The 70,110-nt window shown below is 51.3% G+C and overlaps 3 protein-coding genes across 4 annotated transcripts in view; all 3 read left to right on the forward strand.

The window, feature by feature from the left end:
* Positions 1-18,144: 18,144 nt before the first annotated feature.
* Positions 18,145-30,304, forward strand: LOC123345352 (CMRF35-like molecule 5). Of its 2 annotated transcripts, XM_044982141.1 has the most exons (8): positions 18,145-18,275; positions 19,203-19,538; positions 21,720-21,761; positions 21,807-21,921; positions 24,012-24,127; positions 26,842-26,894; positions 28,280-28,435; positions 29,638-30,304. In XM_044982141.1, exons 1-8 carry the CDS (start codon positions 18,236-18,238, stop codon positions 29,791-29,793), a joined length of 1,014 nt encoding a protein of 337 aa, XP_044838076.1. In that variant the 5' UTR covers positions 18,145-18,235; the 3' UTR covers positions 29,794-30,304. The 2 variants fall into 2 exon arrangements, with proteins under 2 accessions (XP_044838076.1, XP_044838075.1); XM_044982140.1 differs by having other exon boundaries at positions 21,720-21,921.
* A 12,276-nt stretch (positions 30,305-42,580) lies between these two features.
* On the forward strand, positions 42,581-46,396 carry LOC123347011 (CMRF35-like molecule 1). Its single transcript, XM_044984435.1, has 3 exons — positions 42,581-42,716; positions 44,835-44,976; positions 45,888-46,396. The coding sequence occupies exons 2-3, from the start codon at positions 44,937-44,939 to the stop codon at positions 46,394-46,396; spliced, it is 549 nt and encodes a 182-aa protein (XP_044840370.1). The 5' UTR covers positions 42,581-42,716; positions 44,835-44,936.
* Positions 46,397-56,778: 10,382 nt separating this feature from the next.
* The window catches only part of LOC123345357 (CMRF35-like molecule 5), a 14,413-nt gene continuing 1,081 nt past the window's right edge, over positions 56,779-70,110 (forward strand). Inside the window, exons 1-3 of the mRNA XM_044982148.1 lie at positions 56,779-56,856; positions 58,274-58,609; positions 60,244-60,391. Of these exons, the coding sequence (XP_044838083.1) occupies positions 56,817-56,856; positions 58,274-58,609; positions 60,244-60,391 (524 nt within the window). The 5' untranslated portion in view covers positions 56,779-56,816. The remainder of the gene's footprint in view (positions 56,857-58,273; positions 58,610-60,243; positions 60,392-70,110) is intronic.

Raw genomic sequence — 70,110 nt, forward strand, 5'->3', positions numbered from 1 at the left:
CATTTCATTCCCCCCCGCCAAAAAAAGAACTAAAGGAAGCAATCCACATCCAAACAAAACTAACATTTTCATTTCATTTTGAAATGTTGATTCAAAATAAAAAAAATTCGCACATTTCACTGGAGTTTTCCCACAAAGCTTTCAGTTTCAATTACACATTGTTCAGCAGCAGGAAAGCTTTCCACACGAAACCTTTCAACCAGAACGTTAAGAGGCATGTGGTGCCACTGGATGAGTTCATTTTCTGTGGCTGTTACTGCGGATGGAGTCCATTTTCTGTAAAGCTGGGCTGGGTCACCGGGCAGCAGGGAGGTGGTTTACACACTGCCCAGGTGTCACGGAGTCCCTGGGAGATGCTCTGGAACTGCTCCCCACAAAGCCAGTCAGGATTTTGGCGACCCTCCTCTCCCTTGGAGCAGACTGTCTTCAGGGCAAGAAGCTCACACGTCTTCACCTCCTGGGTCTCTCCTTGGAGCATTCAGCATCCTCTGCCCCTCTGTGTGCTTCCCACAGCGAGTCCGCCCAGGTGGGGTCCTGGGGAAGCCACCGGGTCCTGCACCCTCACTTCGCAGTCAGACGTGACTCTCAGCCAGCCAGTAAAACAGAGGTTTATTCAATGACAGGAACACGGTCTAAAACAGAGCTTGTAGGTACAGCGAACGGGACCCCTCGGCCCATCAGTTGCTAGGAGACAGAGTATGTACACTGGCCATTTGCTCTGCAGCAATCACACCCCCTTATTCCACCACCTAGATACTTAAGAACTTCATAGGGGACACTGAGGCACCAACACAGTATTCAGAGAAAACATTAAGAACATTTCCAGTTCATCACATCAGGGCAGATCGGCCAAATAAGAGAAGACCGAGAATATCTGCTTGTTTAAAAGGAAGGGTTTGATGGTGGAAATCCACAGAAATTTCAGGAACTCCTTCCTATTGCAGGTTCAATTTTCCACCAGACCCTGTAATAGGCCATGGTGCTTGCAAACAAAATCACCCAACAAAAACAGAACACCCAGACCACTGCTATCAAACCACCATGCCTTGAGTAAGACACCAGCCACTTCCCCCTTAGTGTTTGCGAGTGTAGGGTAGATAAAAGGAACCCTTCCGTGAAAGAACTAGTTAGAAAGTCTGATTCATTGCAAATGCCTACAGGAGAAACCCGGACCCGGTACTTCCTAGTATCACAAAGGAAGGATTCTCGATATCCCCAGGAATCGACGTCCCACCGGGCAGTGGGCAGAGGCAAAACAATGAGGATTTTCCCCATTCTGGGTTGGATGTTTTTCCCAGGTAAGGCAGCAATGAGCTGCGTTTGCACCAGCAGAAACAGGCCGCGTTGTTCCTCCTCGGGCGCGTCCCACACCCACGTGTGTGTTATGGGGAGCGGCTGCTGAGGAGGGATTCCAGGAACTGTCCTTGAGTCTGCAGGAGCCCCCAAGCACCGCTCCCGGAGACTGGGATTTTGTGCCAGGTATCATTTGAACGGCTCCTCGCGGTTCGTGTAGCTGCTCATTCAGTAGGAGCTTTTTTCACAGCGATCCGCTGTTGGTAAAGCTACTGCAGGTTGGGGCTTTACATTTGTAAGTTACCAAAAACTTCCCAGCCCAGAAGCAGACAAGGGGACTGTCCCGGAGTCTCTCTCTGAGGCTATGAAGGGTTTGTGTGAGGTTACATTGACCCCACATTGGCCCCGTGATCATGGGCGGCAGGTTATATATTTGTGTGGGGCCCGGGCCCCAGCAATATTCAGGGCTGGGCGCCCTGCTCCAGCAATAGTTGGAGCTGGGTCTCTTCCCGCCCCCCCGGTCCTGGCTGGATTGGCCCCGGCCACCGCAGGTCTCCCCCCGCCGCCGCGACCCTGCCTGGAGCAGGTCCCAGCCCCCGCCTGCCACCCCCCCTCCGCGTGTTCCCCCCCCTCCGCCGCGTTGTGTTGCGTCCCTGCCTGACAGAACGCAGCGCGCCTCTCCCCTGCCTGCTGCCCGCAGGGCTCCCAGCAGATTTGCTGTCTGCTGCCGCAGGGTCCTAGTGCCTGCCCTCCGCCAGTACTGGCAAGGCAGGCTGCCCTTACCCTGAGCCTCTCCAACCCCAAACCCTCAGCCCCAGCCACAGCCCTCATTCCCCCCGCACCCTAATCCTCAGCCCCAGCCCTGAGCACCCCCACATCATGAACCCCTCATCCCCCTGCACCCTAATCCTCAGCCCCAGCCAGAGCCCTCATCCCCCTGCACCCTAATCCTCAGCCCCAGCCAGAGCCCTCATCCCCCCGCACCCTAATCCTCTGCCCCAGCCCTGAGCGCCCCCACATCATGAACCCCTCATCCCCCTGCACCCTAATCCTCAGCCCCAGCCAGAGCCCTCATCCCCCGCACCCTAATCCTCTGCCCCAGCCCTGAGCGCCCCCACATCATGAACCCCTCATCCCCCCGCACCCTAATCCTCTGCCCCAGCCCTGAGCGCCCCCACATCATGAACCCCTCATCCACAGCCCTCACCCCAAACTCCAAACCTCTGCCCTAGCCCTGAGCCCCCTCCTGCATCATGAACCCCTCATCCACAGCCCTCACCCACAGCCCAACCCTCTTCCCTAGCCCTGAGCCCCCTCCTGCATCATGTACCCCTCATCCTCAGCCCCACAGTCCTCACCCTGCACTCCCTCCCCCTTCCCACACACCCCTTCCCAACCCCAAACTCCCTCCCAAAGCCTGCACCCTTCACCTCCTCCTGCACACCCACCCCCTGCCCCAGCCCAGAGCCTGCACCCAGCACCCTTCCTGCACCCTAATCCCCAGCCCAGGATCTGCACCCCAGACCTCCCCCGCCGAGCCCCCTCCCAGAGCCTTAGGCAGGTGGGGGCGGAGTTGGGGGGGGCGGAGTTGGGGGCGGGTTCTGGGCCCCACCAAAATTTTTACAAACTTGCCACCCATGCCCGTGATGCTCTGTCAGGGGATTACGGGGGGTCCAGACTTGCAGCAGCCCCTATGACCCTGCAAACACATTTTCTGCTGTGGGTTATTCTGAGCACCAGCGACCTGCTGCGCTTCCTGCCGAGCGGATACTTCTCCCTGCTCCGGCTCAGGCACTGGGGGAGGGGAAACTCCCCTGGGGGTGTCTCTCCCCGGGGGTTAGTGATGACGGACCCAGCCCGAAGGAAGGGGACCGGGGATCCCGCTGACCCAGTCTCACATCACAGACTCTGAGAGGAGGGGGGTGTGAGCGGAAACCTGTGCTGGGTGGGGGGGTGATTGTTTGGGGTTAGTGCCCGGCCGGCCATGAGGTGGGTCCCTCCATCCCCCAGCAGTGCCAGGCCCTTCCCCTCGGGTCACGTGTCAGGGGCTCAGGTGGCACCACAACGTTCCCCGGGGCGCGGGGGCGTTTTGTGTCTGTTCAGAGGGAAGCGGCGCCCCGGGTCTCACTGTCTCTGTCCCTCGCAGGCTGCTGGGCGGTGACGGGCCCCGGGGCAGTGCGTGGCCCCCTGGGCGGGTCGGTGTCTATGCGGTGCCGGTACCGGGTGGGCTATGAAGATTATCAGAAGTTCTGGTGCCGGGCAGGAGGTCGGCGCTGTTCCAACGGGATTCACATCGTCGAGACCGACGGGTCGGAGGCGGAGGTGACGCGGGGCAGAGTCTCCATCCGAGACAATCACACCCAACGCGCGTTCACCGTGACCGTGGAGAACCTGACACCGGCAGACGCTGGCACGTACCACTGCGGGGTAGTGAGAACTGGGCCTGATCTCAGGACCGCTGTGACACTCACCGTCTCCCCAGGTAAATCCCAGCGCGGCTCTTAAAGGTACCGCAGGGGGCGGGGCCCGCAGCCAGGCAGGCCGGTGTCCGGTGCTCTGGACACACAAAGCCTCTGGGCTCCGCGGGGCTGCAGTGCTGGGCACGTGTGGGGGGCACCGGGGTGTCAATCAAGGCGCTGCCCTGGAGAGTCCGGTTTAGATCCCGGCCAGTTTCCCAGCGCCCCGCCCCGCGCTCGCCCCAGGGAACACTGTGAGCGCCCCTCACCCAGGCCAGCTGGGAACATCTGTGAATAACACTGCAGGGCAGTTTCTTCCTGCACTGGGTTGTGTCCTGGGTGTGGAGGGGGGTTTCCAGCGGGGGAGGGGCTCTGCTTTCACCCTGGGCAGTTCTCATCAGAGATTATGTGTCCATCCCTTCTTCTGGAGCCTGCTGACTCGTGTTACTCACTGAGCTTCCAGTCACTCACTCGGGTTTAAGAGGGAACATTGATGGTGGATGCGGCTTTGGTTCCCGAGGGCGGGGCTGTTAGTACCCTGTGGGACTTCTCCTGAACCAGGAGAGGACAGGAGCTGGTAGCGGTGGGGTCTGGGTATCACTGTTGCTGACAGGAATGGGGAAGTTCCAAGTGACTAAAAGACTCGCAGTGTCAACCTGTGGAACTCCTCGCTAGGGGAAGTTGTGAAGGTCAACACTATAACTGGGTTAAAAAAAGAATTAGATAAGTTCATGGAGGACAGGTTCATCAATGGCTATTAGCCAGCATGGGCAGGGATGCAGCCCCATGCTCTGGATGCCCCTAACCTCTGTCTGCCAGAAGCTGGGAATGTGCGACAGGGGATGGATCACTTGAGGATTACCTGTTCTGTTCATTCCCTCTGGGGCACCAGGTATTGGTCACTGTTGGAAGACAGGCTACTGGGCTAGATGGACCTTTGGTCTGACCCATATGACCGTTCTTATGTTCTTAGGAGAAGGTTGATCTTTTGTGGGGACCAGCCCCCCCATGCCCTACCCCACTGGTTAAGCGGAAATATAAATATTGGCCCTGCCCTTTAACCTGTCTCAATACACAAATCTCACATTCAATAAGAATTCCCATTAGTAAAGTCCAATTCCAGCCCTGAAATCTACAGGGATTGACTTGTGATCCTTGATCCTGCCAGGCTGCACGCCCCCCCCCCCCCCCCAGTGCAGACAGGGTCCCCAGGAAGGAGCGTAGCAAGGTGCATTGTTTACTTACTGTGGCAGGGAAATCAGTAACCAGTGTCTCTGCCAGGCAGGGGGGCTCTGCCCTGATTCATCATCTGGACGCAGAGACTCCTCACTGCACTTAAACCAGATAAAGGGGCATTAGCGAAAAGCAGAGACCGTTTACACATTTTCTAAAAAGCTGTCGATTCCGGCAGCTTTCACCAGCTGACGCCCTGTTCCCTGGTTTCTTTCATCTTGCAGCCGCTGCCGTGGGTACCGGCCAGAGAGAGAGGGGCAAAGAGAACAGCGAGGGTGGATGTACTAACTCTGTTGCTGGAGTGTTAGTTCAGCAAAGCATGAGCTGGCCCGAGGGGAAGAATCTGTGACTAAAATTCTCTGCTCTGCCTCTGGGTGGCGAACCCTGGGGGAGGGGGGCAAAGTAACTTTAAGTCACCCTGGCGTCTTCCCAGATCTGAGCTGTCACGTGCACTAGGTAGAGGAGCGGCTGCTCTAATTTCCCACAGGCTGCCCATGTACCAGTCTGCATACCCCAAAGCAGAGAGTTTCTCTAGCCCTGAGTGATAGAGACAAGCCTTCCCCCCCGCCCCCTCCAGCCTGGCACACCTCATGCCAGTGTTCTCAGTGGTGGGAGGCAGCACAGGGCCACTTGTTGCAGCCTGATGCAGTTCTTCTGCTGGGGCAATTCTGCCCTGGTGACTGCAGGGCTTTCAGGGCCCCTCTACCCCATGGGAGCAGCCTGCAGGGGCCTCGGCAGAGAGGAGAATCCCTCCCCTGCGTCTCTTGAAGCCTAAACCTTGTTTTTAGGAACAAGAATGTTTAGTGCCATTCAGAAAATGGCATTTCGTCCCGGGGAATCTGATTTACTGAGTCTGTTTTTGTCCACAGCTACTTCTTCCCCACCCCCAACAGAAAGGTCATCGTCAGCAACAGTGCAACCAGCTTCTTCCATGTCAATATCTACTTCCCCCTGGACAACTGCCGAGGAAGGGAAATCCAGCTTCTCCAGTAACCAAGACACCACTTCCCCTATGTGAGTACCAGTGCTCCAGCCAGGGTTGCTTATGGGTGTGTCTACACAGCAGCTGGGTGCGAGCGTCCAGCCTGGGTACACACATTTGTGATCGTGGGGCTTGCGATAATGTGCTAAAAATAGCTGTGCAGACATTGGAGCCTGGGCTCTCAAGCTCACACCTGACCCCTAGGTGAGATGACAGCCCAGACCAGGGCCGCCCGGGGGGGGGCAAGAGGGGCAATTTGCCCCAGGCCCCGAGCCCCACAGGGGCCCCCACGAGAGTTTTTTGGGGCCCCTGGATGGGGTCCCTCACTCGCTCCGGGGGGCCGGAAAACTCTTGTGCGGCCGGGCGCAGGAGCTTCTTCTGCTCCTGGTCTTCGCCGGCGGGGGGTCCTTCCGCTCCGGGGCGGAAGGACCCCCCCCCACTGGCGAATTACAGCCGAAGACGGAGTGGGACCCGCCGCCGAAGTTCAACTCGGTCTTCGGACCCGCCGCTGAAGTGCCCCGAAGACCCGCGGCGGGGGCCCCCCTCCGCCAAATTACCGCCGAAGACCCGACTGCCCCGAAGACCGGGCGGCGGGTCCGGCTTTGGCGGTAATTCGGCGGTGGTGGGTCCCGCCGCGGGTCTTCAGGGCACTTCGGTGGCGGGTCCCGGAACGGAAGGCCCCCCCGCTGCCGAAGACCCCGGGCCCCTGGAATCTTCTGGGTGGCCCTGGCCCAGACCACAAAGTCTAAGCAACAGCTATGCAGCTATTTTTAGGACACTAGGGTGAGCTCCCACTACACAAGAAGATCTGCCTGGGCTGCAAGGATCACTCCCTATGGGCTGCCAGCTCACTGGAATCAGTGCAACATCAGGGTGTATATACCCCCTTGTTCTTCCCTCACAGCTCAGTATTGCATTTCACCAGACATCATGTCTGAGACCAGGAAAATCACAACTTGTCTCTGCCTCTGCACATGAGCTCTCTGATCTGTGAGGCCAGGACACTAAACCCTGCTCCTCTGTCTTCTCTCATCCCCCCCTACAGCCTAACTATGAGCTGTCTCCTGGGATGTGGAGCTGCCTGGGCTAAACCCTACAGAACAGTCATTCTGCCTGGGCTGCAGGAACAAGTGAAGCTGTTCTGGGCTATAACCGTGACCCCTCTTCCTTCTCTGCAGTTCAGTGGGGCTGCTCATGTGCTTAAAATGATGAACGCGCTTAGCTCTGTCAGGTCACATCTGATTATAACCCTCCCCCATTAAACCACTAAGACGTGCCCTGCCTGCTGGGAAGCCATGTGGTCACACTCCTGTAACCTCCCCCTTCCTCATTCATTTCCCTCCTCACAGCTTGTTCCTCCCACTTCCTGCATCACCCCTGAGAGTCTGCCCCTGCCAGCACGTAGGCACATGGGCCATTTGAGTCACATGACTAGTCCCAGGGACATCTACATCCTGGTCTATACGATCTATTCCTGACATGGGGAGTTAGCAAAGGGTGCGGCCGAATCAGCGCTGAACAGGCTCCAGCTGTAGACAAGCTGCAAGATCTAAAGCCAAAGTATTTCAAACTAAGAATTTTTAAAATTGAATGATCTTTTCCCTGTATATTTTGTTCACTTTTTGAGCTCTGAGCATCTTCCAGAATGAAACCGACTGGTCAGTTTCACTTTTGCTACTAATTAGTTCCATTCCAGCCCATGCACTGACTAGCTTCATCCTGCCAGGTTTGGGCTGCCAGATGCCAGCGCTGCAAGGGGCATCCTTACTTATTTACACTGGAATTTAAAACAATGCATGGAAACATCTGTTGGTCTTTGGTATGATCTGACGCTGTCCCTTTAAACAAAATAAAGTTTCTATCGGCTAAAATAAAAAGTGGATTAAAACTCCAGAATCCCTGGTGCCAGGAAAAAACCTAAAGGAAACCAAAATGTCTAAGGCCTTTATCCTGCAAACCCTTCCACATGCTTACTTAACTTTACTCATGTTTATAACATTAAGTACTTGCTTAAAATGTTTGTAAGATTGGAGCTGAAAATACCAAAGAATGAACAAAAGTCACCACAAGTGAGTTAAAGCTCATATTTATCAGCTGTGCCAGAGAGGCTGCTGCTCATTTCTGTTCCTCTCAAAGACAAGATTAAAAAAAGGGACAGATGAAGTTAGTTAAGTAGCTGGCTAAGCACACTCCCATGTCCAGGTAAAACACTGTGCATGAGAAATGAACCATACGGTGAGGAAAATAACCTGACTAACGCAGCCTTGGACATCCTTAAACTTGCCCCACCCAGCATGAGCTACACATTAGTGTCAGCTGGGCAGGACGGGGTGGCTGGGTGTGACCAACCCACCCGAGGGGAACAGACAAAGCTTCTATGACCTGGGCAGACAACACATGCACAGGGCACAGACCATGCCTGCTGCATCAGACTCTTCCTACAGACTGCACGATCTTGCTGGCTACTCACATTTGTACATACTTGATACAGGTGCCAAACTCATTTAGTAGGTGACCTGAGTTAGATTTAGCCCGGACGAGGATATTAATCTGCTGGACCCGTGGGCCTGGTGCAAACAAACAGTTGCTCCTGGCTGAATTAGCAGTAGAAGGAGAAAGTGGCAAACAGACCTTCTCTCTTTTTCCAACAGGGCCCCACAGTCAAACATCCTCCTCCGCATCCTGCTACCATGTGTCCTGCTCGTTCTCATTTTGTTTCTGCTCGCTGCTGTGATGTTGGTGAGAGTGTCCAAGAAGAGGAAAAAAGGTAAGTGAAATCCTGCACGTGTCCTCCAATGAGCCGTGTTTCTGATCCTTGCTTCTTCTCTCCCTCCCTCCCTCTTCCCAAACGGGAAAGTCCACAACTCCACTGAGCACAGGGGCTGGAAATAGGGAAGCTGCCGCACCCCCTGACTGGAAGTGGTTTCCATCATATACAGGGTTTACAGTTTGGTTCAATGGCTCTCAGCACCCCCACTATACACATTGTTCCAGTGCCTCTGCCACTTAGTGACTTCTCTGCTTAATGCACCCTGCTGAGCTCGACAGAGCATGTCTGAAATGCATGAGAGACCCGTGTGCAACACTGTCCAAGTCTGCAAAGAACTCTGGTTATGGTGTTTGTTCTACATCTCGGTTGGAGCTGCAGGGCCGGCTTTAGCAAATGCGGGGCCCGATTCGAACAGTTTCAAGGGGGCCCCAGCAGGGATGACTGGGAAAAAAAACACACATAAAAAAACATATGGAGCTTGTACTCACCGGGCGGCACTCCTAGTCTTCGGAGGTGGGTCCTTCACTCGCTCCGGGTCTTCGATGGCACTGAAGGACCTGCCGCTGAAGTGCTGCCGAATACCTGGAGTGAGTGAAGGACCCGCCGCCGAAGTGCTGCCGAAGACCCGGAGCGCCGCCGGGTGAGTAAAAATTAAAAAGGAGCCTCCAGCCAGGGAAGGGATTCTCAGCCACTTGCCCCCCCTGGCGGCCCTGCCACTGGGTGTGGGGCCCTCTTAGGCGCGGAGTCCCGATTCGGGGGAATTGGCCTAAAGCCGGCCCTGGGAGCTGGGAAGAGTTTTACCACCAAAACTGTTTTTCAGAGAAAAATGCAGACTCAGCAACACCAATATTTGGGTTTTTCAATTTGAAACAAATTCTTGTTTCAAAAATTGTGTAAAAACCCATCAGATGTTGAAAACTGTCAAAACCGAAGGGAAACGTTTCAATTTTATCTAAACAAAACGTTTCATTTAAGCTGAAAAAAAAAGTGATTTCAATGTTTTGAAGTTGCCAGTTCCCCTCTATCCGTTAATTGCCCAACTCTAAACTCCATATGCACATACCCCCCTCATGCTGAGTAGCTGCTTACTCCATCCCTGAAATCAGTGGAGTAAAGGTGCTACCCTAAGTAAAGGTATCAGAGTCCGATCCTAGACTCCTTCCTTTTCACGCCCTGTGTCACTACGTGGGAGCCTGGCTTGAGAGCTCAGGTGAGCTCTGATCAGTCCAGGATCTGGCGGTGTGTGGATAGCGATGGATCATTTCAGGGTCAGTCAGTTCCACAGGATCAGCTGTTACTAAAAACATTACAGCACTCTCCGGTGATTGCCTCAGACAATGGAGCGTAGCTGTTGTCAGCTGGGGCGTTTTAGACCATTCCTGTAGAAAAGACCATTTTCACGGGGGAGCTTGTGCTAGCACCGAAGGATCTTTTCAAGTTTGGTTGTACTGATTGGATGGAATTATGCTGCCCTGCCCCTGTTTGGTTCGGTTCGGTAGCCTTGGTCCGCACTGACTCTAAAGAGAAGCTGGAGTTTGGTTCAGAGGCCTGTATGGTGCAGGTGATGGAAAGCTGTCACTGACTGGTGCAGTCGGACGGATCTCATTTAGCACCTAGAGAACAAGTATCAGAGGGGTAGCCGTGTTAGTCTGGATCTGTAAAAGCAGCAAAGAGTCCTGTGGCACCTTATAGACTAACAGAGGTATTGGAGCATGAGCTTTCGTGGGTGAATACCTACTTCATCGGATAACAAGGTTATCTCTAGCCTGCTTCTTGCTTGCATATATGTACCTGGCCCTGGAAATTTCCACTACATCCGACGAAGTGATGAAAGCTCATGCTCCAATACGTCTGTTAATCTATAAGGTGCCACAGGGCTCTGCTGCTTTCACCTAGAGAACAGACCCATTTTCTTTTGGATCAGTGGCTGGGCAGCATGGAGTTAACCTAAACTCAGTGTGTGTCTCCCCTGAAAAACAGTTACAGGTCAGCCCTGCAACTTAGACCTGCAAAGCTGTGAGAGCCGCAGTTACCCCCTTACCTGTTGCTGTATCTCTTTTCTGTCTCATCCAGAGCTTTCAGGAGCATCTGTGCAGAGGGACAAGAACATCAACCTGTCAAATTTGGTAAGGCAAATCATAATATGTCCTGGTAACATCACCTCTGAAATGCTGTCCTCGGGAGGTGTAATAGCACAGGTGCAGGGGAGGAGAGTGTGATGGGATGGGTCACAGAGACCCCCTTGGGGCTGCCACCTGATGTGCTGAGACTATCTGAGCCCATTTTCCTGCCAGCTTGGGACTTCATCACCCTGTCTTGTTGAGCCAGACACTCTAGCCTGCTGCAAACACAGACCTAGGTCTGAACCACATCCCCAAAAAGCTGCAGGCTTAACAGCTTAAGAAGTGCTCCTGTCTCCAGCACCCAGTTGCCAATGAGGTCCAAACCCCAAATAAATCTGTTTTACTTTGTATAAAGCTTATACAGATTAAACTCATAAATTGTTCATAATCTATAACACTTATAGAGAGATATGCACAGCTGTTTGCTTCCCCAGGTATTAATTACTTGCTCTGGGTTAATTAATAAGCAAAAAGTGATTTTATTAAATATAAAAAGTAGGATTTAAGTGGTTCCAAGTAATAACAGACAGAACAAAGTAAATTACCAAGCAAAATTTAAAAAAAATTAAATCTAAGGCAAAAACAGTAAGAAACCAATTACAGATGAAACCTCACCCTCAGAGATGTTCCAATAAGCTTCTTTTACAGTCTTGACTCCTTTCTAGTCTGGGCCCAATCCTTTCCCTGGTACAGTCCTTGTTCCCGCTCAGGTGGTAGCTAGGGGATTTCTCATGACTGCCACCCCCTTTGTTCTGTTCCACTCCCTTATATATCTTTTGCACAAGGCGAGAATCCTTTGTCCCTCTCAGGGTTCCCACCCCTCCTTCTAAATGGAAGAGCACCAGGTTAAAGACGGATTCCAGTTCAGGCGACATGATCACATGTCACAGTAAAACTTCATTACCCACTTGCCAGCACACACATATACAGGAAGATTTACAAGTAAACAGAGCCATTTATAACCAATTGTCCTGGTTTATGGGATCCATCAAGATTCCAAGCCACCATTAATGGCCCACACTTTGCTAAAATTACAATGAGTTATATTTTATATTCCTAGTTTCAGATACAAGAATTATATATTTATACAAATTGGATGACCACTCTCAGTAGATTATAAGCTTTGTAATGATACCTTACAAGAGCCCTTTTGCATGAAGCATATGCCAGTTACATTATATTCACACTCATTAGCATATTTTCATAAAATCATATCGTGTGCAACGTCACAGGAAGAAATAAAGCAATTAATGGCCTGCAAATACCCAAACTTTTAAATTAATTTACTTCAACCCTGTTCGTGTCCCTTTAGCATTTGCTTTCTGCAAATACCCTAGGGATCAAGTTTTCTACAAGCAGGAATGTTTGACTAAACAATTAATTTTAAGCAAATAAGCTTTTGGGAGGGATAGCTCAATGGTTTGAGCATTGGCCTGCTAAACCCAGGCTTGTGAGTTCAGTCCTTGAGGGGAGCCATTTAGGGATTTGGGGATTGGTCCTGCTTTGAGCAGGGGGTTGGACTAGATCTCCTGAGGTCCCTTCCAACCCTAATAATCTATAATTCTAAATATTGCAGAATATTCACAGAAAAGCACATTTTGAATTTGGAAGCATGAGTATTCACCAGGGGAATCAGCGCTATGGATCATGCTCGCCAACTGAGAATTGTACCATATGACCCATTTATCCAATCATAACAGCTCAAACTTTTCAACTTGCAACAAATTGCTCATGAATAAATTACAGACCAGTAATTTTTCACAGAAGTTATTCATCAAATAATTTCTAATAATGAACTTGAAAAAAAAGCAAACCAACCACCCCAATCTCTTCATGGAAGACAGGCCAAGCTAACAACGTAAATGCCTCAATAGAAACTTTTCACCAAGCCTCTCATGGTCCTTCCACACACTAAAGCAGTGGTGGGCAACCTGCAGCCCGCAGGCCACATGCTGCCCACCAGGGTAAGCTGATTGCTGGCCACAAGACATTTTGCGGATGTTGACTGGGGCCCGTCACTTCCCGTAGCTCCCATTGGCCGGGAACGGCGAACTGTGGCCACTGGAAGCTGCGGGGGGCTCATGCCTGCCAACGGTCAACGTCCGCAAAATGTCTCCCGGCCCACAATCAGCTGACCCTGATAGGCCGCATGTGGCCCACAGGTTGCCCACCAGTGCCCTAAATGGTAGACATACAGAGGTGAAAGTAAGCTGGTCCGGTCCGGTCTGGCCTACCGGCAAGAGCCAGTACACCGTGCTGGACCGCACCGGCTTCCACGGTCGGGATTGAAAGGGCTCTGGGCTGCCCGCCTTTGAATCCCGGACGGGGCTCCGGCAGCCAGGCTGGGGCCAGGATTTAAAGGACTCAGAGCTCCCCACGGCTGCAAGCAGCCCAGAGCCCTTTGAATCCTGGCTGCGGCTGGGATCTAAAGAGCTTGGGGCTCTGCACAGCGGCAGGAGCTCTGGGCCCCTTAAATCCCTGCCCCAGCCCGGCAAAGCTCGGCGTTCCCCGCAGCGGCCGGAGCCCCAGGCCCTTTCATTTGCCCCTGAGCCCCGGGGGCTCCCAGACACCTCTTCTGCTGGGAGCCCCTGGTTGATTTTCCAAACCCCAGGACCCTGTGCAACGTTGTACATCTAGATTTGGACATTCCCCTGGGGTTTTGCCCATCAATCAGCCCCAGCAGGTGGAGGGATTTTTATTTTTTCTGAGCAGGATGAGATTTTAGGACCATCCTGCTGGAAACTGTGCATGGCTGTGACATCATTAAGGTGCTGCCTCCCCTCCCCCCCAATCCAGTCAGATTGCAGTGACAAGGGACTGGATAGAAATACCCAGTTCCTATGGGCAGAGCCGTATTTGTTTAGGTTAGGTGTGTACAAATCTATGCACATGCCTCATTGAAAGTCAACATCTTTACACCCAGAACCTGCTGACCCCTTAGTTCCCATGTCCATGTTCCCAGGCTGGGACTCCAAATGAAAGTGTTTTTATTACACTAGGATATGAGCAAATTCGTTGCCTTTAAAATCTCTTGCTCTGGGCCACTTGCAGCTTTAAATCATCCTCAGCAGGTAAGGAGATCCCATGACAAGAGGTGCTTATTTCCACCCCAGCTGCAATCCCAGTAGCTACATTGTCAATTTGACTAAGATATGGAGCTCTCCTTGTGCTGAACTCAGCTCACCTTCGTTTCAGGTGGTTGAGAACAATGCAGCAGGTGGAAGCTCAGAGTTTGCAGTTATAGATTCTCCTGCAGCCACTGACCAAACAGGATTTTACAGCAATGCTGAGATCCTTCCTAACTCAGTGAACCCTGACTGCAATTATGTGGAAATCCAGCCCCACTGTCAGGTAGAAAGAAAATGCAAGAGCTGTCCTGAGGAGCTCAGAGCTGCAGCTAAGTCGTGATCACCCACTCAGGGCTCAGCGGGAAACACTTAACAAGACAGGGAACTCACCTCCCTGCCAGCTCTGCAGCCTTAAGATAAACGGGACTTATTTAAAACTGGACTCGAGACTGCAGCCCTTACTCAGACAAATAGTCCCAAGCACTACAATGGGGGCTACCTGCATGAGTGAGAGTTGCAGGGTAGGCCAACAGCATAGGAAGCTGTCTGGTGTTGGCATCTGGGTAGGCTAGGTGACCTACTCAGTTGTTCTAGAACAGGGGTTCTCAAACTGGGGGGTTGGGACCCCTCAGGGGGTTGTGAGGTTATTACATGGGGGGTCGGGAGCTATCAGCCTCCACCCCAAACCCCGCTTTCCCGCCAGCATTTATAATGGTGTTAAATATATAAACAAGTGTTTTTAATGTATAAGGGGGGTCGCACTCAGAGGTGGTATGTGAAAGGGGTCACCAGGACAAAAGTTTGAGAACCCCTGTTCTAGAAGAACGATTCTTTCCTCTGTTCTCCTCTACAGTCACCCCATACACCACAGAGCCTCCTGCACCTCCCTTCACTCTCTCAGGACAGGGGCCAATCGCAGAAACAGGAACAGTTCTTTAGAGTGCTGGGCAGGCCAACACCAAGCTACCAGACAAACACGTCCCCTTTGAGATCCCCCCCAACTAACCCCAGCCAGCGGAGTTTCTAGTTTCTTCAGCATTCCAGGAGGAAGTTGGTCTTTTCCCTAGACACCAGCTCAGGAGAGGAGCCACATAGCTCAGTTCACAAGACCCAGGGGCGGCTCTAGGAATTTGGCCGCCCCAAGCAGTCATGACTGTGGGAGGTGCACCAGAGACGCGGGACCAGCGGACCTCCCACAGGCATGACTGCTGAGGGTCCGCTGGTCCAGCAGCTCCGGTGGCCCTCCCGCAGCTGCGGAGGGTTCGCTGGTCCCGCGGCTCCGGTGGAGCATCTGCAGTCATGCCTGCGGGAGGTCCACCCGAGCCGCGGGACCAGCCAACCGTCCGCATTCATGCCCGGGGGAGGTCGGCTGGATCCGTGGGACCAGCGGACCCTCCGCAGTCATGCCTGCGGGAGGTCCGCTGGACCCGCAGCTCCAGTGGACCTCCCGCAGGCATAACTGCAGAAGGTCCGCCGGACCTGCCTGCCGCCCTGCCGGCAAAATGCCGCCCCAAGCGTGCGCTTGGCACGCTGGGGTCTGGAGCCGGCCCTGACAAGACCTTTACCTCAGATCCCTGACTGAGAACAGAGCATGTAGGGCCCAGCTCAGACTAGCGACCTAGGGCCTGGGATAGCCAACAAGCAGTTGGGTTTCAGTTCCCTGGTCTCCCCCTTGCTTCCTTTTCCTCTTTATATAGCTCAGCCACAGGGCAGGGCTTCCTGATTGCACCCAGACTGCTCTGGCTGAAAGGGGTAATACACCCGTCCACAGGTACTTTAGGGATCTCAGAGACAAGTCCTCAATACACAGCCCAGACAAGTCACTTGGTTAAAGGGACCCGATGAAGTTCATTGAGCCAGAATCTGCTCAGCTGTAGATACTAGGGCTCCTATTCTAGCTTCTTCCCTCTGATCAATGAGGTTTTTATTTCAGGGGTCAGAAGAGGTTTCTTATGCCACTGTGACGATTTCCACCCCTGCCCAGCAGCCCATCTATGCCAACGTGGAGCAGCGCCCCAAGACAACACGCCCAGCCGAGCCCCCTGAGGAAACCCTGTACAGCCCTGTGAAGCTGCCGCCCAAACACTAACCCTGGATATGAGGCAGAGTGGGGATGGGGGCTGCATAGTCCTTATCCAGGCTGCTTGATCCCGACCTGGCAAAATTTGAAGCAACAGGGTTTAGAACCAAATCTGACCTGAACAAACTCCAGCAGCTGTTGTAGGCAGAGGATTTACAGACACACTCGGCTGGAACTGGAGTCTGGGGGTTTGTCCGATGGACAGGTGGCCGGATGGAATTAAACAGCTGCTGTTCTCCTGTGAGGAGTGAGTTCAAAGAGCCAATGGCTGAGCTTACAGACAATGAAACTCCCCAGGATCTGTTCAGCAGGACAAGAGAGAGATGTGGCTCTATGGTTATGGAGTTGTCAGATGTTTTCAGTTTCACAGGAGTTTTAAACCTTTACTTCATAAAATTATCATTGAAGAAACAAAATCCAAACTCCACAACATGAACTTTGAGCATCATTTACTTGTCCCTTGTCTGATGAAAAATGTTCCCATTTTGCAAGAAATCTAAGACACTCTGGGCTCTCTCCTTTGGACACATTGGGCAATTACCATTTGAGGAGCAACAAAGATTACTTCTGTAGATGGGGTATTTGCCTAGAGAGTAGTTTGTAACTTTCTAGTCATAACTCTGTCAAGAGAAGAACCCCTCCCATTGGTGATAGGTTGGGTCTACACTCAAACACTACAGGGGCGCAGCTACACCGGTGCTGTTGCAGCCTTTCAAGTGTAGACAAACCCCCAGTCACTATCTCCAACCACAAAACCTTAAAAAGCACCTGACTGTGCTAAGGCAAAAGGAACTTACCAAGTGCATGGGCCATGTGACAGTCAGAGGTGCTGAGCTCTTGATAAAAACGCATATGAGGTCACTTTTAAGGGTGCAAGTTTGCTGACATTGGCTACATGTTGCATTTGGTTGTTTAGAAATGGAAGTGGAAGCCTTGAGGGCTGAAGTGCGGAACTCCCAACCCTACAGGCAATACAGATGTGGAAAGAAATGCCAAAGCCTTTCCTCTTAGCTTTTGATTTCCATGTGTTAACAGTTTTGGATTGAGACGTGTGTTGGGGTGTAACCTTGGCTGCCATTGTTCTTGCTAATTATTTCTAGCTCTGCAGTAAAAGAGGGCTCAATAGAGATCAGGGCCTAGTTGTGCTGGGAGCTGTACAAATACAAAATTAGAGACTGCCCCTGCTGCAAAGTGTTTCCAATCTAAATAGGGACAGGAGACATGACAGTTGGGGGTAGGACAAAGCGGAGCTGGTCAGAAAACAGACATTTTTCCTTATGAGAAATTACAAAAAAAAATCTTTGTTCAAACATTCATTTGAAAATTTTCAGGTTTTCCCAGAAGTTTGAAACGTTTTAGAAACAAGAGTTTTCATTTTGAATCAACTTTTTGATTTGACTTAAAGCATTGTTTCACTTCATTTTTTTCCCCAAAAAAACCTAAAGGGAAGCAATCCACATCCAAACAAAACTAACATTTTCATTTAATTTTGAAACATTGGTTCAAAATAAACAAAATTCATCTCAAATTTGCCTGCTGGAAAACAAACACATTTCACTGGAATTTTCCCACAAAGGTTTTGGTTTCAATTACACATTGTTCAGCAGCAGGAAAGCTTTCCACACTAAACCTTTCAACCTGATCTAAGAATAACGTTCAAACGTTAAGAGGCATTTGGTGCCACTGGATGGGTTCATTTTCTGTGGCTGTTATTGCGGATGGTGCCCATTTTCTGTAGGGCTGGGCTGGGTCACTGGGCAGCGGGGAGGTGGTTTACACACTGCCCAGGGCAGATCTGCCAAATAAGAGAAGACTGAAAATATTTGCTTGTTTAAAATGAAGGGTTTGATAGTGGAAATCCAAAGAAATCCACAGAAATTTGAAGAGCTCCTTCCTACTGCAGCTTCCATTTTCCACCAGACCCTGTAATAGGCCATGGTGCTTGCAAACAAAATCACCAAAAAAAAACCAGAACACCCAGACCACTGCTATCAAACCACCGTGCACTGAGTAAGACACCAGCCACTTCCCCCTTAGTGTTTCCGAGGGAAGTGAGGTAGGGTAGATAAAAGGAACCCTTCCGTGAAAGAACTAGTTAGAGAGTCTGTTTCATTCCAAACACCTACAGGAGAAACCCGGACCCGGTGCTTCCTAGTAACACAAAGGAAAGATTCTCCTGGAGACTCCCTTGGAATCGAGGTCCCACCAGGCAGTGGGGAGAGGCAGAGCAATGAGGATTTTCCCCATTCTGGGTTGGATGCTTTTCCCAGGTAAGGCAGCAATGAGCTGCATATGCACCAGCAGAAACAGGCAGCGTTGTTCCTCCTCGGGACCGTCCCACACCCACGTGTGTGTTATGGGGAGCGGCTGCTGAGGAGGGATTCCAGGAACCGTCCCTGAGCCTGCAGGAGCCTCCGAGCACCGCTCCCGGAGACTGGGATTTTGTGCCTTTGCTAAAGTACCTGCCTCTCGCTCGGGGCAGGTATCATCTGAGTGGCTCCTCGCAGTTCATGTAGCTGCGCATTCAGTAGGAGCTTTTTCACAGAGCTCCCGAGTTGGTAAAGCTACTGCAGGTCGGTGCTTTACATTTGTAAGTTACCAAAATGTCCCAGCCCAGAAGGGGACGACGGGACTGTCCCGGAGTCTCTCTCTGAGGCCAGGAAGGGTTTGTGTGAGGTTACATTGACCCCACATTTGCCCCGTGATGCTCCATCAGGGAGGTTCACGGGGGTCCAGACTTGCAGCAGCCCCTATGACCCTGCAAACACGTTTTCTGCTGTGGGTTATTCTGAGCGCCAGCGACCTGCTGCGCTTCCTGCCGAGCGGATACTGCTCCCTGCCCCGGCTCAGGCACTGGGGGAGGGGAAACTCCCCTGGGGGGGGTCTCTCCCTGGGGGTTAGTGATGACGGACCCAGCCCGAAGGAAGGGGACCGGGGATCCCGCTGACCCAGTGTCACATCGCGGACTCTGGGGGGGGAGGGGTGTGAGCGGAAACACGTGGGGGGGAGGGATTGTTCTGGGGGGTTATTGCCCGGCCGGCCATGAGGTGGGTCCCTCCATCCCCCAGCAGTGCCAGGCCCTTCCCCTCGGGTCACGTGTCAGGGGCTCAGCTGGCGCCACAACGTTCCCCGGGGGCGTTTTGTGTCTGTTCAGACGGAAGCGGCGCCCCGGGTCTCACTGTCTCTGTCCCTCGCAGGCTGCTGGGCGGTGACGGGCCCCGGGGCAGTGCGCGGCCCCGCGGGCGGGTCGGTGGCGGTGCGGTGCCGGTACCGGGCGGGCTATGAGCATTATCAGAAGTTCTGGTGTCGGGCAGGAGGTTGGTTCTGTTCCAACGGTGTCATAGTTGAGACCGACGGGTCGGAGGCGAAGGTGACGCGGGGCAGAGTCTCCATCCGAGACAATCGCACCCAGCGCGCGTTCACCGTGACCGTGGAGAACCTGACACCGGCAGACGCCGGCACGTACCACTGCGGGGTAGACAGGACTGGACCTTCTGATCTCAGGGCCACTGTGACACTCATCATCTCCCCAGGTAAATCCCGGCGCGGCTCTTGCAGGTACCGCGGGGGGCGGGGCCCGCAGCCAGGCAGGCCGGTGTCCGGCGCTCTGGACACACAAAGCCTCTGGGCTCCGCGGGGCTGCAGCGCTGGGCACATGTGTGCGGGCGGGGGGGGGGGGGCACCGGGTTGTCAATCAAGGAGCTGCCCTGGAGAGTCCGGTTTAGATCCCGGCCAGTTTCCCAGCGCCCCGCCCCGCGCTCGCCCCAGGGAACACGGTGAGCGCCCATCGCCCAGGCCGGCCGGCAGCACCTGTGAATAACGCTGCAGGGCAGTTTCCTCCTGCCCTGGGTCGTGTCCCGGGTGTGGAGGGGGGTTTGCAGCGGGGGGAGGGGCTCTGCTTTCACCCTGGGCAGTTCCCATCATAGATTGTGTGTGTCCATCCCACTGAGCTCCCAGCCACTCGCTCGGGTTTAAGGGGGAACCTTGATGGGTAAAACGGCTTTGGTTCCTGAGGGCGGGGCTGTTAGTGCCCCGTGGGACTCGTCCTGAACCGGAAGAGGACAGGAGCTGGCAGCAGAGGGACATTGTTTACTTACTGTGGCAGGGAAATCAGTAACCAGTGTCTCTGCCAGGCAGAAGGGCTCTGCCCTGATTCAGCATCTGGACGCAGAGACTCCTCACTGCACTTAAACCAGATAAAGGGGCACGAGTGAAAAGCAGAGACCGTTTACACATTTTCTAAAAAGCTGTCGATTCCGGCAGCTTTCACCTGCTGACGCCCTGTTCCCTGGCTTCTTTCATCTTGCAGCCGCTGCCATGGGTACCGGCCAGAGAGAGAGGGGCAAAGAGAACAGCGAGGGTGGATGTACTAACTCTGTGGCTGGAGTGTTAGTTCAGCAAAGCATGGGCTGGCCCGAGGGGAAGAATCTGTGGCTAAAATTCTCTGCTCTGCCTCTGGGCGGCGCACCCTGGGGGACGGGGGCAAAGCGGCTTTAAGTCACCCTGGCGTCTTCCCAGTTCGGAGCTGTCACGTGCACTAGGTAGAGGAGCGGCTGCTCTAGTTTCCCACAACCTGCCCCCACGGGCTGCCCAGGTACCACTCTGCATCCCCCAGAAGCAGAGAGTTTCTATGGCCCCAAGTGAGATATGCCTCCCCCAGCCAGTGTTCTCAGTGGTGGGAGGCAGCACAGGCAGGGCTGCCTAGAGGGGGGGGCAAAGGGGGCAATTTGCCCCGGGCCCCGGGCTCCGCAGGGGCCCCCAAGAGAAAAGCGGAGGCTCCCGCCTCCGCCCCTCTCCTGGAGCCTCAGCGTCTCCGGCGGGGCCCCTGAGCCCCGCCCCGCTCAGAGACGGTCCCGCCCCGGCCCCAGCCCCAGCCCCAGCCCCAGCCCCAGCCTCTTACCGAGCACGTCTCCGGCGGGGCCTGAGCTCCGTCCCGCTCAGAGCCGCGTGGTGAGGGGGCGGGGCTGGGAGCTCCAACGGGGCCTGAGCCCCGCCCCGCTCAGAGCGCCGTGGGGAGGGGGCGGGGCAGCTGCCTCCGCTCGGCGTGGAGCTCACAGCCCCGCCCCCTCACCACCCGGCTCTGAGCGGGACGGAGCTCAGGCCCCGCCGGAGACGTGCTTGGTAAGAGGCTGGGGCTGGGGCCGGGACCGGGACCGGGTGTGGGAGCGGGACCGGGACCCGCCGCCGCCGAAGCGCAGCCCGGTCTTCGGCGGCGGGGGGCCCCTTCTGTTCCGGGACCCGCCGCCTAAGTGCCCGGAAGGCCCGCGGCGGGGACCCCCCCCCCCACCGAATTACCGCCGAAGACCGGGCTGCGCTTCGGCGGCGGGTCCCGCTTCGGCGGTAATTCGGCGGCGGGGGGCTCCCGCCGCGGGTCTTCGGGGCACTTTGGCGGCGGGTCCCGGAACGGAAGGGCCCCCCACCGCCGAAGACCCCGGGCCCCCGGAATCCTCTGGGCGGCCCTGAGCACAGGACCACTTGTTGCAGCCTGATGCAGTTCTTCTGCTGGGGCAATTCTGCCCTGGTGACTGCAGGACTTTCAGGGCCCCTCTACCCCATGGGAGCAGCCTGCAGGGGCCTCGGCAGAGAGGAGAATCCCTCCCCTGTGTCTCGTGAAACCTAAACCTTGTTTTTAGGAACAAGAATGTTTAGTGCCATTGAGAAAACGTCATTTCATCCTGGGGAATCTGATTTACTGAGTCTGTTTTTATCCACAGCTACTTCTTCTCCACCCCCAAGAGAAAGGTCATCATCAGCGACGTCATCAGTGACAGCTAATTCTTCCCCTAATTCAACAAAAAGGTCATCATCAGCGACAGTGCAACCAGCTTCTTCTTCCACGTCAAACTCTACTTCCATCTGCACAACTGCTGAGGAAGGGAAATCCAGCTTCTCCACTAACCAGGATACCACTGATGGGTGTGTCTACACTGCAGCTGGGTGTGAGCGCCCAGCCTGGGTACACACACTTGTAATCGTGGGGCTTGCGATAATGTGCTAAAAATAGCTGTGCAGACATTGGAGCCTGGGCTCTCATGCTCACACCTGACCCCTAGGCGTGATGACAGCCCAGACCACGAAGTCTAAGCAACAGCTACGCAGCTACTTTTAGGACACTAGGGTGAGCTCCCACCACACAAGAAGATCTGCCTGGGCTGGAAGGATCACGCCCTATGGGCTGCCAGCTCCCTGGAATCAGTGCAACGTCAGGGTGTATATACCCCCTTGTTCTTCCCTCACAGCTCAGTATTGCATTTCACCAGACATCATGTCTGAGACCGGAAAAATCACAACTTGTCTCTGCCTCTGCACATGAGCTCTCTGATCTGTGAGGCCAGGACACTAAACCCTGCTCCTCTGTCTTCTCTCATTCCCCCCACTACAGCCTAACCATGAGCTGTCTCCTGGCATGTGGAGCTGCCTGGGCTAAACCCTACAGAACAGTCATTCTGCCTGGGCTGCAGGAACAAGTGAAGCTGTTCTGGGCTATAACCGTGACCCCTCTTCCTTCTCTGCAGTTCAGTGGGGCTGCTCATGTGCTTAAAATGCTGCACATGCTTAGCTCTGTCAGGTCACATCTGATTACAACCCTCCCCCATTAAATCACTAAGATGTGCCCTGCCTGCTGGGAAGCCATGTGGTCACACTCCTGTAACCGTCGCCCTTCCTCATTCATTTCCCTCCTCACAGCTTGTTCCTCCCACTTCCTGCACCACCCCTGAGAGTCTGCCCCTGCCAGCGCTAGGCACATGGGCCATTTGAGTCACATGACTAGTCCCAGGGACATCTACATCCTGGTCTATACGATCTATTCCTGACATGGGGAGTGAGCAAAGGGTGCGGCCGAATCAGCGCTGAACAAGCTCCAGCTGTAGACAAGCTGCAAGATCTAGAGCCAAAGTATTTCAAACTAAGAATTTTAAAAATCAAATGATCTTTTCCCTGTATATTTTGTTCACTTTTTGAGCTCTGAGCATCTTCCAGAATGAAACCGACTGGTCAGTTTCACTTTTGCTACTAATTAGTTCCACTCCAGCCCATGCACTGACTAGCTTCATCCTGCCAGGTTTGGGCTGCCAGATGCCAGCGCTGCAAGGGGCATCCTTACTTATTTACACTGGAATTTAAAACAATGCATGGAAACATCTGTTGGTCTTTGGTATGATCTGACGCTGTCCCTTTAAACAAAATAAGGTTTCTATTGGCTAAAATAAAAAGTGGATTAAAACTCCAGAATCCCTGGTGCCAGGAAAAAACCTAAAGGAAACCAAAATGTCTAAGGCCTTTATCCTGCAAACCCTTCCACATGCTTGCTTAACTTTACGCATGTTTAGAACATTAAGTATTTGCTTAAAATGTTTGTAGGACTGGACCTGAAAATACCGAAGAAGGAACAAAACTCACCATAAGTTAGTTATACCACATATTTATCAGCTATACCAAGAGGCTGCTGCTCATTTCAAAGACAAGACTAAAAAAAGGGACAGATGAAGTTAGTTAAGTAGCTGGCTAAGCACACTCCCATGCAGCGTGAGATAGTGTCCAGATACAATACTGTGCATGAGAAATGAGCCATGCGGTGAGGAAAATGACCAGACTAACGCAGCCTTGGACATCCTTAAACTTGCCCCACCCAGCATGAGCTACACATTAGCGTCAGATGGGCAGGATGGGGCAGCTGGGTGTGACCAACCCATCTGAGGGGTCCAGACAAAGCTTCACCCTCAAAGTTTCTGTGACCTGGGCAGACAACACATGCACAGGGCACAGACCATGCCTGCTGCATCAGACTCTTCCTACAGACTGCACGACCTTGCTGGCTACTCACATTTGTACGTACTTGGTACAGGTGCCAAACTCATTTGATAGGTGACCTGAGTTAGATTTAGCCCGGACGAGGATATTAATCTGTTGGACCCGTGGGCCTGGTGCAAACAAACAATTGCTCCTGGCTGAATTAGCAGTAGAAGGAGAAAGTGGGAAACAGACCTTCTCTCTTTTTCCAATAGGGCCCCACAGTCAAACATCCTTCTCCACATCCTGCTACCATGTGTCCTGCTTCTTCTCATTTTGTTTCTGCTCGCTGCTGTGATGTTGGTGAGAGTGTCCAAGAGGAGGAAAAAAGGTAAGTGAAATCTTGCACGTGTCCTCCAATGAGCCGTGTTTCTGATCCTTGCTGCTTCTCTCCCTCCCTCCCTCTTCCCAAACGGGAAAGTCCACAACTCCACTGAGCACAGGGGCTGGAAATAGGGGAGCTGCCGCACCCCCTGGCTGGAAGTGGTTTCCATCATATACAGGGTTTACAGTTTGGTTCAATGGCTCTCAGCACCCCCACTATACACATTGTTCCAGCACCTCTGCCACTAAGTGACTTCTCTGCTCATTGCACCCTGCTGAGCTCGACAGAGCATGTCTGAAATGCATGAGAGACCCGTGTGCAACACTGTCCAAGTCTGCAAAGAACTCTGGTTATGGTGTTTGTTCTACATCTCAGCTGGAGCTGGGCAAAGTTTTACCACCAAAACTGTTTTTCAGAGAAAAATGCAGACTGAGCAATACCAATATTTGGGTTTTTCAATTTGAAACAAATTCTTGTTTCAAAAACTGTGTAAAACCAATCAAATGTTGAAAACGGTCAAAACCAAAGGGAAACATTTCAATTTTATCTAAACAAAACATTTCATTTAACCTGAAAAAAAACACTGTTTTGAAGTTGTCAGTTCCCCTCTATCCGTTATTTGCCCAGCTCTAAATTGCATATACACATACCCCCCTCATGCTGTGTAGTTGCTTATTCCATCACTGAAATCAGTGGGACTCCCTGTGGAACAAAGGTGCTACCCCCCTAAGTAGGGGGATCCGGTGGACATAGTGTACTTAGATTTCCAGAAAGCCTTTGGACAAGGTCCCTCACCAAAGGCTCTTACGTAAACTAAGCTGTCATGGGATAAAAGGGAAGGTCCTTTCATGGATTGAGAACTGGTTAAAGGGCAGGGAACAAAGGGTAGGAATTAATGGTAAATTCTCAGAATGGAGAGGGGTAACTAGTGGTGTTCCCCAAGGGTCAGTCCTAGGACCAATCCTATTCAATTTATTCATAAATGATCTGGAGAAAGGGGTAAACAGTGAGGTGGCAAAGTTTGCAGATGATACTAAACTACTCAAGATAGTTAAGACCAAAGCAGATTGTGAAGAACTTCAAAAAGATCTCACAAAACTAAGTGATTGGGCAACAAAATGGCAAATGAAATTTAATGTGGATAAATGTAAAGTAATGCACATTGGAAAAAATAACCCCAACTATACATACAACATGATGGGGGCTAATTTAGCTACGAGTCAGGAAAAAGATCTTGGTGTCATCGTGGATAGTTCTCTAAAGATGTCCATGCAGTGTGCAGAGGCGGTCAAAAAAGCAAACAGGATGTTAGGAATCATTAAAAAGGGGATAGAGAATAAGACTGAGAATATATTATTGCCCTTATATAAATCCATGGTACGCCCACATCTCGAATACTGTGTACAGATGTGGTCTCCTCTCCTCAAAAAAGATATTCTAGCACTAGAAAAGGTTCAGAAAAGGGCAACTAAAATGATTAGGGGTTTAGAGAGGGTCCCATACGAGGAAAGATTAAAGAGGCTAGGACTCTTCAGCTTGGAAAAGAGAAGACTAAGGGGGGACATGATAGAGGTATATAAAATCATGAGTGATGTTGAGAAAGTGGATAAGGAAAAATTATTTACTTATTCCCATAATACAAGAACTAGGGGTCACCAAATGAAATTAATAGGCAGCAGGTTTAAAACAAATAAAAGGAAGTTCTTCTTCACGCAGCGCACAGTCAACTTGTGGAACTCCTTACCTGAGGAGGTTGTGAAGGCTAGGACTATAACAATGTTTAAAAGGGGACTGGATAAATTCATGGTGGCTAAGTCCATAAATGGCTATTAGCCGGGATGGGTAAGAATGGTGTCCCTAGCCTCTGTTCGTCAGAGGATGGAGATGGATGGCAGGAGAGAGATCACTTGATCATTGCCTGTTAGGTTCACTCCCTCTGGGGCACCTGGCATTGGCCACTGTCGGTAGACAGATACTGGGCTAGATGGACCTTTGGTCTGACCCGGTACGGCCTTTCTTATGTTCTTAAGTAAGGGTATCGGAGTCCGATCCTAGACACCCAGGTCTCCTTCCTTTTCACTCACTGTGTCACTACGTGGGAGCCTGGCTTGAGAGCTCAGGTGAGCTCTGATCAGTCCAGGATCTGGCGGTGTGTGGATAGTGATGGATCATTTCAGGATCAGTCAGTTCCACAGGATCAGCTGTTACTAAAAACATTACAGCCTCTCCGGTGATTGCCTCAGACAATGGAGCGTAGCTGTTGTCAGCTGTGGCATTTTAGACCATTCCTGTAGAAGAGACCATTTTCACATGGGAGCTTGTGCTAGCACTGAAGGATCTTTTCAAGTTTGGTTGTATTGATTGGATGGATTTATGCTGACATACCCCCGTTTGGTTCGGTTCAGTAGGCTAGGTCCACACTGAATCTAAAGAGAAGCTGGAGTTTGGTTCAGAGGCCTGTATTGTGCAGGTGATGGAAAGCTGTCACTGACTGGTGCAGTCGGCCGGATCTCAGTTAGCACCTAGAGAACAGACCCATTTCCTTTTGGATCAGTGGCCGGGCAGCATGGAGTTAACCTAGACTCAGTGTGTGTCTCCCCTGAAAAACAGTTACAGGTCAGCCCTGCAACCTAGTACTGCAAAGCTGTGAGAGCCGCAGGTACCCCCTTACCTGTTGCTGTAACTTGGCTCTAATTCGATCTCTTTTCTGTCTCATCCAGAGCTTTCAGGACCATCTGTGCAGAGGGACAAGAAAATCAACCTGTCAAATTTGGTAAGGCAAATGATAGTATATCCTGGTAACATCACCTCTTCAATGTTGTCCGACGGAGGAGTAATATCACAGGTGCAGGGGAGGGCCCAGAGAATGGGCCGTCAAGAGGGACCATTCTCAATAGACTGACTCAGATTTTACTGAATTGCATCCGAGTGACCTATGGTCTCGTTTCCAAAAAAGAGAAACTGCAGAAATGGGGACTCTGAATTCACACAGGAAACTGATTTGGACTAAAACAGAACAATGAGCCACGATAGGCGGCTGCAATGGGGCTTTTGCCACATACTGTGGGCGTGTCATTGGTTTCATGCTTTCATTTCCCAGTAGCTCATTGATCTGTTCTCCATTGTGGCTTATTACAATTAGCATATGGATGAAGTTCATGTATCTTTCCACTAGAATAAGTAGTTCATGGAAATAAAGCAACAGGAGCTACAAACACTTATTCTCCACTCACACCAGTGTAAATCCAGAGTGACTCCACTACAAATGAACAGGCCAGATTCTCTCCTGCATTCGGACAACGCTGCACCCCTCTATCAGAGCAAACCTGCCCCAAAGTCAGCAAATCTCGGATGGTGAAGAGTTGCCAGTGTGGCTCTTACATCAATTTACAGCTCCCCTTGAGATTTTTAGCTTCCACCAGTAACATTTCTATCCACATATTAATCATCCTGGGCTGGATTTTCCAAACCCCAGAACCCCTACGCTGTGCACATCGTCATGCCCCGTTTGCAGGAGCACTTACACCAATTGTGTGCACATATCACATCATAGATTATTTGTACAGGCAAGTATAGCCTGGCAAGTGTAAGTCAGGTGCAACGTTGTACATGTAGTTTTGCACATCAATCAGCCCCAGCAGGTGGAGGGATTTTTATTTTTTCTGAGCGGGATGAGATTCTAGGCCCACCCTGCTGGAAATTGTGCATGGCTGTGACATCATTAAGGTGCTGCCCCTTCCCTCCCATCCAGTCAGACTGTGGTGACAAGGGACTGGATAGAAATACCCAGTTCCTATGGGCAGAGCCGTATTTGTTTAGGTTAGGTGTGTACAAATCTATGCACATGCCTCATTGAAAGTCAACATCTTTACACCCAGAACCTGCTGACCCCTTAGTTCCCATGTCCATGTTCCCAGGCTGGGACTCCAAATGGGGAGTTTTTATTACACTAGGATATAAGCAAATTCGTTGCCTTTAAAATCTCTTGCTCTGGGCCACTTGCAGCTTTAAATCATCCTCAGCAGGTGAGGAGATCCCATGACAAGAGGTGCTTATTTCCACACCAGCTGCCATCCCAATAGCTACATTGTCGATTTGACTAAGACACAGAGCCCTCATGTATCTCCTTGCGCTGAACTCAGTTTACCTTCGTTTCAGGCCGTTGGGAACAATGCAGCAGGCGGCAGCCCAGAGTATGCGCTTATAGATTCTCCTGGAGCCACTGACCAAACAGGATTTTACAGCAATGTTGAGATCTTTCCTAACTCAGTGAACCCGGACTGCAATTATGTGGAAATCCAGCCCCACTGTCAGGTAGGAAGAAAATGCAAGAGCTGTCCTGAGGAGCTCAGAGCTGTAGCTAAGTCGTGATCACCCACTCAGGGCTCAGCGGGAAACACTTAACAAGGCAGGAAACTCCCCTCCCTGCCAGCTCTGTAGACTTAAGATAAACAGCACTTATTTAAATGTTGGACTCGAGACTGCAGCCCTTACTCAGACAAATAGTCCCAAGCACTTCAGTGGAGGCTACCTGCATGAGTGAGAGTTGCAGGGTAGGCCCACAGCATAGGAAGCTGTCTGGTGTTGGCATCTGGGTAGGCTAGGTGACCTACTCAGTTGTTCTAGAAACAGGGGTTCTCAAACTGGGGGTCGGGACCCCTCAGGGGGTCGTGAGGTTATTACATGGGGGGTCGCGAGCTATCAGCCTCCACCCCAAACCCCGCTTTGCCTCCAGCATTTATAATGATGTTAAATATATAAATAGTGTTTTTAATGTATAAGGGGGGTCGCACTCAGAGGCTGGTATGTGAAAGGGGTCACCAGGACAAAAGTTTGAGAACCCCTGTTCTAGAAGAACGATTCTTTCCTCTGCTCTCCTCTAGAGCCACACCATATACCACAGAGCCTCCTGCACCTCCCTTCACTCTCTCAGGACAGGGGCCAATCGCAGAAACAGGAACAGTTCTTTAGAGTGCTGGGCAGGCCAACACCAAGCTACCAGACAAACACGTCCCCTTTGAGACGCCCCCCAACTAACCCCAGCCAGCGGAGTTTCTAGTTTCCTCAGCGTTCCAGGAGGAAGTTGGTCTTTTCCCTAGACACCAGATCAGGAGAGGAGCCACATAGCTCAGTTCACAAGGCCTTTACCTCAGAGCCCTGACTGAGAACAGAGCATGTAGGGCCCAGCTCAGACTAGCGACCTAGGGCCTGGGATAGCCAACAGGCAGTTGGGTTTCAGTTCCCTGTTCTCCCCCTTGCTTCCTTTCCCTCTTTATATAGCTCAGCCGCAGGGCAGGGCTTCCCGATTGCCCCCAGACTGCTGTGGCTGAAAGGGGTAATGCACCCGTCCACAGGTACGTTAGGGATCTCAGAGACAAGTCCTCAATACACAGCCCAGACAAGTCACTTGGTTAAAGGGACTCGCTGAAGTTCATGAAGCCAGGGGCTGCTCAGCTGCAAATACTTGGGCTCCTATTCTAGCTTCTTCCCTCTGATCAATGAGGTTTTTATTTCAGGGGTCAGAAGAGGTTTCTTATGCCACTGTGACGATTTCCACCCCCGACCAGCAGCCCATCTATGCCAACGTGGAGCAGCGCCCCAAGACAACACACCCAGCCAAGCCCCCTGAGGAAACCCTGTACAGCCCTGTGAAGCTGCCCCCCAAACACTAAACCTGGATATGAGGCAGAGTGGGGACGGGGGCTGCATAGTCCTTATCCAGGCTGCTTGATCCCGACCTGGCAAAATTTGAAGCAACAGGGTTTAGAAGCAAATCTGACCTGGACAAACTCCGGCAGCTGTTGTAGGCAGAGGATTTACCGACACACTCGGCTGGAACTGGAGTCTGTGGGTTTGTCCGATGGACAGGTGGCCTGATGGAATTAAACAGTTGCTGTTCTCCTGTGAGGAGTGAGTTCAAAGAGCCAATGGCTGGGCTTACAGACAATGAAACTCCCCAGGATCTGGTCAGCTAGACAAGAGAGAAATGTGGCTCTATGGTTATGGAGTTGTCGGATGTTTTCAGTTTCACAGGATTTTTAAACCTTTAGTTTATAAAATTCTCATTGAAGAGGCAAAATCCAAACTCCAGAACATGAACTTTGAGCATAATTTACTTGTCCCTTGTCTGATGAAAAATGTTCCCATTTTGCAAGAAATCTAAGACACTCTGGGCTCTGTCCTTTGGCCACATTGGGCAATTACCATTTGAGGAGCAACAAAGATCAGTTCTGTAGAGGGGGTATTTGCCTAGAGAATAGTTTGTAACTTTCTAGTCATAACTCTGTCAAGAGGAGAACCCCTCCCATTGGTGATAGGTTGGGTCTACACTCAAACACTACTGGGGCGCAGCTACACCGGTGCCGTTGCAGCCTTTCAAGTGTAGACAAACCCCCAGTCACTATCTCCAACCACAAAACCTTAACAAGCACCGGACTGTGCTAAGGCAAAACGACCTTGCCAAGTGCATGGGCCATGTGACAGTCAGAGGTGCTGAGCTCTTGATAGAAACACATATGAGGTCACTGTTAAGGGTGCAAGTTTGCTGACATTGGCTACATGTTGCATTTGGTTGTTTAGAAATGGAAGCGGAAGCCTTGAGGACTGAAGTGCGGAACTCCCAATCCTACAGGCATTGTAGATGTGAAAAGAAATGCCAAAGCCTTTCCTCTTAGCTTTTGATTTCCATGTGTTAACAGTTTTGGATTGAGACATGTGTTGGGGTGCAACTTTGGCTGCCATTGTTCTTGCTAATTATTTCTAGCTCTGCAGTAACAAGAGGGCTCAATAGAGATCAGGGCCTAGTTGTGCTGGGAGCTGTACAAATACCAAATTAGAGACTGCCCCTGCTGCAAAGTGTTTCCAATCTAAATAGGGACAGGAGACATGACAGTTGTGGGTAGGACAAAGTGGAGCTGGTCAGAAAACAGACATTTTTCCTTATGAGAAATTACAAAAAAAAAATCTTTGTTCAAACATTCATTTGAAAATTTTCAGGTTTTCCCAGAAGTTTTAAACGTATTAGAAACAAGAGTTTTAATTTTGAATCAACTTTTTGATTTGACTTAAAGTATTGTTTCACTTCATTTTTCCCCCTAAAAAACCTAAAGGAAGCAATCCACATCCAAACAAAACTAACATTTTCATTTAATTTTGAAACATTGGTTCAAAATAAACAAAATTCATCTCAAATTTGCCTGCTGGAAAACAAACACATTTAACTGGACTTTTCCCACAAAGGTTTCAGTTTCAATTACACATTGTTCAGCTGCAGGAAAGCTTTCCACACAAAACCTTTCAACCTGATCTAAGAACAACTTTAAAACGTTAAGAGGTATCTGGTGCCACTGGATGGGTTCATTTTCTGTGGCTGTTATTGCAGATGGTGCCCATTTTCTGTACGGCTGGGCTGGGTCACTGGGCAGAAGGGAGGTGGTTTACACACTGCCCAGGGCAGATCTGCCAAATAAGAGAAGACTGAAAATATTTGCTTGTTTAAAATGAAGGGTTTGATGGTGGAAATCCACAGAAATCCACAGAAATTTGAATAACTCCTTCCTACTGCAGCTTCCATTTTCCACCAGACCCTCTAATAGGCCATGGTGCTTGCAAACAAAATCACCAAAAAAAAAAACCAGAACACCCAGACCACTGCTATCAAACACCGTGCACTGAGTAAGACACCAGCCACTTCCCCCTTAGTGTTTCCGAGGGAAGTGAGGTAGGGTAGATAAGAGGAACCCTTCCGTGAAAGAACTAGTTAGAGAGGCTGTTTCATTGCAAACACCTACAGGAGAAACCCGGACCCGGTGCTTCCCAGTAACACAAAGGAAAGATTCTCCTGGAGACTCCCCTGGAATCGACGTTCCACCAGGCAGTGGGCAGAGGCAGAACAATGAGGATTTTCCCCATTCTGGGGTGGATGCTTTTCCCAGGTAAGGCAGCAATGAGCGGCGTATGCACCAGCAGAAACAGGCCGCGTTGTTCCTCCTCGTGCCCCTCGCACACCCACGTGTGTGTTATGGGGAGCGGCTGCTGAGGAGGGATTCCAGGAACCGCCCCTGAGCCTGCAGGAGCCCCGAGCACCGCTCCCGGAGACTGGGATTTTGTGCCTTTGCGAAAGTACCTGCCTCTCGCTCGGGGCAGGTATCGTTTGAACGGCTCCGTCCTTACGGTTCCTGTAGCTGCTCATTCAATAGGAGCTTTTTCACAGAGATCCCCTGTTGGTAAAGCTACTGCAGGTTGGGGCTTTACATTTGTAAGTTACCAAAACATCCCAGCCCAGAAGCGGACGACGGGACTGTCCTGGAGTCTCTCTCTGAGGCCATGAAGGGTTTGTGTGAGGTTACATTGGCCCCCACATTTGCCCTTTGATGCTCCGTCAGGGGGTTACGGGGGGTCCAGACTTGCTGCAGCCCCTATGACCCTGCAAACACGTTTTCTGCTGTGGGTTATTCTGAGCGCCAGCGACCCGCTGCGCTTCCTGCCGAGCGGATACTTCTCCCTGCCCCGGTTCAGGCACTGAGGGAGGGGAAACTCCCCTGGGAGGGGGGGTCTCTCCCCGGGAGTTAGTGATGACGGACCCAGCCCGAAGGAAGGGGACCGGGGATCCCGCTGACCCAGTGTCACGTCACGGACTCTGAGAGCAGGGGGGAGTGAGCGGAAACCTGCCCCTGTCTGTGGGGGGAGGAGGGAGAGTGATTGTTTGGGGGGTTACTGCCCGGCCGGCCATGAGGCGGGTCCCTCCATCCCCCAGCAGTGCCAGGCCCTTCCCCTCGGGTCACGTGTCAGGGGCTCAGGTGGCGCCACAACGTTCCCCGGGGCGCGGGGGCGTTTTGTGTCTGTTCAGACGGAAGCGGCGCCCCGGGTCTCACTGTCTCTGTCCCTCGCAGGCTGCTGGGCGGTGACGGGCCCCGGGGCAGTGCGCGGCCCCGCGGGCGGGTCGGTGGCGGTGCGGTGCTGGTACCGGGCGGGCTATGAGCATTATCAGAAGTTCTGGTGCCGGGACGGAGGAAGTTGGGCAGGAAGTTGGCGCTGTTCCAATGGTCACATCGTTGAGACCGACGGGTCGGAGGCGGAGGTGACGCGGGGCAGAGTCTCCATCCGAGACAATCGCACCCAGCGCGCGTTCACCGTGACCGTGGAGAACCTGACACCGGCAGACGCCGGCACGTACCGCTGCGGGGTAGACATTAGTTGGGAAGTTGATCTCAGGGCCACTGTGACACTCACCGTCTCCCCAGGTAAATCCCGGCGCGGCTCTTACAGGTACCGCGCGGGGCGGGGCCCGTAGCCAGGCAGGCCGGTGTCCGGCGATCTGGACACACGAAGCCTCTGGGCTCCGCGGGGCTGCAGCGCTGGGCACGTGGGGGGGGGGCCACCGGGGTGTCAATCAAGGCGCTGCCCCTGGAGAGTCCGGTTTAGATCCCGGCCAGTTTCCCAGCGCCCCGCCCCGCGCTCGCCCCAGGGAACACGGTGAGCGCCCCTCGCCCAGGCCAGCTGGGAACACCTGTGAATAACGTTGCAGGGCAGTTTCTTCCTGCACTGGGTCGTGTCCCGGGTGTGGAGGGGGGTTTGCAGCGGGGGAGGGGCTCTGCTTTCACCCTGGGCAGTTCCCATCATAGACTGTGTGTGTCCGGCCCACTGAGCTCCCAGCCACTCGCTCGGGTTTAAGGGGGAACCTTGATGGGTAACACGGCTTTGGTTCCCGAGGGCGGGGCTGTTAGTGCCCCGTGGGACTCCTCCTGAACCAGGAGAGGACAGGGGCTGGCAGCGGTGGGGGCTGGGTATCACTGCTGCTGACAGGAATGGGGAAGTTCCAAGTGACTAAAAGACTCGCAGTGAAGGTCAACACTGTGACAGGGTTAAAAAAAGAATGAGACAAGTTCATAGAGGATAGGTCCATCAATGGCTATTAGCCAGCATGGGCAGGGATGGTGTCCCTAGCCCCTGTCTGCCAGAAGCTGGGAATGGGCGACAGGGGATGGATCACTTGATAATTACCGGTTCTGTTCATTCCCTCTGAAGCACCTGGCATTGGCCACTGTCGGAAGACAGGATACTGGGCTGGGTGGACCATTGCTCTGACCTGTAGGGCCGTTCTTATGTTCTTAGGGGAGGGCTGATGTTTTGTGGGGACCAACCCCCCAGCTTTATGCCCTACCCCACTGGTTAAGGGGAAATATAAATATTGGGCCTGCCCTTTTGTCCCCCCCCCCATACCCAATACACAAATTTCACATTCATAAAGAATTCCCATTAGTGGAGTCCAATTCCAGCCCTGAAATCTACATGGATTGACTTGTGATCCTTGATCCTGCCAGGCTGCACCCCTCCTCCCCTCCCCCCCCCCCCAGTGCAGACAGTGCCCCAGGAAGGAGCGTAGCAAGGTGCATTGTTTACTTACTGTGGCAGGGAAATCAGTAACCAGTGTCTCTGCCAGGCAGGGGGGGCTCTGCCCTGATTCAGCATCTGGACACAGAGACTCCTCACTGCACTTAAACCAGATAAAGGGGCATGAGTGAAAAGCAGAGACCGTTTGCACATTTTCTAAAAAGCTGTCGATTCTGGCAGCTTTCGCCAGCTGACGCCCTGTTCCCTGGTTTCTTTCATCTTGCAGCCACTGCCATGGGTACCAGCCAGAGAGAGAGGGGCAAAGAGAACAGCGAGGGTGGATGTACTAACTTTGTTGCTGAAGTTAGTTCAGCAAAGCATGGGCTGGCCAGAGGGGAAGAATCTGTGGCTAAAATTCTCTGCTCTGCCTCTGGGCGGCGCACCCTGGGGGAGGGGGGCAAAGTGGCTTTAAGTCACCCTGGCATCTTTCCAGTTCTGAGCCGTCACGTGCACTAGGTAGAGGAGCAGCTGCTCTAATTTCCCACAACCTGCCCCCACGGGCTGCCCACGTACCACTCTGCATCCCCCAGAAGCAGAGAGTTTCTATGGCCCTAAGTGAGATATGCCTCCCCCAGCCAGTGTTCTCAGTGGTGGGAGGCAGCACAGGGCCACTTGTTGCAGCCTGATGCAGTTCTTCTGCTGGGACAATTCTGCCCTGGTGACTGCAGGGCTTTCAGGGCCCCTCTACCCCATGGGAGCAGCCTGCAGGGGCCTCGGCAGAGAGGAGAATCCCTCCCCTGTTTCTCTTGAAGCCTAAACCTTGTTTTTAGGAACAAGAATGTTTAGTGCCATTGAGAAAACGGCATTTTGTCCCAGGGAATCTGATTGACTGAGTCTGTTTTTATCCACAGCTACTTCTTCTCCACTCCCAACAGAAAGGTCATCATCAGCGACAGCTAATTCTTCCCCTAATTCAACAGAAAGGTCATCATCAGCGACATTGTCAGCGACAGTGCAACCAGCTTCTTCTTCCACATCAAAATCTACTTCCATCTGCACAACTGCTGAGGAAGGGAAATCCAGCTCCTCCACTAATCAGGATACCACTTCCTTGGTGTGAGTACCAGTGCTCCAGCCAGAGTCACTTATGGGTGTGTCTACACTGCAGCTGGGTGCGAGCATCCAGCCTGGGTACACAGACTGGTGATCATGGGGCTTGCGATAATGTGCTAAAAATAGCTGTGCAGACATTGGAGTCTGGGCTCTGAAGCTCACACCTGACCCCTAGGCGTGATGACAGCCCAGACCACAAAGTCTAAGCAACAGCTATGCAGCTATTTTTAGGACACTAGGGTGAGCTCCCACCACACAAGAAGGTCTGTCTGGGCTGCAAGGATCACTCCCTATGGGCTGCCAGCTCCCTGGAATCAGTGCAACGTCAGGGTGTATATACCCCCTTGTTCTTCCCTCACAGCTCAGTATTGCATTTCACCAGACGTCATGTCTGAGACCGGAAAAATCACAACTTGTCTCTGCCTCTGCACATGAGCTCTCTGATCTGTGAGGCCAGGACACTAAACCCTGCTCCTCTGTCTTCTCTCATCCCCCCCTACAGCCTAACCATGAGCTGTCTCCTGGCATGTGGAGCTGCCTGGGCTAAACCCTACAGAACAGTCATTCTGCCTGGGCTGCAGGAACAAGTGAAGCTGTTCTGGGCTATAACCGTGACCCCTCTTCCTTCTCTGCAGTTCAGTGGGGCTGCTCATGTGCTTAAAATGCTGCACGTGCTTAGCTCTGTCAGGTCACATCTGATTACAACCCTCCCCCATTAAACCACTAAGACGTGCCCTGCCTGCTGAGTGAGCCATGTGGTCACACTCCTGTAACCGTCCCCCTTCCTCATTCATTTCCCTCCTCACAGCTTGTTCGTCCCACTTCCTGCACCACCCCTGAGAGTCTGCCCCTGCCAGCGCGTAGGCACATGGGCCATTTGAGTCACATGACTAGTCCCAGGGACATCTACATCCTGGTCTATACGATCTATTCCTGACAAGGGGAGTCAGCAAAGGGTGCAGCCGAATCAGCGCTGAACAAGCTCCAGCTGTAGACAAGCTGCAAGATCTAGAGCCAAAATATTTCAAACTAAGAATTTTAAAAATCGAATGATCTTTTCCCTGTTTATTTTGTTCACTTTTTGAGCTCTGAGCATCTTCCAGAATGAAACCGACTGGTCAGTTTCACTTTTGCTTCCAATTAGTTCCACTCCAGCCCATGCACTGACTAGCTTCATCCTGCCAGGTTTGGGCTGCCAGCTGCCAGCGCTGCAAGGGGCATCCTTACTTATTTACACTGGAATTTAAAACGATGCATGGAAACATCTCTGTTGATCTTTAGTATGATCTGACGCTGTCCCTTTTAACAAAATAAGGTTTCTATCGGCTAAAATAAAAAGTGGATTAAAACTCCAGAATCCCTGGTGCCAGGAAAAAACCTAAAGGAAACCAATATGTCTAAGGCCTTTATCCTGCAAACCCTTCTACATGCTTGCTTAACTTTACGCATGTTTCGAACGTTAAGTATTTGCTTAAAATGTTTGTAGGACTGGACCTGAAAATACCGAAGAATGAACAAAATTCACCACAAGTTAGTTATACCACATATTTATCAGCTGTACCAGAGAGGCTGCTGCTCATTTCAAAGACAAGACTAAAAAAAGGGACAGATGAAGTTAGTTATGTAGCTGGCTAAGCACACTCCCATGCAGCGTGAGATAGTGTCCAGATACAATACTGTGCATGAGAAATGAGCCATGCGGTGAGGAAAATGACCAGACTAACGCAGCGTTGGACATCCTTAAACTTGCCCCACCCAGCATCAGCTACACATTAGCATCAGATGGGCAGGATGGGGCGGCTGGGTGTGACCAACCCACCCGAGGGGTCCAGACAAAGCTTCACCCTCAAAGTTTCTGTGACCTCGGCAGACAACACATGCACAGGGCACAGACCATGCCTGCTGCATCAGACTCTTCCTACAGACTGCACGATCTTGCTGGCTACTCACATTTGTACATATTTGGTACAGGTGCCAAACTCATTTGATAGGTGACCTGAGTTAGATTTACCCCGGACTAGGATATTAATCTGCTGGACCCGTGGGCCTGGTGCAAACAAACAGTTGCTCCTGGCTGAATTAGCAATAGAAGGAGAAAGTGGGAAACAGACCTTCTCTCTTTTTCCAACAGGGCCCCACAGTCAAACATCCTTCTCCACATCCTGCTACCATGTGTCCTGCTCGTTCTCATTTTGTTTCTGCTCACTGCTGTGATGTTGGTGAGACTGTCCAAGAAGAGGAAAAAAGGTAAGTGAAATCCTGCATGTGTCCTCCAATGAGCCGTGTTTCTGATCCTTGCTGCTTCTCTCCCACCCTCCCTCTTCCCAAACAGGAAAGTCCAGAACTCCACTGAGCACAGGGGCTGGAAATAGGGGAGCTGCTGCACCACTTGGCTGGAAGTGGTTTCCATCATATACAGGGTTTACAGTTTGATTCAATGGTTCTCAGCACCCCCACTATACACATTGTTCCAGCACCTCTGCCACTAAGTGACTTCTCTGCTTATTGCACCCTGCTGAGCTCCACAGAGCATGTCTGAAATGCATGAGAGACCCGTGTGCAACACTGTCCAAGTCTGCAAAGAACTCTGGTTATGGTGTTTGTTCTACATCTCAGCTGGAGCTGGGAAGAGTTTTACCACCAAAACTGTTTTTCAGAGAAAAATGCAGACTCAGCAATACCAATATTTGGGTTTTTCAATTTGAAACAAATTCTTGTTTCAAAAACTGTGTAAAAACAATCAAATGTTGAAAACAGTCAAAACCAAAGGGAAACATTTCAATTGTATCTAAACAAAATGTTTCATTTAACCTGAAAAAAAATGGATTTCATTGTTTTGAAGTTGTCAGTTCCCCTGTATCCGTTATTTGCCCAGCTCTAAATTGCATATACACTCACCCCCTCATGCTGTGTAGCTGTTTACTCCATCACTGAAATCAGTGGGACTCCCTGTGGAACAAAGGTGCTACCCTAAGTAAGGGTATCAGAGTCCGATCCTAGACACCAAGGTCTCCTTCCTTTTCACTCCCTGTGTCACTACATGGGAGCCTGGCTTGAGAGCTCAGGTGAGCTCTGATCAGTCCAGGATCTGGCAGTGTGTGGATAGCGATGGATCATTTCAGGGTCAGTCAGTTCCACAGGATCAGCTGTTACTAAATACATTACAGCACTCTCCGGTGATTGCCTCAGACAATGGAGCGTAGCTGTTGGAAGCTGTGGTGTTTGGGACCATTCCTGTAGAAGAGACCATTTTCACATGGGAGCTTGTGCTAGCACTGAAGGATCTTTTAAAGTTTGGTTGTATTGATTGGATGGATTTATGCTGCCCTGCCCCCGTTTGGTTCGGTTCAGTAGGCTAGGTCCACACTGAATATAAAGAGAAACTGGAGTTTGGTTCAGAGGCCTGTATTGTGCAGGTGATGGAAAGCTGTCACTGACTGGTGCAGTCGGCCGGATCTCAGTTAGCAGCTAGAGAACAGACCCATTTCCTTTTGGATCAGTGGCCGGGCAGCACGGAGTTAACCTAGACTCAGTGTGTGTCTCCCCTGAAAAACAGTTGCAGGTCAGCCCTGCAACTTAGACCTGCAAAGCTGTGAGAGCCGCAGTTACCCCCTGACCTGTTGCTGTAACTTGGCTCTAATTCGATCTCTTTTCTGTCTCATCCAGAGCTTTCAGGAGCATCTGTGCAGAGGGACAAGAAAACCAACCTCTCAAATTTGGTAAGGCAAATTATAGTATGTCCTGGTAACATCACCTCTTCAATGCTGTCCTAGGGAGGAGTAATATCACAGGTGCGGAGGGGAGGGCCCAGAGAATGGGCCTTCAAGAGGGACCATTCTCAATAGACTGACTCAGACTTTACTGAATTGCATCCGAGTGACCTATGGTCTCGTTTCCAAAAAAGAGAAACTGCAGAAATGGGGAATCTCTGAATTCACACAGGAAACTGATTTGGACTAAAACAGAACAATGAGCCACGATAGGCAGCTGCAATGGGGCTTTTGCCACATACTGTGGGTGTGTCATTGGTTTCATGCTTTCATTTCCCAGGAGCTCATTGATCTGTTCTCCGTTGTGGCTTATTACAATTAGAATATGGATGAAGTTCATGTATCTTTCCACTAGAATAAGTAGTTCATGGAAATAAAGCAACAGGAGCTACAAACACTTATTCTCCACTCACACCAGTGTAAATCCAGAGTGACTCCACTACAAATGAACAGGCCAGATTCTCTCCTGCATTCGGACAATGCTGCACCCCTCTACCAGAGCAAATCTGCCCCAAAGTCAGCAAATCTTGGGTGGTGAAGAGTTGCCAGTGTGGCTCTTATATCAATGTACAGCTCCTCTTGAGATTTTTAGCTTCCACCAGTAACATTTCTATCCACATATTAGTCATCCGGGGCTGGATTTTCCAAACCCCAGAACCCCTAGGCTGTGCACATCGTCATGCCCCGTTTGCAGGAGCACTTACACCAATTGTGTGCATGTATCACATCAGTACAGGCAAGTATAGCCTGGCAAGTGTAAGTCAGGTGCAACATTGTACATGTAGTTTTGCACATCAATCAGCCCCAGCAGGTGGAGGGATTTTTATTTTTTCTGAGCGGGATGAGATTCTAGGCCCACCCTGCTGGAAATTGTACATGGCTGTGACATCATTAAGGTGCTGCCCCTTCCCTCCAATCCAGTCAGACTGTGGTGACAAGGGACTGGATAGAAATACCCAGTTCCTATGGGCAGAGCCGTATTTGTTTAGGTTAGGTGTGTACAAATCTATGCACATGCCTCACTGAAAGTCAACATCTTTACACCCAGAACCTGCTGACCCCTTAGTTCCCATGTCCATGTTCCCAGGCTGGGACTCCAAATGGGGAGTTTTTATTACACTAGGATATAAGCAAATTCGTTGCCTTTAAAATCTCTTGCTCTGGGCCACTTGCAGCTTTAAATCATGCTCAGCAGGTGAGGAGATCCCATGACAAGAGGTGCCTTATTTCCACCCCAGCTGCCATCCCAATAGCTACATTGTCGATTTGACTAAGACACAGAGCCCTCATGTATCTCCTTGCGCTGAACTCAGCTCACCTTCATTTCAGGCGGTTGGGAACAATGCAGCAGGCGGCAGTCAAGAGTATGCGGTTATAGATTCCCCTGGAGCCACTGACCAAACAAGATTTTACAGCAATGTTGAGATCTTTCCTAACTCAGTGAACCCTGACTGCAATTATGTGGAAATCCAGCCCCACTGTCAGGTAGGAAGAAAATGCAAGAGCTGTCCTGAGGAGCTCAGAACTGCAGCTAAATCGTGATCACCCACTCAGGGCTCAGCGGGAAACATTTAACAAGGCAGGGAACTCCCCTCCCTGCCAGCTCTGCAGCCTTAAGATAAACTGGACTTATTTAAAACTGGACTCGAGACTGCAGCCCTTACTCAGACAAATAGTCCCAAACATTTCAATGGGGGGGACCTGCATGAGTGAGAGCTGCAGGGTAGGCCCACAGCATAGGAAGCTGTCTGGTGTTAGCATCTGGGTAGGCTAGGTGACCTACTCAGTTGTTCTAGAAACAGGGGTTCTCAAACTGGGGGTTGGGACCCCTCAGGGGGTCGTGAGGTTATTACATGGGGGGTCGGGAGCTATCAGCCTCCACCCCAAACCCCGCTTTGCCGCCAGCATTTATAATGGTGTTAAATATATAAACAAGTGTTTTTAATGTATAAGGGGGGGTCGCACTCAGAGGCTGGTATGTGAAAGGGGTCACCAGGACAAAAGTTTGAGAACCCCTGTTCTAGAAGAACGATTCTTTCCTCTGCTCTCCTCTACAGTCACCCCATACACCACAGAGCCTCCTGCACCTCCCTTCACTCTCTCAGGACAGGGGCCAATCGCAGAAACAGGAACCGTTCTTTAGAGTGCTGGGCAGGCCAACACCAAGCTACCAGACAAACACGTCCCCTTTGAGACGCCCCCCAACTAACCCCAGCCAGCGGAGTTTCTAGTTTCCTCAGCGTTCCAGGAGGAAGTTGGTCTTTTCCCTAGACACCAGCTCAGGAGAGGAGCCACATAGCTCAGTTCACAAGGCCTTTACCTCAGAGCCCTGACTGAGAACAGAGCATGTAGGGCCCAGCTCAGACTAGAGACCTGGGGCCTGGGATAGCCAACAGGCAATTGGGTTTCAGTTCCCTGTTCTCCCCCTTGCTTCCTTTCCCTCTTTATTTAGCTCAGCCGCAGGGCAGGGCTTCCCGATTGCCCCCAGACTGCTGTGGCTGAAAGGGGTAATGCACCCGTCCACGGGTACTTTAGGGATCTCAGAGACAAGTCCTCAATTCACAGCCCAGACAAGTCACTTGGTTAAAGGGACCCGCTGAAGTTCATGAAGCCAGGGGCTGCTCAGCTGCAGATACTTGGGCTCCTGTTCTAGCTTCTTCCCTCTGATCAACGAAGTTTTCATTTCAGGGGTCAGAAGAGGTTTCTTATGTCACTGTGACGATTTCCACCCCCGACCAGCAGCCCATCTATGCCAACATGGAGCAGCGCCCCAAGACAACACGCCCAGCCGAGCCCCCTGAGGAAACACTGTACAGCCCTGTGAAGTAGCCGCCCAAACACTAACCCTGGATATGAGGCAGAGTGGGGATGGGGGCTGCATAGTCCTTATCCAGGCTGCTTGATCCCGACCTGGCAAAATTTGAAGCAACAGGGTTTAGAACCAAATCTGACCTGGACAAACTCCAGCAGCTGTTGTAGGCAGAGGATTTACCGACACACTCGGCTGGAACTGGAGTCTGTGGTTTGTCCGATGGACACGTGGCCTGATGGAATTAAACAGTTGCTGTTCTCCTGTGAGGAGTGAGTTCAAAGAGCCAATGGCTGGGCTTACAGACAATGAAACTCCCCAGGATCTGTTCAGCTGGACAAGAGAGAAATGTGGCTCTATGGTTATGGAGTTGTCGGATGTTTTCAGTTTCACAGGATTTTTAAACCTTTAGTTTATAAAATTCTCATTGAAGAGGCAAAATCCAAACTCCAGAACATGAACTTTGAGCATAATTTACTTGTCCCTTGTGTGATGAAAAATGTTCCCATTTTGCAAGAAATCTAAGACACTCTGGGCTCTGTCCTTTGGCCACATTGTTGCTCCTCAAATGGTAATTGCCCAAAGATCAGTTCTGTAGAGGGGATATTTGCCTAGAGAGTAGTTTGTAACTGTCTAGTCATAACTCTGTCAAGAGGAGAACCCCTCCCATTGGTGATAGGTTGGGTCTACGCTCAAACACTACTGGGGCGCAGCTACACCGGTGCCGTTGCAGCCTTTCAAGTGTAGACAAGCCCCCAGTCACTATCTCCAACCACAAAACCTTAACAAGCACCTGACTGTGCTAAGGCAAAAGGACCTTGCCAAGTGCATGGGCCATGTGACAGTCCGAGTTGCTGAGCTCTTGACAGAAGTGCATATGAGGTCACTGTTAAGGGTGCAAGTTTGCTGACATTGGCTACATGTTGCATTTTCGTTGTTTAGAAATGGAAGCGGAAACCTTGAGGGCTGAAGTGCGGAACTCCCAACCCTACAGGCAATGCAGATGTGGAAAGAAATGCCAAAGCCTTTCCTCTTAGCTTTTGATTTCCATGTGTTAACAGTTTTGGATTGAGACATGTGTTGGGGTGCAACTTTGGCTGCCATTGTTGCCGACCCAAAGGGCCCGAGGGGGGGCAACAGCGGGGTTCGTTGCCCGGTGTGCGTCGCACTAATTAACACACCAGGGTGGAGAAGCAAACCAAGTTTATTTGAGCCCAAATAAGGTGCAAGGGAGAAATAGCAATCTCAAATCCTGCACACCCGCACGCAGGCGGGGTCCCAGTATTTATATCTTAAGCTCTTTGTGTAAGCCTTTTGTTTTGTTTTCCCCCTCACCCCTTTTTTCCCCAACAGCAGTTACTTTAAGCATTACATTTTAGCGTGTTATAAAAGTTCCCGTCCACATGCTTATCTTTGGCCTTGTTGGCCCAGGCGCATGTAGACTTTTCCCCTTTCTCCCCCTTTCTATTACTACCACTTTTGCTAATTTGAGCAAAGCTACAGCTGTTAGCTGTTTGCTAGAAAAGCTGACTATTACACATTTTGCTTGCTGTTTATTAGCATCTTAGGCTGGTTAAAGTTTACAGCATGGAAGAACTTTGGTTTACTCAGGCCTAGAGTCACAACTTTGGTTCACTTAGGGCTAGGGACACCAACACCATTGTTCTTGCTAATTATTTCTAGCTCTGCAGTAACAAGAGGGCTCAATAGAGATCAGGGCTTAGTTGTGCTGGGAGCTGTACAAATACAAAATTAGAGACTGCCCCTGCTGCGAAGTGTTTCCAATCTAAATAGAGACAGGAGACATGACAGTTTGGGGTAGGACAAAGCGGAGCTGGTCAGTTTTCCTTATCAGAAATTACAAAAAAAAATTTTAAAAAAAATCTTTGTTCAAACATTCATTGGAAAATTTTCAGGTTTTCTCAGAAGTTTTAAACGTATTAAAAACAAGAGTTTTCATTTTGAATCAACTTTTTGATTTGACTTAAAGTGTTGTTTCACTTCATTTCTTCCCCCCAAAAAAACCTAAAGGAAGCAGTCCACATCCAAACAAAACTAACATTTTCATTTAATTTTGAAACATTGGTTCAAAATAAACAAAATTCATCTCAAATTTGCCTGCTGGAAAACAAACACATTTCACTGGAATTTTCCCACAAAGGTTTCAGTTTCAATTACACATTGTTCAGCAGCAGGAAAGCTTTCCACACTAAGCCTTTCAACCTGATGTAAGAATAACGTTCAAACGTTAAGAGGCATCTGGTGCCACTGGATGTGTTCATTTTCAGCGGCTGTTATTGCAGATGGTGTCTATTTTCTGTAGGGTTGGGCTGGGACACTGGGCAGCAGGGAGCTTGTTTACACACTGCCCAGGACAGATCTGCCAAATAAGAGAAGCTGGGAATATTTGGCATGTTTAAAATGAAGGGTTTCATGGTGGAAATCCACACACATTTCAGGAACTCCTTGCTACTGCAGCTTCCATTTTCCATCAGGCCCTGTAATAGATCCTGGCGCAAGTGTCACCAAACAAAAACGGAACATCCCAACCACAGCAATCAAACCACCATGCACTGAGTCACACGCCAGCCACTTCCCCGTTAGCCTTTCCCAAGGGAACTGAGGTAGAGTAGATAAGAGGAAGCCTTGCAGTTAGTTAGAGAGGCTGTTTCATTGCAAATGCCTACAGGAGAAACCCGGACCCGGTGCTTCCCAGTAACACAAAGGAAGGATTTTCCTGGAGACTCCCCTGGAATCGACGTCCCACCAGGCAGTGGGAAGAGGCAGAACAATGAGGATTTTCCCCATTCTGGGTTGGATGCTTTTCCCAGGTAAGGCAGCAATGAGCAGCATATGCACCAGCAGAAACAGGCAGCGTTGTTCCTACTCGGGCCCGTCGCACACCCACGTGTGTGTTATCGGAGGACAGCTGCTGAGGAGGGATTCCAGGAACCGTCCCTGAGCCTGCAGGATCCCCGGGCACCGCTCCCGGAGACTGGGATTTTGTGCCTTTGCTAAAGTACCTGCCTCTCAGTCGGGGCAGGTGTCATTTGAACGGCTCCTCGTGGTTCATGTAGCTGTTAATTAAATAGGAGTTTTTTTGCAGAGATCCCCTGTTAGTAAAGCTACTGCAGGTTGGTGATTTAAATTTGTCCCGGAGTCTCTCTCTGTGGCCATGAAGGGTTTGTGTGAGGTTACATTTGCCCCCACATTTTCCCCATGATGCTCTATCAGGGAGGTTACAGGGGGCCCAGACTTGCAGCAGCCCCTATGATCCTGCAAATACGTTTTCTACTGTGGGTTATTCCGAGCACCAGCGACCCGCTGCGCTTCCTGCAGAGCGGATACTTCTCCCTGCCCCGGTTCAGGCACTGAGGGAGGGGAAACTCCCCTGGGAGGGGGGGGTCTCTCCCCGGGGGTTAGTGATGACAGACCCAGCCCGAAGGAAGGGGACTGGGGATCCCGCTGACCCAGTGTCACATCACAGACTCTGAGAGCAGGGGGGGGTGAGCGGAAACCTGCCCCTGTCTGTGGGGGGAGGAGGGGGAGTGATTGTTTGGGGGTTATTGCCTGGCCGGCCATGAGGCGGGTCCCTCCATGTCCCAGCAGTGCCAGGCCCGTCCCCTTGGGTCACGTGTCAGGGGCTCAGCTGGCGCCACAACGTTCCCTGGGGCGCTGGGGCGTTTTGTGTTTGATCAGATGGAAGCGGCGCCCCGGGTCTCACTGTCTCTGTCCCTCGCAGGCTGCTGGGCGGTGACGGGCCCCGGGCCAGTGTGCGCCCCCCCGGGCGGGTCGGTGGCTGTGCAGTGCCGGTACCGGGCGGGCTATGAGCATTATCAGAAGTTCTGGTGTCGGGCAGGAAGTTTGTTCTGTTCCGACGGGCGTCACATCGTCGAGACCAACGGGTCAGAGGCAGAGGTGACACGGGGCAGAGTCTCCATCCGAGACAATCGCACCCAGCGCGCGTTCACCGTGACCGTGGAGAACCTGACACCGGCAGACGCCGGCACGTACCATTGCGGGGTGGGGAGACCTGGGCTCCTTGATCTCAGGGCCACTGTGGAACTCACCATCTCCCCAGGTAAATCCCGGCGCGGATCTTACAGGTACCGCGGGGGGCGGGGCCCGCAGCCAGGCAGGCCGGCGTCCGGCGCTCTGGACACGCAAAGCCTCTGGGCTCCGCGGGGCTGCAGCGCTGGGCACATGTGTGCGGGGGGGCACCGGGGTGCTGCCCTGGAGAGTCCGGTTTAGCTCCCGGCCAGTTTCCCAGCGCCCCGCCCCGCGCTCGCCCCAGGGAACACGGTGAGCGCCCCTCACCCAGGCCGTCTGGCAGCACCTGTGAATAACGCTGCAGGGCAGTTTCCTCCTCCACTGGGTCGTGTCCCGGGTTGGGAGGGGGAGGGGGAGGGGCTCTGCTTTCACCCTGGGCAGTTCTCATCATAGATTATGTGTGTCTGGCCCTCGTCTGGAGCCTGCTGACTCGTGTTACTCACTGAGCTCCCAGCCACTCGCTCGGGTTTAAGGGGGAACTTTCATGGGTGACATGGGAGGGCGGGGTTGTTAGTGAGACTCCTCCTGAACCAGGAGAGGACAGGGGCTGGCAGTGGTGGGGGCTGAGTATCACTGCTGCTGACAGGAATGGGGAAGTTCCGAGTGAGTAGAAGACTAGCTGTGTCGACCTGGGGAACTCCTCGCCAGGGGATGTTGTGGAGGTCAACACTATAATAGGTTTTAAAAAAGAACTAGGTAAGTTCACGGAGGACAGGTCCATCAGTGCCTATTACCCAGGATAGGCAGGGATGCCACCCCATGCTCTGGATGTCCCTGATGTTTTGTGAGGACCAGCCCCCTCCCTCACTTTATACCCTACCCCATTGGTTAAGGGGAAATATAAATATTGACCATTCCCTTTAGTCCCGCCCCCATACACAAATCTCACATTCATAAAGAATTCCCATTAGTGGAGTCCAATTCCAGCCCTGAAATCTACATGGATTGACTTGTGATCCTTGATCCTGCCAGGCTGCAGCCCCCAGTGCAGACAGTGCCCCAGGAAGGAGCGTAGCAAGGTGCATTGTTTACTTACTGTGGCAGGGAAATCAGTAACCAGCGTCTCTGCCAGGCAGGGGGGCTCTGCCCTGATTCAGCATCTGGATGCAGAGACTCCTCACTGCACTTAAACCAGATAAAGGGGCACGAGCGAAAAGCAGAGACCGTTTACACATTTTCTAAAAAGCTGTCGATTCCGGCAGCTTTCACCAGCTGAGGCCCTGTTCCCTGGCTTCTTTCATCTTGCAGCCACTGCCATGGGTACCGGCCAGAGAGAGAGGGGCAAAGAGAGCAGCGAGGGTGGATGTACTAACTCTGTGGCTGGAGTATTAGTTCAGCAAAGCATGGGCTGGCCAGAGGGGAAGAATCTGTGGCTAAAATTCTCTGCTCTGCCTCTGGGTGGCGCACCCTGGGGGAGGGGGACAAAGTGGCTTTAAGTCACCCTGGCGTCTTCCCAGTTCTGAGCTGTCACATGCACTAGGTAGAGGAGCAGCTGCTCCAATTTCCCACAACCTGTCCCCACGGGCTGCCCATGTACCACTCTGCATCCCCCAGAAGCAGAGAGTTTCCATGGCCCTGAGTGATAGAGAAAGAAAAGCTTCCCCCCGCCACCCCCTCAGCCCGGCACACCCCATGCCATGTTTTCACTGGTGGGAGGCAGCACAGGGCCACTTGTTGCAGCCTGATGCAGTTCTTCTGCTGGGGCAATTCTGCCCTGGTGACTGCAGGGCCTTCAGGGCCCCTCTACCCCATGGGAGCAGCCTGCAGGGGCCTCAGCAGAGAGGAGAATCCCTCCCCTGCGTCTCGTGAAGCCTAAACCTTGTTTTTAGGAACAAGACTGTTTAGTACCATTGAGAAAATGGCATTTTGTCCCAGGGAATCTGATTTACTGAGTCTGTTTTTATCCACAGATAATTCTTCCCCAACCCCAACGGAAAAGTCATCACCTCACCAAGACACCACTTCCCCTGTGTGAGTATCAATGCTCCAGCCAGGGCAGCTTATGGGTGTGTCTACACTGCAGTTGGGTGTCAGCGCCCAGCCTGGGTACAGACTTGTGATCATGGGGCTTGCGATAATGTGCTAAAAATAGCTGTGCAAACATTGGAGCCTGGGCTCTCACGCTCACACCTGACCCCTAGGCGTGATGACAGCCCAGACCACAAAGTCTAAGCATGTGCCCTGCCTGCTGGGAAGCCATGTGGTCACACTGCTGTAACTGTCCTCCTTCCTCATTCATTTCCCTCCTCACAGCTTGTTTCTCCCACTTCCTGCACCACCCCTGAGAGTCTGCCCCTGCCAGCGTGTAGGCACGTGGGCCATTTGAGTCACATGACTAGTCCCAGGGACATCTACATCCTGGTCTATACAATCTACTCCTGACAAGGAGAGTCAGCAAAGGGTGCGGCCGAATCAGCCCTGAACAAGCTCCAGCTGTAGACAGGCTGCAAGATCTAGAGCCAAAGTATTTCAAACTAAGAATTTTAAAAATCAAATGATCTTTTCCCTGTTTATTTTGTTCACTTTTTGAGCTCTGAGCATCTCCCAGAATGAAACCAACTGGTCAGTTTCACTTTTGCTTCTGATTAGTTCCACTCCAGCCCATGCACTGACTAGCTTCATCCTGCCAGGTTTGGGTTGCCAGATGCCAGAGCTGCAAGGGGCATCCTTACTTATTTACAGTGGAATTTAAAACAATGCATGGAAAGATCTCTGTTGGTCTTCGGTTTTTGTAAACATTATTACAACATCTAAATTTGAGGCCAAATTTGAGCTGATGCTGTCCCTTTAAACAAAGCGAGATTTCTATCAGCTAAAATTAAAAGTGGATTAAAACTACAGAATCCCTGGCACTGGGAATAAACCTAAAGGAAACCAAAATGTCTAAGGCCTTTATCCTGCAAACCCTTCCACATGCTTGCTTAACTTTAAGCATGTTTATAACATTAAGTATTTGCTTAAAATGTTTGTAGAATTGGAGCTGAAAATACCAAAGAATTAACAAAAGTCACCACAAGTTAGTTAAAGCTCATATTTACCAGCTGTACCAGAAAGGCTGCTGCTCATTTCTGCTTATCTCAAAGGCAAGATTTAAAAAAAGGGACAGAGGAAGTTAGTTAAGTATCTGGCTGTGCACATTCCCATGCAGCGTGAGATAGTATCCAGATAAAACACTGTGCATGAGAAATGAGCCATGAGATGGGGGATATCACCAGACTAACGCAGCTTTGGACATTCTTAAACTTGCCCCATCCAGCTTCAGCTACACATTAGTGTCAGCTGAGCAGGACGGGGCGGCTGGGTGTGACCAACCCACCTGAGGGATCCAGACAAAGCTTCACCCTCAAAGTTGCTGTGATCTGGGCAAACAACAAAAAGGAGGGGGCACAATATTTTCTACAAATAAAACTGCTGATACAACTAGACCAGGCTAAAAATAAAAGTGACATTTATCTCCTCCAATGCACCAAGCCCTGGCCTGTGTCTCACTCCCCCCTAAGCACAGGGCACAGACCATGCCTGCTGCATCAGACTCTTCCTACAGACTGCACGATCTTGCTGGCTACTCACATTTGTATTTGGTACAGGTGCCAAACTCATTTGATAGGTGACCTGAGTTAGAGTTAGCCCAGACTAGGATATTAATCTGCTGGGCCCCGTGGGCCTGGTGCACAACACACCATTGCGCCTGGCTGAATTAGCAGTTGAAGGAGAAAGTGGGAAACAGACCTTCTCTCTTTTTCCAACAGGGACCCAGTCCCAGACCCAGACATCCTCCTCCACATCCTGCTACCATGTGTCCTGCTGCTTCTCATTTTGTTTCTGCTCGCTGCTGTGATGTTGGTGAGACTGTCCAAGAAGAGGAAAAAAGGTAAGTGAAATCCTGCAAGTGTCCTCCAATGAGCCGTGTTTCTGATCCTTGCTGCTTCTCTCCCTCCCTCCCTCTTCCCCAAAAGTCCACAACTCCACTAAGCACAGGGGCTGGAAATAGGGGAGCTGCCACACCCCCTGCCTTGAAATGGTTTCCATCATATACAGGGTTTACAGTTTGGCTCAATGGCTCTCAGCACCCGCACTATACACATTGTTCCAGTGCCCCTGCCACTAAGGGCTTCTCTACATCACCCGCTGGATTAACAGGCAGCAATCGATCCAGCAGGGGTTGATTTATCGCATTTGTTGTAGATGCGATAAATTGACTTCCACACGCTCTCCCATCGACTCCGCCACTCCACCAGAGCGAGAGGTGCAGGCAGAGTCAACGGGAGAGCATCAGCTGTCGACTTACCGCAGTGAAGACACCGTGGTAAGTCGATCTAAGTATGTCAACTTCAGCTACGTTACAGTTCACGTAGCTGAAGTGGCGTAACTTAGATGGATTCCTCCTCCCCCGCAGTGTAGTCCAGGCCTTAGTGACTTCTCTGCTTATTGCACCTTGCTGAGCTCGACAGAGCATGTCTGAAATGCATGAGAGACCCACGAGCAACACTGTCCAAAACTGCAAAGAACGCCGGTTATGGTGTTTGTTCTATGTCTCGGCTGGAGCTGCGCAAAGTTTTACCACCAAAACTATTCTTCAAAGAAAAAATGCAGACTCAGCAACACCAACACGTTTTGCCAAGTCATGTCGAATGGTTTCAGGGGGAGAAAAAAAACCAACCCTACACATCCAAAAAAATTGATCTATTTCATTTGAAAAGGTCAAAACTAAACATTAGGATTTTTCAATTTGAAACAAATTCTTCTTTCAAAAATTGTGTAAAAACCAATCAAATGTTGAAAATGGTCAAAACCGAAGAAAACATTTCAATTTTATCTAAACAAAACGTTTCATTTAACCTGAAAAAAATGGAATTCAATGTGACATTTCCAGCTCCCCTATCCGTTAATTGCCCAGCTCTAAACTGCATATACACATATCCCGCCCCCCCCATGCTGTGTAGCTGCTTACTCCATCACTGAAATCAGTGGGACTCCCTGTGGAGTAAAGGTGCTACCCTAAGTAAGGGTATCGGAGTCTGATCCTAGTCACCAAGGTCTCCTTCCTTTTCACTCACTGTGTCACTACGTGGGAGCCCGGCTTGAGAGCTCAGGTGAGCTCTGATCAGTGCAGGATCTGGTGGTGTGTGAATAGCAATGGATCATAGACTCAGACTTTAAGGTCAGAAGGGACCATTATGATCATCTAGTCTGATCTCCTGCACAATGCAGGCCACAGAATCAGTGTCAGTCAGTTCCACAGGATCAGCTGTTGCTAAAAACATTACAGCACTCTCTGATGATTGCCTCAGACAATGGAGCATAGCTGTTGTCAGTTGTGGTGTTTGGGACCATTCCTGTAGAAGAGACCATTTTCATGGGGGAGCTTGTGCTAGCACTGAAGAATCTTTTCAAGTTTGGTTGTACTGATTGGATGGATTTATGCTGCCATGTCCCTGTTTGGTTTGGTTCGGTAGGCTAGGTCTGCACTGAGTCTAAAGAGAAGCTGGAGTTTGGTTCAGAGGCCTGTATGTATGGTGCAGGTGATGGAAAGCTGTCACTGACTGGTGCAGTCGGCTGGATCTCATTTAGCACCTAGAGAACAGACCCATTTCCTTTTGGATCAGTGGCCAGGGAGCATGGAGTTAACCTAAATTCAGTGTGTGGGTCCCCTGAAAAACAGTTACAGGTCAGCCCTGCAACTTAGAACTGCAAAGCTGTGAGAGCCGCAGTTATCCCCTGACCTGTTGCTGTAACTTGGCTCTAATTTGATCTCTTTTCTGTCTCATTCAGAGCTTTCAGGAGCATCTGTGCAGAGGGGCAAGAACATCAACCTGTCAAATTTGGTAAGGCAAATCATAATATGTCCTGGTAACATCACCTCTGAAATGCTGTCCTAGGGAAGTGTAATAGCACAGGTGCGGGGGAGGAGAGTGTGATGGGATGGGTCACAGAGACCCCCTTGGGACTGCCACCTGATGTGTTGAGACTATCTGAGCCCATTTTCCTGCCAGCTTGGGACTTCAGCACCCTGTCTTGTTGAGCCAGACACGCTAGCCTGCTGCAAACACAGACTCTGAACCACGTCCCCCAACAGCTGAAGGCTCAACAGCTTAAGAAGTGCTCCTGTCTCCAGCACCCAGACACCCAGTCGCCAATGGGGACCAAACCCCAAATAAATCCGCTTTACTCTGTATAAAGCTTATATAACACTTATAGAGAGATATGCACAGCTGTTTGCTCCCCCAGGTAGTAATTACTTGCTCTGGGTTAATTAATAAGAAAAAAGTGATTTTCTTAAATATAAAAAGTAGGATTTAAGTGGTTCCAAGTAGTAACAGACAGAACAAAGTAAATTACCAAGCAAAATAAAAAAAACATGCAAGTCTAAGCCTAATACAGTAAGAAACTGATTACAGATGAAACCTCTCCCTCAGAGATGTTCCAATAAGCTTCTTTTACAGACTAGACTCCTTACTAGTCTGGGCCCAATCCTTTCCCCGGTACAGTCCTTGTTCCAGCTTGGGTGGTAACTAGGGGATTTCTCATGTCTGCCACGCCCTTTGTTCCATTCCACCTGCTTATATATCTTTTGCAGAAGCTGGGAATCCTTTGTCCCTCTCTGGGTTCCCACCCCTCCTTCTAAATGGAAAAGCACCAGGTTAAAGATGGATTCCAGTTCAGGTGACATGATCAAATGTCACAGTAAGACTTCATTACCCACTTGCCTGCACACACGTATACAGGAAGACTTACAAGTAAACAGAGCCATTTACAAGCAATTGTCCTGGTTTATGGGAGCCATCAAGATTCCAAGCCACCATTAATGGCTCACACTTTGCATAACTACAATAGGACCTCAGAGTTATATTTTATATTCCTAGTTTCAGATACAAGAATGATACAGCAGCAAAGAATCCTGTGGCACCTTATAGACTAACAGACCTTTTGCAGCATGAGCTTTCGTGGGTGAATACCCACTTCGTCGGATGCGTATTCACCCACGAAAGCTCATGCTGCAAAACGTCTGTTAGTCTATAAGGTGCCACAGGATTCTTTGCTGCTTTTACAGATCCAGACTAACACGGCTACCCCTCTGATACTTGACAAGAATGATACATTTATACAAATTGGATGACCACACTCAGTAGATTATAAGCTTTGTAATGATACCTTACAAGAGACCTTTTGCGTGAAGCATATTCCAGTTACATTATATTCACACTTATTAGCATATTTTCATAAAAATCACATAGTGTACAATGTCATAGGGAGAAATAAAGCAATTAATTGCCTGCAGATAGTCAAACTTTTAAATTAATTTACTTCAACCCTATTTGTGTCCCTTTAGCATCTGCTTTCTGCAAATACCCTAGGGATAAAGTTTTCTACCAGCAGGAGCATTTGCCTAAATAGTGAATTTTAAGCAAATGTTGCAGAATATTCACAGAAAAGCACATTTTGAATTTGGAAGCATGAGTATTCACCAGGGGAATCAACGCCATGGATCATGCTCGCCAACTGAGGAGTAGAATTGTACCATGTGGCCCATTTATCCAATCAAAACAGCTCAAACTTTTAAACTTGCAACAAATTGCTCATAAATAAATTACAGACCTGGAATTTTTCACAAAAGTTGTTCATTAAATAATTTCTAATAATGAACCTGAAAAAAAAAAAACAACAACAACCCTGATCTCTTCATGGAAGACAGGCCAAGCTAACAAAGTAAATGCCTCAGTAGAAACTTTTCACCAAGCCTCTCATGGTCCTTCAACACACTAAAGCAGTGGTGGGCAACCTGCGGGCCACATGCAGCCCGACAGGGTAAGCTGATTGCGGGCCGTAAGATATTTTTGCAGACGTTGACCAGAGTCTGATGCTTCCCGCAGCTTCCATTGGCCGGGACTGTGAACTGTGGCTCTGGGAGCTGTGGGGGCCGTGCCTCTGGACAGTCAACGTCCTCAAAATGTTTCCCGGCCCACAATCAGCTTACCCTGATGGGCCGCATGTGGCCCGCAGGTTGAGCACCACTGCACAAAGGGTAGAGATAGGAAAAGATTCTGCTCAGTTCAGAGGCAGAAATTTTTCAAATCCACTTCATTGAGGGCAGTGAGCAGATCCAGACTGGAAAATATAAAGTTTGTCATGCAGCCACCAGGACATGGGACTGTGTTTCTCCTTGCCAGAACAGAACCTAGACATCACAATGGTTTGGGGACTAAGTCAGTTCTCGGGTAGCTAAGAAGCACACGTACATGGGGTTCTGAACGCATCAGCCCACAGGTCTGTTCTCAATAGACTGACTCAGACTTTACTGAATTGCATCAGCGTGACCTATGGTCTCATTTCCAAAAAAGAGAAACTGCAGAAATGGGGAATCTCTGAATTCACACAGGAAACTAATTTGGTTATTCAGATCTATTGGCAACAGGAAAATTAAAACAGAACAGTGCTCCAAGAGGGAAGCTGGTCTTTTCCCTAAACACCAGCTCAGGAGAGGAGCCACATAGCTCAGTTCACAAGGCCTTTACCTCAGAGCCCTGACTGAGAACAGAGCATGTAGGGCCCAGCTCAGACTAGCGACCTAGGGCCTGGGATAGCCAACGGGCAGTTGGGTTTCAGTTCCCTGTTCTCCCCCTTGCTTCCTTTTCCTCTTTATATAGCTCAGCCGCAGGGCAGGGCTTCCCGATTGCCCCCAGACTGCTCTGGCTGAAAGGGGTAACACACCCGTCCACAGGTACTTTAGGGATCTCAGAGACAAGTCCTCAATACACAGCCCAGACAAGTCACTTGGTTAAAGGGACCCGCTGAAGTTCATGAAGCCAGGGGCTGCTCAGCTGCAGACACTTGGGCTCCTATTCTACCTCCTTCCCTCTGATCAACAAAGTTTTTATTTCAGGGGTCAGAAGAGGTTTCTTATCTCACTGTGACGATTTCCACCCCCGACCAGCAGCCCATCTATGCCAACGTGGAGCAGCGCAACAAGACAACACGCCCAGCCGAGCCCCCTGAGGAAACCCTGTACAGCCCTGTGAAGCTGCCGCCCAAACACTAACCCTGGATATGAGGCAGAGTGGGGATGGGGGCTGCATAGTCCTTATCCAGGCTGCTTGATCCCGACCTGGCAAAATTTGAAGCAACAGGGTTTAGAACCAAATCTGACCTGGACAAACTCCAGCAGCTGTTGTAGGCAGAGGATTTACAGACACACTCGGCTGGAACTGGAGTCTGTGGGTTTGTCCGATGGACAGGTGGCCTGATGGAATTAAACAGCTGCTGTTCTCCTGTGAGGAGTGAGTTCAAAGAGCCAATGGCTGGGCTTACAGACAATGAAACTCCCCAGGATCTGGTCAGCAGGACCGGAGAGAAACCTTGTGTCTGTGTTTGAATTTCATACACCTGGTGCATAAAGGGAGCTTAGCAGGACCACAAAGCAAACCTGCCTGCAGGAGGAGTTTCCTCCAGATCAGGAGAGAGGGTGGTTCCCCCCTGGCACCACCTCCCACAGCAAGTTGACCTGGAAACAGACCCAGGCATCAGAGAGATGGATGGAAAGAGAATTTATATGCTCATAGGTGTCCTTGGGATTAAATCTATCGGGACATTTTTCCTTATGAGAAATTACAAAAAATTAAAAATCTTTGTTCAAAAATTCATTTGAAATTTTTCAATTTTTCCCATAAGATTTCAGCTTATTAAAAATTTTCATTTTCATTTTGAATCAACTTTTCGATTTGACTTAAAGTATTCTTGCATTTTATTCCCCCCACCCACCAAAAAAACCCCAAACAACAACAACAACAAAAACCTAAAGGAAGCAATCCACTTCAAAACAAAACTAAAATTTTCATTTCATTTTCAAACATTGATTCAAAATAAAAAAAAATCATCCCAAATTTGCCTGCAGGAAAACAAACACATTTCACTGGAATTTTCCCAGAAAGGTTTCAGTTTCAATAACACATTGTTCAGCAGCAGGAAAGCTTTCCACACTAAACCTTTCAACCAGATCTAAGAACAAAGTTAAAACGTTAAGAGGCACGTGGTGCCACTGGATGGGTTCATTTTCTGCAAGGCTAAGCTGGGTCACTGGGCGGCAGGAAATTGGTTTACACACCACCCAGGATCTGCCAAATAAGAGAAGCTGCGAATATTTGCATGTTTAAAATGAAGGGTTTCATGGTGGAAATCCACACACATTTCAGGAACTCCTGGCTACTGCAGCTTCCATTTTCCACCAAACCCTGTAATAGGTCCTGATACAAGTAGCAACAAACAAAAATAGAACATCCCAACCACAGCAATCAAACCACTATGCACTAAATAAGACACTTCCCCCTTAGTGTTTTCCGAAGAAAGTGAGGTAGGGTAGATAAGAGGAAGCCTTGCAGTGAAAGAACTAGTTAGAGAGGCAGCAAAGAATCCTGTGGCACCTTATAAACTAACAGACGTTTTGCAGCATGAGCTTTCGTGGGTGAATACCCACTTCTTCGGATGTAAGTCAGATAGTTCTTTGGATAGTTAGAGAGGCTGTTTCATTGCAAACACCTACAGGAGAAACCCGGACCCGGTGCTTCCTAGTAACACAAAGGAAGGATTTTCCTGGACGTCCCACCAGGCAGTGGGAAGAGGCAGAACAATGAGGATTTTCCCCATTCTGGGTTGGATGCTTTTCCCAGGTAAGGCAGCAATGAGCGGCGTATGCACCGGCAGAGACAGGCCGCGTTGTTCCCCCTCGGGCCCCTCGCACACCCACGTGTGTGTTATGGGGAGCGGCTGCTGAGGAGGGATTCCAGGAACGGCCCCTGAGCCTGCAGGACCCCCGAGCACCGCTCCCGGAGACTGGGATTTTGTGCCTTTGCTAAAGTACCTGCCTCTCGCTCGGGGCAGGTATCATTTGAACGGCTCCTCGCGGTTTGTGTAGCTGCTCATCAGGGCCGGCTCCAGCCACCAGCCAACCAAGCAAGTGCTTGGGGCGGCACCTTGGGGCAGGGCTGCGCTTGGGAGGTTTTTTTGTGTGTGTGTTTGTTTGTTTTGGTTCGTCGGGGCAGCACTGGAGGGGTTTTTTTTGTTTCGGCGGTGCGGCAGTGAGGGGGGGGTTTGGGCGGCGGGGCGCTGGGGGGTCAGGGGCTGGCTCGGAGCTCGGAGGTGGGGCGGGGCTTGGGGCAGGGCGGCGTTCAGAGGAGGGGTGGAGGCTTGGGGCAGGGCAGTGCTTGGAGGGTAGGCGGGGCGCGGCAGGTTGCTGCGCTCGGGGGGGCGGGGCCTTGGCACTGTGTGGCGCTCTGAGAGAGGCGGGGCTTCGGGCAGCGTGGTGCTCAGGGGGCGGGGTTTCGGCGGCGCTTGCGGTGGGTACAGCTGGGCGGCGCTCTTCTTTTTTGCTTGGGGCGGCAAACAAGTTAGAGCTGGCCCTGCTGCTCATTCAATAGGAGCGTTTTCACAGCGATCCCCTGTTGGTAAAGCTACTGCAGGTCGGTGCTTTACATTTGTAAGTTACCAAAAACGTCCCAGCCCAGAAGGAGACAATGGGACTGTCCTGGAGTCTCTCTCTGAGGCCAGGAAGGGTTTGTGTGAGGTTACATTGACCCCACATTTCCCCATGATGCTCCGTCAGGGGGTTCACGGGGGTCCAGACTTGCAGCGGCCCCTATGACCCTGCAAACACGTTTTCTGCTGTGGGTTATTCTGAGCGCCAGCGACCCTCTGCGCTTCCTGCCGAGCGGATACTGCTCCCTGCCCCGGCTCAGGCACTGGGGGAGGGGAAACTCCCCTGGGGGGTGTCTCTCCCCGGGGGTTAGTGATGACGGACCCAGCCCGAAGGAAGGGGACCGGGGATCCCGCTGACCCAGTTTCCCATCATGGACTCTGAGAGGAGGGGGTGTGAGCAGAAACCTCTGTGGGTGGGGTGAAGTTTGGAGGGTTCCTGCCCATCCGGCCATGACTCGGATCCCTCCATCCCCCAGCAGTGCCAGGCCCTTCCCCTCGGGTCACGTGTCAGGGGCTCAGGTGGCGCCACGACGTTCCCCGGGGCGCAGGGGCGTTTTGTGTCTGTTCAGACGGAAGCGGCGCCCCGGGTCTCACTGTCTCTGTCCCTCGCAGGCTGCTGGGCAGTGACGGGCCCCGGGGCAGTGTGCGGCCCCGCGAGCGGGTCGGTGTCTGTGCAGTGCCGGTACGACTCGGGCTATGAGGATTATCAGAAGTTCTGGTGTTGCGACGGAGGAAGTTGGTTCTATTTCAACAGTTACATCGTCGAGACCGACGGGTCGGAGGCGGAGGTGACGCGGGGCAGAGTCTCCATCCGAGACGATCACACCCAGCGCGCGTTCACCGTGACCATGGAGAACCTGACACCGGCAGACGCTGGCACGTACCACTGCGGGGTAGTGAGAACTGGGCCTGATCTCAGTGCCACTGTGGAACTTACAGTCTCCCCAGGTAAATCCCTGCACTGCTCTGAAAGGTACTGCGGAGTCAATCAAGGCGCTGCCCTGGAGAGTCAGGTTTTGATCCCGGCCAGTTTCCTAGCGCCCCGCTCCACGCTCGCCCCAGGGAACACGGTTAACGCCCCTACACTTGGTCGTGTCCCGGGTGGGGACAGGGAGGGGGGTTTGCAGCGGGGGAGGGGCTCTGCTTTCACCCTGGGCAGCTCTCATTGTAGATTGTGTGTGTCCGGCCCTCGTCTGGAGCCTGCTGACTCGTGTTTGCTCACTGAGCTCCCAACCACTCACTCAGGTTTAATGGGGAACCTTGATGGGTGACGCTGCTTTGGTTCCTGAGGGCGGGGCTATTAGTGCCCCGTGGGACTCCTCCTGAACCGGGAGAGGACCGGAGCTGGCAGCAATGGGGGCTGGGTATCACTGCTGCTGACAGGAATGGGGAAGTTCTAAGCGAATAAAAGACTCACAGTGTCAACCTGTGGAACTCCTCGCCAGGGGATGTTGTGAAGGTCAACGCCATACCAGCATTAAAAAGAGAATTAGATAAGTTCACGGAGGACAGGTCCATCAATGGCTATTCGCCAGTATGGGCAGGGATGCAACCCCATGCTCTGGATGTTCCCAGCCTCTGTTTCCCAGAACCTGGTGATGTGCAACAGGGGATGGATCACTTGATAATTACTCTGAGGCACCTGGCATTGGCCACTGTCGGAAGACAGGATACTGGGCTAGATGGACCATTGCTCTGACCCATATGGCCGTTCTTATGTTCTTAGGGGAGGGCTGATGTTTTGTGGGCACCAGCCCCCCAGCTTTCTGCCCTACCCCACTGGTTAAGGGGAAATATAAATATTGGCCCTTCCCTTTAGCCCCCTCCCCCCCCCCAATCTCACATTCAATAAGAATTCCCATTGGTGGAGTCCAATTCCAGGCCTGAAATCTACATGAATTGACTTGTGATCCTTGATCCTGCCAGGCTGCACCCCCCAGTGCAGACGCAAAGAGAGCAGTGAGGGTGGATGTACTAACTGTGTTTCTGGAGTGTTAGTTCAGCAAAGCATAGGCTGGCCAGAGGGGAAGAATCTGTGGCTAAAATTCTGTGCTCTGCCTCTGGGCAGTGCACCCCAGGGGGAGGGGGGCAAAGATGGCTTCAAGTCACCCTGGTGTATTTCCAGGTCTGAGCTGTCACATGCACTAGGTAGAGGAGCAGCTGCTCTAATTTCCCACAACCTGCCCCCATGGGCTGCCCAGGTACCACTCTGCATCCCCCAGAAGCAGAGAGTTTCTATGGCCCTAAGTGATAGAGAGAGACATGCCTCCCCCCACAACCCCCCCTCCAGCCTGGCACACCCGAGGCCAATGTGTTCAGTAGTAGGATGCAGCACAGGACCACTTGTTGCAGCCTGATGCAGTTCTTCTAATGGGGCAATTCTGCCCTGGTGACTGCAGGGCTTTCAGGGCCCCTCTACCCCATGGGAGCAGCCTGCAGGGGCCTCAGCAGAGAGGAGAATCCCTCCCCTGTGTCTCTTGAAGCCTAAACCTTGTTTTTAGGAACAAGACTGTTTAGTACCATTGAGAAAACGGCATTTTGTCCCAGGGAATCTGATTGACTGAGTCTGTTTTTATCCACAGCTACTTCTTCCCCAACCCCAAGGGAAAGGTCATCATCAGTGACAGTGCAACCAGCTTCTACTTCCCCCTCAGTATCTACTTCCCCCTGGACAACTGCTGAGGAAGGGAAATCCAACTTCTCCACTAACCAAGACCCCGCTGCCTCTGAGTGAGTACCAGTGCTCCAGCCAGGGCCGCTTATGGGTGCGTCTACACTGCAACTGGGTGCGAGCGACCAGCCTGGGTACACACTTGTGATCGTGGGGCTTGCGATAATGTGCTAAAAATAGCTGTGCAGACATTGGAGCCTGGGCTCTCAAGCTCACACCTGACCCCTAGGTGAGATGACAGCCCAAACCACAGAATCTAAGCATGTCCACAGGCCTGCTAGGAAGCCATGTGGTCACACTGCTTTAACCATCCCCCTTCCTCATTCATTTTCCTCCTAACAGTTTGTCCCTCCCACTTCCTGCACCACCCTTGAGAGTCTGCCCCTGCCAGCACTAGGCACATGGGCCATTTGAGTCACATGACTAGTCCCGGGACATCTACATCCTGGTCTATACGATCTATTCCTGACAAGGGGAGTCAGCAAAGGGTGCGGCGAATCAGCGCTGAACAAGCTCCAGCTGTAGACAAGCTGCAAGATCTGGAGCCAAAATATTTCAAACTAAGAATTTTAAAAATCAAATGATCTTTTCCCCGTATATTTTGTTCACTTTGAGCTCTGAGCATCTTCCAGAATGAAACTGACTGGTCAGTTTCACTTTTGCTTCTAATTAGTTCCACTCCAGCCCATGCACTGACTAGCTTCATCCTGCCAGGTTTGGGTTGCCAGATGCCAGAGCTGCAAGGGGCATCCTTACTTATTTACAGTGGAATTTAAAACAATGCATGGAAACATCTGTTGGTCTTTGGTATGATCTGACGCTGTCCCTTTAAACAAAATAAGGTTTCTATCGGCTAAAATAAAAAGTGGATTAAAACTCCAGAATCCCTGGTGCCAGGAAAAAACCTAAAGGAAACCAAAATGTCTAAGGCCTTTATCCTGCAAACCCTTCCACATGTTTGCTTAACATTAAGCATGTGTGACGTTATTGATATAATCTGGGACCATATAGAACATGGTTGCAACCAAGGTCCTGCAGTGGCACCAAATCTTATGTACAGGGGTCATATAAGGTGTCTAAGACCAGGTTATGGGTTGCTGGTTATAATTATGCTGTCTGTATGCATGTGTCATTTTTTAGTTGAAGTTATGAATATTGGCTTTATACTGTCTGTACTTCAAACTTATGCTATGCTTCTGGATGACATCCCAGACAAGTTGGTGTTAGCTCTGCCTAGCCTGCTTGATGGCCCATTAAGGACCATCAGCTATTCAACTGACCCATTGAGAGAAGGCAGATATGCCTTGTAACTCAGCAAAGTATAGAGGGACTTGCCCATGTGACTCCAGACTCCATTTTGCTGTAATTTTCCACAGTAAGGACAAAGAGGTTCTTACACCTGGAAAAACTATAAAAGGCTGATGCCTCATCTCCATCTTGTCTTCAGTCCTGCTTCTTACCTCTGGACATAGGCGGCAGGTGTGTATAATTTTTGGTGGGGCCCAAAATGGTGGCCCCCCCCCCACTCCCGCCCTGTAAGCCGATATAAAATGAAGCTGCAATGCGTCAGTGCCACAAGATTACAAGGTTGAAGAAGGGGTAGGGGGTTCCAGGGGCCAGTCAAGGGACAAGGAGCAGGGGGGGTTGGATGGGGCAGAGGTTCGGAGGGGCAGTCAGGGGACAGGCAGCAATTGGATAGGCATGGGAGTCTAGGAGGTTTATCAGGGGACAGGTAGGGGGTGGGGTCCTGGGGGGAAGTTGGGTGGGGTCTCAGGAGGGGGCAGTTGGGGACAAGGAGAAGGGAGGCTTAGATAGGGGCTGGGGTCCCAAGGGGCAATTAGGGGCAGTTGTCTCGGGAGTGGGTAACGGGGGACAAGGACCAGTGGTGCTTAGATAGGGGGTGGGGGTCCTGGGGGGCAGTTGGGGCAGAGGTCTGGGGAGGGGGCAATCAGCGGCCAGGGGCTGGGATCCAAAGGGCTCTGAGCTGCTGGCAGCCGCGGGGAGCCCTGAGCCCTTTAAATCCCAGCCGCCGCGGCTGGTATTCAAAGGGCTCTGGGCTCTCTGCCCCTGCGGGCAGCCCAGAGCCCTCCTATTCCCAGCCGCGGCTGAGATTTAAAGGGCTCTGGGCTCCCCGCGGTTGCAGGCAGCCCGGAGCCCTCTGATTCCCAGCCGTGGCTGAGATTTAAAGGGCTCTGGCCTCCCCGCAGTTGCAGGCAGCCCGAAGCCCTCTGATTCCTAGCCGCGGCTGGGATTTAAAGGGCTCTGGGCTCCCCGCGGTTGCAGGCAGCCCAGAGCCCTCTGATTCCCAGCTGCGGCTGGGATTTAAAAGGCTCTGGGCTCCCCGCCGCTGCCGGCAGCCCAGAGCCCTCTGATTCCCGGCCACAGCTGGGATTTAAAAGGCTCTGGGCTCCCCGCAGCAGCGGGCAGCCCAGAGCCCTCTGATTCCCAGCCGCGGCTGAGATTTAAAGGGCTGGGGCTCCCCGCGGTTGCAGGCAGCCCAGAGCCCTCTGATTCCCAGCCGCGGCTGGCATTTAATAGGCTCTGGGCTCCCCGCAGCAGCGGGCAGCCCAGAGCCCTCTGATTCCCAGCCGTGGCTGGGATTTAAAAGGCTGCGGGCAGCCCAGAGCCCTCTGATTCCCAGCCGCGGCTGGGATTTAAAGGGCTCTGGGCTCCCCGCTGCTGCCGGCAGCCCAGAGCCCTCTGATTCCCAGCCGCGGCTGGGATTTAAAGGGATCTGGGCTCCCTGCCGCAGCGGGCAGCCCAGAGCCCTCTGAGGCCCGGCCGCGGCTGGGATTTAAAAGGCTCTGGGCTCCCCGCCGCAGCGGGCAGCCCAGAGCCCTCTGATTGCCAGCCGCGGCTGGGATTTAAAAGGCTCTGGGCTCCCCGCAGCAGCGGGCAGCCCAGAGCCCTCTGATTCCCAGCTGCGGCTGAGATTTAAAGGGCTCTGGGCTCCCCGCGGTTGCAGGCAGCCCAGAGCCCTCTGATTCCCGGCCGTGGCTGGGATTTAAAAGGCTCTGGGCTCCCCGCAGCAGCGAGCAGCCCAGAGCCCTCTGATTCCCAGCCGCGGCTGAGATTTAAAGGGCTCTGGGCTCCCCGCAGCAGCGGGCAGCCCAGAGCCCTCTGATTCCCAGCCGCGGCTGGGATTTAAAGGGCTCTGGGCTCCCCGCGGTTGCAGGCAGCCCAGAGCCCTCTGATTCCCAGCCGCGGCTGGGATTTAAAAGGCTCTGGGCTCCCCGCAGCAGCGGGCAGCCCAGAGCCCTCTGATTCCCAGCCGTGGCTGGGATTTAAAAGGCTGCGGGCAGGTTTAAAGGGCTCTGGGCTCCCTGCCGAATCCTGCCGCCCAGACCCCTCTGACTCCCGGCCGCAGCTGGGATTTAAAGGGCTCTGGGCTCCCCGCGGTTGCAGGCAGCCCAGAGCCCTCTGATTCCCGGCCGCGGCTGGGATTTAAAGGGCTCTGGGCTCCCCGCGGTTGCAGCCAGCCCAGAGCCCTCTGATTCCCAGCCGCGGCTGGGATTTAAAAGGCTCTGGGCTCCCCGCAGCAGCGGGCAGCCCAGAGCCCTCTGATTCCCAGCCACGGCTGGGATTTAAAGGGCTCTGGGCTCCCCGCGGTTGCAGGCAGCCCAGAGCCCTCTGATTCCCAGCTGCGGCTGGGATTTAAAAGGCTCTGGGCTCCCCGCAGCAGCGGGCAGTCCAGAGCCCTCTGATTCCCAGCCGGGGCTGAGATTTAAAGGGCTCTGGGCTCCCCGCGGTTGCAGGCAGCCCAGAGCCCTCTGATTCCCGGCCGCGGCTGGGATTTAAAAGGCTCTGGGCTCCCCGCCGCAGCGGGCAGCCCAGAGCCCTCTGATTCCGGGCCGCGGCTGGGATTTAAAAGGCTCTGGGCTCCCCGCAGCAGCGGGCAGCCCAGAGCCCTCTGATTCCCGGCCGCGGCTGGGATTTAAAGGGGCAAAACCTAGCTCCAAATATTGGTGGAGCAGAGCCCCTGATTTTGAATATTCCTAGGGCTTTAGCTCCACGAGCCCATATAAGTTGGCGCCCATGCCTCTGGAGGGACTTTGCCACAAATGGAAGCTCTACACAAAGGACTGAATGACCCATCCCAGCTGGGGATGTACTCCAGAGTCTTGTCTTGAACCTGCAGTTTACTCCATCACTGCTAGAAGCCTGAACTAAGAACTTTGCCATTACCGTATGTAATTGATTCCATTTAACCAATTCTAGCTCTCATCTAGATCGTTTTTCCTTTTATGAATAAACCTGTAGATTTTAAAGGATTGGCAACAGTGGGTAAGATCTGATTTGTAGACTGACCTGGCTCTGGGGCTTGATTCTTTGGGATCGAGAGAACCCTTTTTTTCTTTATTGGGGTGTTGGTTTTCACAACCATTCATCCCCATGACGAGTGGCACTGGCGGTAATACTGGGAAACTGGAGTGTCTGAGGGAATTGCTTGTGTGACTTGTGGTAGCCAGTGGGGTGAGACCGAAGTCGTCTTTGTCTGGCTGGTTTGGTTTGCCTTAGAGGTGGAAAAACCCTAGCCTTGGGCTGTAACTGCCCTGCTTTAAGCAATTTGTCCTGAATTGGCACTCTCAGTTGGGTCCCGCCAGAACCGCATCATTACAGCATGTTTAGAACCATAAATATTTGCTTAAAATATTTGTAGGATTGGAGCTGAAAATACCAAAGAATTAACAATTAACAGTGTCCCACAATGCCCCACTTCAGCCAGTGGAAGTGCTCCTGATAATGATGTGCTTGCACCAACAGAAGGAACAAGTGTGGACATGAACTACCACTTTAATTACTGCAGTGGCTGTTTGTCAACTTAACTCAAGTCAACTTAATTTTGTAGCGTAGATAAGCCCTCAGTCAGAGTTACTGCCCTCCCAACCTTTCCCAAGAGAGGTGACGCAGCTGAGACACTGAGAACCCTTACAACGAAGGAAGTGGTTAGGCAGTCACAGAGTTTCATTGCAAACTCCTACTGAAGAAAGAAGGGCCCAGTTCTTCCTAATAACACAAATAAAGAAGATTTTCCTGGAGAGAGACTCACCTGGATTTGACATCCCGCCAGCTTGTGGGGAGAGGCAGAACGATGAGGATTTTCCCCATTCTGGGTTGGATGCTTTTCCCAGGTAAGGCAGCAATGAGCGGCGTATGCACCAGCAGAAACAGGCAGTGTTGTTCCTCCTCGGGCCCGTCGCACACCCACACGTGTGTGTTATCCGAGAGCAGCTGCTGAGAATGGAAGAGGAATTCCAGGAATGGTCCTTGAGGCTTCCAGTAAACCTGCAGGAGCCCCAGTGCCCTGCTCCTGGAGACTGGGATTTTGTACCTGCTTCTCTGGTGGGCCATGTATCATCTGAACCGCGTCTTACACTTTATGCAGGAACTAAAGCTGCTCATTAACTAGGAGTTTTTTCCAGAGTGCACTTGGTGGTAAATTTACTGCAGGTTGGCCCTTTACCTTTGAAAGTCACCAAAACATCCTAACTCAGCAGGGGAGAACAGGAGGGTCCTAGAGTCTCTCTGTTTGGCAAGGAAGAGTTTGCCCACAGATTTCTTCCTGCAATGCCCTATTTTTGTCAGCAGGAGTCTGGAGGTATCCAGAAAGGGCAGCAGCCTGCAGGCCCATTTTCTGCAACAGCTCTAAGCGCCAGTTGCCACGGGAATGGGACTTTTCATCTGTTCCAGCAGCATCAGAATCAAGACCACAGGGTCGGCGGAGGAGGTGAAGCAGGGCAGAGACTCCATCAGAGACAATCACGCCCAGCACACGTTCCCTGTGACTATGAAGAGCCTGACACTGGGAGACATGGGGACTTACTGGTGTGGGGCCCACCCTCTACTCCAGATTCCAGGGACCCTCTAATGAGCAGTCAAGGTCTGTTCCCACCTGAACCCTGCTGCCTTTCCCTGAGCTCTCGCGTACCTTCTCCTGGGTCTGCCAGCCTAAACTCCCTCCACCCAGGGAGTGACTGCAAAGGGGGGTGCAGGGAAGTAGTTCTCTGGCTTTGTAGTTCTCTGGCTTTGTCCCTCACAGGTGATCTTCTCTCAAATTAGTTGCCACCAGCCTAAATCTCCCCCATTTTCAGCCTAGCTGGCCGATGGGGCCCCACTCATCCTAATTCAGCTCTTGCAGGGCCAATGTGGGGAGTACACCCCATCACACCCCCTGATTAGCTAGGCAGAAAGACAAGAGCATGTCTGGCATACATGAGTGACCATGCGCAACGTTGTCCACAACTGTAAATATCATCTGCGATGGTGTTCAGCCTACATCCCTGCAGGAGGGCCAGATTCAGGTACCCTTACTCACACAGAGTAGCAGCTTACTCAACAAGTAGCTCATCATTGATTTCAAAGGGCCTACTTATGGAGGAAGGCGCTACTCAATGTGAGTAAAGGCACCAAAATCTTGCCCTAAATTTGTTACACTCCTAAGATTGACTCCTAATGTGTCAGTAGATAGGAGCATGGCTTGAGAGCTCTGGTGAGCTCTTATCAGCCTGGGATTAGTTATGTATGGATACAGCTGGATCATCTCTGTGTCAATCAGTCCCATGGGACCAGCCCTTACTAAACAAATCCTCTAGAGTTCTCTGCAGTCATTTCCCCAAATATTCCAGCACAGCAACTGTAAGCTGTGGTGCATCAGACCACTCCTGTGCCATCGGGCACTACATTTCCTATGGGCGATTTTCCTGACAATTAAGAGTCATTTTGAGTTATTCAGATCTATTGGCAACAGGAAAACTAAAACAGAACAGTGTTCCAGGAGGGAAGTTGCTCTTTTCCCTTGACACCAGCTCAGGAGAGGAGCCACATAGCTCAGTTCACAAGGCCTTTACCTCAGAGCCCTGACTGAGAACAGAGCATGTAGGGCCCAGCTCAGACTAGAGACCTAGGGCCTGGGATAGCCAACGAGCAGTTGGGTTTCAGTTCCCTGGTCTCCCCCTTGCTTCCTTTTCTTCTTTATATAGCTCAGCCACAGGGCAGGGCTTCCTGACTGCACCCAGCCTGCTCTGGCTGAAAGGGGTAATACACCCGTCCACAGGTACGTTAGGGATCTCAGAGACAAGTCCTCAATACACAGCCCAGACAAGTCCCTTGGTTAAAGGGACCCGCTGAAGTTCATGAAGCCAGGGGCTGCTCAGCTGCAGATACTTGGGCTCCTATTCTAGCTTCTTCCCTCTGATCAATGAGGTTATTTCATTTCAGGGGTCAGGAGAGACAGAAGAGGTTTCTTATGCCACTGTGACAATTTCCACCCCCGACCAACAGCCCATCTATGCCAACATGGAGCAGCGCCCCAAGACAACACGCCCAGCCGAGCCCCCTGAGGAAACCCTGTACAGCCCTGTGAAGCAGCCCCCCAAACACTAACCCTGGATATGAGGCAGAGTGGGGATGGGGGCTGCATAGTCCTTATCCAGGCTGCTTGATCCCGACCTGGCAAAACTTGAAGCAACAGGGTTTAGAAGCAAATCTGACCTGGACAAACTCCAGCAGCTGTTGTAGGCAGAGGATTTACGGACACACTCGGCTGGAACTGGAGTCTGTGGGTTTGTCCGATGGACAGGTGGCCTGATGGAATTAAACAGCTGCTGTTCTCTTGTGAGGAGTGAGTTCAAAGAGCCAATGGCTGGGCTTACAGACAGTGAAACTCCCCAGGATCTGTTCAGCAGGACCGGAGAGAGAAACCTTGTGTCTGTGTTTGAATTTCATACACCTGGTGCATAAAGGGAGCTTAGCAGGACCATGAAGCAAACCTACCTGCAGGAGGAGTTTCCTCCAGATCAGGAGAGAGGGTGGTTCCCCCTGTCACCACCTCTGACAGCAAATTAAACTGGAAACAGACCCAGGCATCAGAGAGATGCATATAAATTCTATTTCCATCCTCGTAGGTGTCCTTGGGATTAAATCTATCAAGCTCTGGAATCAAATCAGGTCAGGCACCTACATCCCAGCCTGATTTCATACAGAAACTTAAACCCCACAGAACTGAATTTTGAACTGGCTGGACACAGGGCCATCACCATCTACAGAGAGGAGCAGTGCATGGGGAGGAACATGGGCCTCAGGGTTGTATCTATGCGTTATTGGGGGGATGGTATTATTAAGGTTGCCTCCCCAACACTTCCCATGATAAAACCCTGTTTTAGTTGCTTAGAACTTTGCCAAAACTTTAATTTTACATTTTCCATGGCAGGTGTCTACCTCAGAATGATTTTTGTTTTGTTTGTTTTTGTTTTTTAAGTTTCAACCAAACAGTTCAGATATTTCTGAGAACAAGGCCAGGGATAAATATGCTGCGTTGCAATGTGAACAAAAATTCTCTCCATCTTTTCTTTGAGAAGCTCTAGTGCCTCCACACTTTGGAGCCAGGAGTTGAAATCTGGCAGTCGGTGGCCCGTGTGTCAGAGACGCGCCTTCTGCTGTGAAAATCCAGCTGAATTTGGCCAATTCATAAGCCTTTGAAAAATGCGTGTTTGTACATGCTCAGTAAGAACTTCTTCTAATTGCACAGATCACCTTAATTCTGGCATCTCCGAACTTTTCATATGCAACCTCAATATTATTTGAATGTATTTTTTTGCATGTAACATGTTACGCAAGGAGGGCCTTCTAACCCTTGTCTTTCCCTCACCCTGTAGTATGGGTTGATGGCATGAAAATTGTATTTATTTTTCTTGCAGATTTAAGCCTCTTTCTTCTTGTAAAGGGAATTTGTGACCATCCAGAAACAATGGATTATTATAAATTCTGTTTCACTGGCAACAGTCAATTACACGCCATGACAAGTGGTCATCAGGCTTCCAAAAAAAAAACAACCCAATGCGGGTGACAGGGTCAAAAAGCGACTGAACATTGCTGCCCTTCTTAATGAATATCTGGAGCCAGCCGTGAATTTCATATGTTGCCGTGAACCATGGGAAACAAAGGACCCTGGAAACAGAAAGCATAATAAAAAAGAAGATCTGGCTTGTGTTTGAGGTGCTGAGCTAGGGAGTATAAGATCTAGATTAAATTCCCACCTCTACCGCAGAGTTCCTGTGTAACTATGGGCAAGTCACTTATCTCTGTGTGTGTCGGTTCCTCATCTACAAAACAGAAGTAATACTACTTCCCTACTTATCAAGGGTTTTCTGAGAGAAAATTAATTAATATCTGTGAAACGCTCACTTACTATGAGGAGTGGGGTTGTAAGAGCGTCTTGTGAGCGCCCCCTTCTGGCTGATGTGTGCCTGCAATTACTTAGTTTTTTCACAGGACAGCACCTACCTCTCACCGGCAAACACTTTGTAGTTGGGTTAACAGTGTTATCCTCATTTTACCCCTTTTAGGAATCTGATTTGTCTTGTTTACCCCAAGTTTCACCTCACTTGAAAACTGCTTGCTTACAAAATCAGACATAAAAATACAAAAAAAGTGTCCCAGCCGCACTATTCCTGACAAATTGCTGACTTTCTCTTTTTTACCATGTAATTTATTAAATACATCAACTAGTACAATATTTGTATTCCTATAGTTCAGTGTATAGTATATAGAGCAGTATAAACAAGTCATTGTCTGTATGAAATTTTACTTTGTACTGACTTCGCTAGTGGTTTCCATGTAGCCTGTTGTGAAACTAGGCAAATATCTGGATGAGTTGATGTACCCTCTGGAAGTCCTCTGTGTATCCCCAGGGGTAAGCAAAGCCCTGGTTGAGAACCACTGGTCTAGAGAAACAAAGATCCCACACTTTACGCAGAGAAGCAAAGAATACTCACATCCT

The sequence above is a fragment of the Mauremys mutica genome, chromosome 12 (genome assembly GCF_020497125.1).
Source record: "Mauremys mutica isolate MM-2020 ecotype Southern chromosome 12, ASM2049712v1, whole genome shotgun sequence".
Classification (NCBI taxonomy): domain Eukaryota; kingdom Metazoa; phylum Chordata; order Testudines; family Geoemydidae; genus Mauremys; species Mauremys mutica.

What these genes read in the sequence shown, in the direction of transcription:
- LOC123345352 (XM_044982140.1), top strand. Translation starts at nt 18,236, where the DNA reads ATGAGGATTTTCCCCATTCTGGGTTGGATGCTTTTCCCAG. An exon ending in GGGTTGGATGCTTTTCCCAG is followed by an intron (nt 18,276 to 19,202) that starts GTAAGGCAGCAA and finishes TGTCCCTCGCAG; the next exon opens with GCTGCTGGGCGGTGACGGGC. An exon ending in GTCCAAGAGGAGGAAAAAAG is followed by an intron (nt 24,128 to 26,841) that starts GTAAGTGAAATC and finishes TGTCTCATCCAG; the next exon opens with AGCTTTCAGGACCATCTGTG.
- LOC123347011 (XM_044984435.1), top strand. Translation starts at nt 44,937, where the DNA reads ATGAGGATTTTCCCCATTCTGGGTTGGATGCTTTTCCCAG. An exon ending in GGGTTGGATGCTTTTCCCAG is followed by an intron (nt 44,977 to 45,887) that starts GTAAGGCAGCAA and finishes TGTCCCTCGCAG; the next exon opens with GCTGCTGGGCGGTGACGGGC.